The sequence below is a fragment of the Aegilops tauschii genome, chromosome 4, assembly GCF_002575655.3.
Source record: "Aegilops tauschii subsp. strangulata cultivar AL8/78 chromosome 4, Aet v6.0, whole genome shotgun sequence".
In the NCBI taxonomy this organism is placed as follows: domain Eukaryota; kingdom Viridiplantae; phylum Streptophyta; class Magnoliopsida; order Poales; family Poaceae; genus Aegilops; species Aegilops tauschii.
The window spans coordinates 34,894,658-34,965,970 of record NC_053038.3 but is presented as its reverse complement, the minus strand read 5'-3'; the positions used below and the strand labels follow the sequence as shown (position 1 = coordinate 34,965,970).

The 71,313-nt window shown below is 47.3% G+C and overlaps 5 protein-coding genes across 6 annotated transcripts; all 5 read right to left on the bottom strand.

Moving 5' to 3' along the window:
* Positions 1–16,512: 16,512 nt before the first annotated feature.
* LOC109757011 (anthocyanidin 3-O-glucoside 6''-O-acyltransferase-like) lies at positions 16,513–18,140 on the bottom strand. The gene has a single exon (XM_020315836.4). It carries the CDS (start codon positions 18,083–18,085, stop codon positions 16,730–16,732), a length of 1,356 nt encoding a protein of 451 aa, XP_020171425.1. The 5' UTR covers positions 18,086–18,140; the 3' UTR covers positions 16,513–16,729.
* Positions 18,141–22,003: 3,863 nt separating this feature from the next.
* On the bottom strand, positions 22,004–23,251 carry LOC109757010 (malonyl-CoA:anthocyanidin 5-O-glucoside-6''-O-malonyltransferase-like). Its single transcript, XM_020315835.4, has one exon. It carries the CDS (start codon positions 23,249–23,251, stop codon positions 22,004–22,006), a length of 1,248 nt encoding a protein of 415 aa, XP_020171424.3.
* A 3,148-nt stretch (positions 23,252–26,399) lies between these two features.
* LOC120963219 (phenolic glucoside malonyltransferase 2) lies at positions 26,400–28,279 on the bottom strand. Its single transcript, XM_040387805.3, has one exon. It carries the CDS (start codon positions 27,967–27,969, stop codon positions 26,581–26,583), a length of 1,389 nt encoding a protein of 462 aa, XP_040243739.2. The 5' UTR covers positions 27,970–28,279; the 3' UTR covers positions 26,400–26,580.
* Positions 28,280–29,471: 1,192 nt separating this feature from the next.
* Positions 29,472–34,786, bottom strand: LOC109757008 (phosphatidylinositol transfer protein PDR17). The gene is made up of 6 exons (XM_020315833.4): positions 34,560–34,786; positions 32,446–32,537; positions 30,649–30,825; positions 30,468–30,566; positions 30,140–30,385; positions 29,472–30,000 (listed from the first exon to the last, which is right to left on the bottom strand). The coding sequence occupies exons 2-6, from the start codon at positions 32,506–32,508 to the stop codon at positions 29,707–29,709; spliced, it is 879 nt and encodes a 292-aa protein (XP_020171422.1). The 5' UTR covers positions 32,509–32,537; positions 34,560–34,786; the 3' UTR covers positions 29,472–29,706.
* A 193-nt stretch (positions 34,787–34,979) lies between these two features.
* Positions 34,980–40,007, bottom strand: LOC109757006 (phosphatidylinositol transfer protein PDR17). Of its 2 annotated transcripts, none has more exons than XM_020315832.4 (6): positions 39,572–40,007; positions 37,239–37,328; positions 36,099–36,275; positions 35,919–36,017; positions 35,591–35,836; positions 34,980–35,447 (listed from the first exon to the last, which is right to left on the bottom strand). In XM_020315832.4, exons 2-6 carry the CDS (start codon positions 37,299–37,301, stop codon positions 35,154–35,156), a joined length of 879 nt encoding a protein of 292 aa, XP_020171421.1. In that variant the 5' UTR covers positions 37,302–37,328; positions 39,572–40,007; the 3' UTR covers positions 34,980–35,153. The 2 variants fall into 2 exon arrangements, with proteins under 2 accessions (XP_020171421.1, XP_073352251.1); XM_073496150.1 differs by having other exon boundaries at positions 37,239–37,814; positions 37,963–39,663.
* Positions 40,008–71,313: the final 31,306 nt, after the last annotated feature.

Genomic DNA, 71,313 nt, shown 5'->3' with positions numbered 1-71,313 from the left:
TAAGTCTGTGTAAACCCAAACGCTTTGATCATCTCATCAAAGTGAATGTTCCAACTCCGAGATGCTTGCACCAGCCCATAGATTGAGCGTTGGAGCTTGCATACTTTGTTAGCATTCTTAGGATCGACAAAACCTTCCGGCTGCATCATATACAACTCTTCCTTAAGGAAGCCATTAAGGAATGCCGTTTTGACGTCCATCTTCCATATCTCATAATCATAGTATGCGGCAATTGCTAACATGATTCGGACAGACTTCAGCTTCGCTACGGGTGAGAAAGTCTCATCGTAGTCAACCCCTTGAACTTGTCGATAACCCTTAGCGACAAGTCGAGCTTTGTAGATGGTCACATTACCATCTGCGTCCGTCTTCTTCTTAAAGATCCATTTGTTTTCTATGGCTCGCCGCTCATCGGGCAAGTCAGTCAAAGTCCATACTTCGTTTTCATACATGGATCCTATCTCGGATTTCATGGCTTCTAGCCATTTGTCGGAATCCGGGCCCGCCATCGCTTCTTCATAGTTTGAAGGTTCACCGTTGTCCAACAACATGATTTCCAGGACAGGGTTGCCGTACCACTCTGGTGCGGAACGTGTCCTTGTGGACCTACGAAGTTCAGTAACTTGATCCGAAGCTTCATGATCATCATCATTAACTTCCTCCCCAGTCAGTGTAGGCTGTTGGGAATCGTAGCATAATTTAAAATTTTCCTACGCTCACCAAGATGCATCTATGGAGTCTACTAGCAACGAGGGGAAAGGAGTGGATCTACATACCCTTGTAGATCGCGAGCGGAAGCGTTCCAATGAACGTGGATGGCGGAGTCGTACTCGCCGTGATCCAAATCACCGATGACCGAGTGCCGAACGTACGGCACCTCCGCGTTCAACACACGTACGGTGCAGCGACGTCTCCTCCTTCTTGATCCAGCAAGGGGGGAGGAGAGGTTGATGGAGATCCAACAGCACGACGGCGTGGTGGTGGATGTAGCGGGTCTCCGGCAGGGCTTCGCAAGCTTCTGCGAGAGAGAGAGAGGTGTTGCAGGGGAGGAGGGAGGCGCCCAAGGCTTAGATCTTGCTGCCCTCCCTTCCCCCCACTATATATAGGGCCAAGGGAGAGGGGGGGCGCAGCCTTGCCCCTTCCTCCAAGGAAGGGTGCGGCCAGGGGGGAGTCCTTCCCCCCCCCCCAAGGCACCTCGGAGGTGCCTTCCCCCTTTAGGACTCTCCCTTTTTCTTATCTCTTGCGCATGGGCCTCTTGGGGCTGGTGCCCTTGGCCCATATAGGCCAAGGCGCACCCCTTACAGCCCATGTGGCCCCCCGGGGCTGGTGGACCCCCTTGGTGGACCCCCGGACCCCTTTCGGCACTCCCGGTACAATACCGATAAAGCGCGAAACTTTTCCGGCGACCAAAATAAGACTTCCCATATATAAATCTTTACCTCCGGACATGCTATGCTTAAGTTGGGTCTTGTCCATCACATCATTCTCCTAATGATGTGATCCCGTTATCAATGACATCCAATGTCCATAGTCAGGAAACCATGACTATCTGTTGATCAACGAGCTAGTTAACTAGAGGCTTACTAGGGACAGGTTGTGGTCTATGTATTCACACATGTATTACGATTTCCGGACAATACAATTATAGCATGAATAATAGACAATTACCATGAACAAATAAATATAATAATAACCATTTATTATTGCCTCTAGGGCATATTTCCAACAGTCTCCCACTTGCACTAGAGTCAATAATCTAGTTCACATCACCATGTGATTAACACTCACTGGTCACATCACCATGTGACCAACATCTAAAGAGTTTACTAGAGTCAACGATCTAGTTCACATCACTATGTGATTATCACTCAATGTGTTCTGGTTTGGTCATGTTATGCTTGTGAGAGAGGTTATTAGTCAACGGGTCTGAACCTTTCAGAACCGTGTGCTTTACGAATATCTATGTCATCTTGTGGATGCTACCACGCGCTATTTGGAGCCATTTCAAATAATTGCTCTACTATACGAATCCGGTTTACTACTCAGAGTCATCCGGATTAGTGTCAAAGTTCGCATCGACGTAACCCTTTACAACGAACTCCTTTCCACCTCCATAATCGAGAAAATTCCTTAATCCACTAGGTGCTAAGGATAAGTTCGACCGCTGTCATGAGATCCTTTCCCGGATCACCATTGTACCCTCTTGACCAACTCATGGCAAGGCACACTACATGTTCGGTACACAGCATAGCATACTATAGAGCCTATGTCTAAAGCATAGGGGGCGACCTTCGTCCTTTCTCTATCTTCTGCTGTGGTCAGGTCTTGAGTCTCACTCAATACTCACACCTTGTAACACAGCCAAGAACTCCTTCTTTGCTGATCTATTTTGAACTCTTTCAAAATCATGTCAAGGTGTGCTGTCTTTTGAAAGTATCATCAGGCGTCTTGATCTATCTCTATGGATCTTGATGCCCAATATGTAAGTAGCTTTATCCAGGTCTTCCTTTGAAAAACTCCTTTCAAACAACCCTTTATGCTTTCCAGAAATTTTACATCATTTTGGATCATCAATATGTCATTCACATATACTTATCAGAAATGTTGTAGCGCTCCCACTCACTTTATTGTAAATACAAGTTTCTAACAAACTTTGTATAAACCCAAAAACTTTGATCACCCCATCAAAGCGTATATTCTGACTCCGAGATGCTTGCTCTGATCCATGGAAGGATCGCTGGAGCTAGCATACCTTTTAGCATCCTTAGGATCGACAAAACCTTTCTGATTGTATCACATACAACCTTTCCTTACGAAAACTGGTAAGGAAACTTGTTTTGACATCCATCTGCCAGATTTCATAAATGTAGCTAATGCTAACATGATTCCGACGGACCTAAGCATCGCTACGGATGAGAAAAACTCATCGTAGTCAACTCCTTGAACTTGTGAAAATACTCTTTGCCACAAGTCGAGCTTCATAGACGGTAACATTACCGTCCATGTCCGTCTTCTTCTTAAAGATCCATTTATCTCAATGGCTTGCCGATCATCGGGCAAGTTCACCAAAGTCCAGCTTTGTTCTGATACATGGATTCTATCTCGGATTTCATGGCCTCGAGCCATTCGTCGGAATATGGGCCCACCATCGCTTCTCCATAGCTCGTAGGTTCATTGTTGTCTAGCAACATGACTTCCAAGACAGGATCACGCATTACTCTGAAGTAGTGCGCATCCTCGTCATCCTACGAGGTTTGGTAGTGACTTGATCCGAAGTTTCATGATCACTATCATAAGCTTCCACTTCAATTGGTGTAGGTGCCACAGGAACAACTTCCTGTGCCCTGCTACACACTAGTTGAAGCGACGGTTCAATAACCTTATCAAGTCTCCACCATCCTCCCACTCAATTCTTTTGAGAGAAACTTTTCCTCGAGAAAGGACTCGTTTCTAGAAGCAATTACTTTTGCTTCCAGATCTGAAATAGGAGGTATACCCAACTGTTTTTGGGTATTCTATGAAGATGCATTTATCCGCTTTGGGTTCGAGCTTATCAGCCTGAAACTTTTCACATAAGCATCGCAGCCCCAAACTTTTAAGAAACGACAACTTAGGTTTCTATAAACGGTGTCGTCTCAACGGAATTGCGTGGTGCCCCTTTTAAAGTGAATGCGGTTGTCTCTAATGCCTAACCCATAAACGATAGTGGTAATTTGATAAGAAACATCATGGTATGCACCATATCCAATAGGGTGCAGTTATGATGTTCGGACACACCATCACACTATGGTGTTCCAGGCGGTATTAATTGTGAAACACTTTCCACAATGTCTCAATTGTGTGCCAAACTCGTATCTCAGATACTCATCTCTATGATCATATCACAGACATTTTATCCTCTTGTCACGACGATCTTCAACTTCACTCTGAAATTGCTTGAACCTTTCAATAATTCAGACTAGTGTTTCATCAAGTAAATACACTCAGCATCTACTCAAATCATCTGTGAAGTAAGAACATAACGATATCCACTGCATGTCTCAGCATTCATTGGACTGCATACATCAAAATGTATTACTTCCAATAAATTGCTCTCTTGTTCCATCTCACTGAAAACGAGGCCTTTCAGTCATCTTGCCCATGTGGTATGATTTGCATGTCTCAAGTGATTCATAATCAAGTGAGTCCAAACGATCCATCTGTATGGAGTTTCTTCATGCATATATACCAATAGACATGGTTCGCATGTCTCAATCTTTTCAAAAATGAGTGAGTCCAAAGATCCACCTACATGGAGCTTCTACATGCGTTCTACACCAATATGACTCAAGTGGCAGTGCCACAAGTATGTGGTACTATCATTATTATCTTATATCTTTTGGCATGAACATGTGTATCACTACGATCGAGATTCATTTTAGGTGCAAGACCATTGAAGGTATTATTCAAATAAACAGAGTAACCATTATTCTCCTTAAATGAATAACCGTTTTGCGGTAAACATAATCCAATCATGATCAGCGCAACCACCAAATCTCGATGGTAGAGGGAGCATGCGATGCTTGATCACATCAACCTTGGAAACACTTTCAACACATATCATCATCTCACCTTTAGCTAGTCTCCATTTATTCCGCAGCTTTTATTTCGAGTTACTAACACTTAGCAACCGAACCAGTATCTAATACCCTGGTGCTGCTAGGAGTACTAGTAAAGTACACATTCATATAACGTATATCCAATATACTTTGTCGACCTTGCCTGCCTTCTCATCTACCAAGTATCTAGGGTAGTACTGCTTCAGTGACCGTTCCTCTCATTACAGAAGCACTTAGTCTCAGGTTTGGGTTCAACCTTGGTATTCTTCACTAGAGCAGCAAACGACTTGCTGTTTCATGAAGTATCCTTTTGCCCTTGCCCTTCTTAAACTAGTGGTTTTACTAACCATCAACAATTGATGCTCCTTCTTGATTTCTACTCTCGCGGTGTCAAACATCGCGAATAGCTCAAGGATCATCATAACTATCCTTGATATGTTATAGTTCATCACGAAGCTCTACTAGCTTGGTGGCAGTGACTATGGAGAACTATCACTATCTCATCTGGGAGATTAACTCCCACTCGATTCAAGCGATTGTGGCACTCAGACAGTCTGAGCACACGCTCAACGATTGAGCTTTCCTCCCTTAGTTTGCAGGCTTAAGAAACTTGTCAGAGGTCTCATACCTCTTGACGTGGGCACTAGTCTGAAATCCCAATTTCAGTCTTTGGAACATCTCATATGTTCTGCGACGTTTTAAAACCGTCTTTGGTGCCCTCGATAGGTGGCCCCACCCGGTGGACCCCCGGGACCCTTCCGGTGGTCCCGGTACAATACCGGTAACCCCCGAAACTTTCCCGGTGGCCGAAACTGGACTTCCTATATATAATTCTTCACCTCCGGACCATTCCGGAACCTCTCGTGACGTCCGGGATCTCATCCGGGACTCCGAACAACTTTCGGGTTTCCGCATACATATATCTCTACAACCCTAGCGTCACCGGACCTTAAGTGTGTAGACCCTACGGGTTCGGGAGACATGCAGACATGACCGAGACGCCTCTCCGGTCAATAACCAACAGCGGGATCTGGATACCCATGTTGGCTCCCACATGTTCCACGATGATCTCATCGGATGAACCACGGTGTCGAGGATTCAATCAATCCGTATGCAATTCCCTTTGTCAATCGGTATGTTACTTGCCCGAGATTCGATCGTCGGTATCCCAATACCTTGTTCAATCTCGTTACCGGCAAGTCTCTTTACTCGTACCGCAATGCATGATCCCGTGACTAACGCCTTAGTCACATTGAGCTCATTATGATGATGCATTACCGAGTGGGCCCAGAGATACCTCTCCGTCACACGGAGTGACAAATCCCAGTCTCGATCCGTGCCAACCCAACAGACACTTTCGGAGATACCCGTAATGCACTTTTATAGTCACCCAGTTACGTTGTGACGTTTGGCACACCCAAAGCACTCCTACGGTATCCGGGAGTTGCACGATCTCATGGTCTAAGGAAAAGATACTTGACATTGGAAAAGCTCTAGCAAACGAAACTACACAATCTTTTATGCTATGGTTAGGATTGGGTCTTGTCCATCACATCATTCTCCTAATGATGTGATCCCGTTATCAATGACATCCAATGTCCATAGTCAGGAAACCATGACTATCTGTTGATCAACGAGCTAGTCAACTAGAGGCTTACTAGGGACACGTTGTGGTCTATGTATTCACACATGTATTACGATTTCCGGACAATACAATTATAGCATGAATAATAGACGATTATCATGAACAAAGAAATATAATAATAACCTTTTATTATTTCCTCTAGGGCATATTTCCAGGCTGATGATATGACCTTGGGGACGTACCAGGCTCGGTCTGCATACGAGTTGAAGCCTAGGAGGGGAATCAACAAGTACACACCTGAAGACTTCACCCAAAGAGGCAAAAGGACGGTCGGCACCTCGCGGATGGCGGCTTTGGATGACTATTTGGATGACGATGTTGAACCGGAGGCGGAGCGGGTTCCTCTTCCTAGGAAGGTGAAGAAGATAAGCGTCAAGAGGGGGGAGGAGCCAGCAAGCGTGGAAAGCACTAGTCATCTTAGTTTTTTTATAATGTTGAACTTCGAGTGCAATTTGTTATGTCGTTGAACTTGGAGTGGTCGTACCTTTTATGTCGTTGAACTTGGAGTGGTGGTAGCTCTATGTTAAACTGGAACTTATTGTGATGGTCCTTTCTAAGAAATGATGTCTGTGGTGAACCCTTTTTGAACCTGAATGTTTGTTATACGAATTGTTGAACTGTGGCTGAAAATGACCCAGTAGAGGGGGGGAGGAGGCACAGTAGGTAGGCCTCAAGTTTGAGGCAAAAAAATTGCTAAGTGTTTGTGCAGCGCCTAGCTTGGAGGCGCCACACTCTACAGTGCAATGCCTGCGAGCTAGGCGTTGCACTGTAGAGTGCGGCGCCTCCAAGCTAGGCGCTGCACAGGTCTGTAACTTGCCATACTTCTGTTGTTCTCTGGATTGCTACAGACATATGCAGCGCCTAGCTTGGAGGCGCCGCACTCTACAGTGCAACGCCTAGCACGCAGGCGCTGCACTATAGAGTGTGGCGCCTCCAAGCTAGGCGCTGCATATGTCTGTAACTAGCCATACTTCTGTTGCTCTCTGGATAGCTACAGACATATGCAGCGCCTAGCTTGGAGGCGCCGCACTCTACAGTGCAACGCCTAGCTCGCAGGCGCTGCACTATAGAGTGTGGCGCCTCCGTGCTAGGCGCTGCATATGTCTGTAACTAGCCATACTTCTGTTGCTCTCTGGATAGCTACAGACATATGCAGCGCCTAGCTTGGAGGCGCCACACTCTACAGTGCAACGCCTGCGAGCTAGGCGTTGCACTGTAGAGTGCGGCGCCTCCAAGCTAGGCGCTGCACAGGTCTGTAACTTGCCATACTTCTGTTGTTCTCTGGATTGCTACAGACATATGCAGCGCCTAGCTTGGAGGCGCCGCACTCTACAGTGCAACGCCTAGCACGCAGGCGCTGCACTATAGAGTGTGGCGCCTCCAAGCTAGGCGCTGCATATGTCTGTAACTAGCCATACTTCTGTTGCTCTCTGGATAGCTACAGACATATGCAGCGCCTAGCTTGGAGGCGCCGCACTCTACAGTGCAACGCCTAGCTCGCAGGCGCTGCACTATAGAGTGTGGTGCCTCCAAGCTAGGCGCTGCATATGTCTGTAGCTATCCAGAGAGCAACAGAAGGTATGCCTCCAGTTTCAGGCAAAAATTTCGCTAAGTGTTCATGCAGCGCCTAGCATGGAGGCGCCGCACTATACAGTGCAGCGCCTAGCACCCAGGCGCTGCACTGTACAGTGTGGCGCCTCCTAGCTAGGCGCTGCACTGGTCTGTAGCTATGCAGCCAGAACAGAAGGTACTCTACAGTTTGAGGCACTTGGACTTGGACTTAGTGAATTTTTTAGCTATCCAGAGAGCCACAGCAGCTAGGCGCCACATGGTAGATTGCAGCGCCCAAGTACTTCACGACACATAGTAGTTCATAACACATAGTACTTCACGACACATAGTAGTTTTACAACCAAATCAAGGAGGAGACATAGTAGTTCACCGCACATAGTAGTTCTTACAACCAAATCGAGGAGGAGACATAGTAGTTCACGACACATGTAGTTCACAACCAAATCGAAGAGGAGACATAGTAGTTCACAACCAAATCGAAGAGGAGACATAGCTCTATTGCGTAGAGCAAGGCCCCTTTCCCTTCTTCTTCTTCCTCTCTTCTTCCTCTTCCTCCTCCCTTTTTCTTATGAGGTGAGCCTCCTTAACCACCCTCTCCATGAATATCTGATTGTCCCTCTCTTCTTTTTCAGCTGCAATTGCCCAAAGCTTCATGGTTCTTTCTTCAAAATCCTGTTGACGCTTCTTCTCTGCCTCCTCAACTTTCCTCATCAACGCTTGCTCCCTAGCGCGCATCGCATTTGCCGCACTCTGTTTTCGCTTCCTCTCCTTCTCAAGCTCCTCTTCCTTCTTCTTCTTTAGCTTGGCTGCATCCTCCTCTCTAAGCTTCTTCGCAGCCTTCTCCCACCATCCGGCCATCTCATCTTCGCCATCCTCCTTCATCGTTGGTTTGTTGGGTTGGGAAGCCGCCATACCTACAATGAGTGGAACATAATGGTTAGTAAGGACAATAAGAACAAATGGAAGCACATATGAAAAAGAAGAACATATGAAAAAACAAGAACATATGATACATTATAGTTAGTGAGGAACATACGGAAACGGTCCATCTAGGTATCCAAACATTCCTCTATAATGAACTTGCGCTTGTCCATCACCACGGCCAAGTCCACCACCAAGGCCAAGACCATCACCACGGCCATTACCACCACGTCGAGCTCTTCCACCACCACAGCCGAGACCACCACCACCACCTCTACCACCACCACGGCCTCTTGTAAGTCCAAGTTGCCGACCTCTTTGTTGCCTAGATCCTCTTTGGCTAACACTTGGTTGGCTAGGCACTTGTTGGCTACCACTTGGTTACCTTGGCACTTGTTGGCTAACACTTGGTTGGCTAGGCACTTGTTGGCTACCACTTGGTTGCCTTGGCACTTGTTGGCTACCACTAGGTTGGCTACCACTTGGTTGGCTTGGCACTTGTTGGCTACCGCTAGGTTGGCTACCACTTGGTTGGCTCCCTTGTGTAGCTCCATGTTGGCTTGTGCTTCCATCATTTTTCTTGGACCTTTTCCTTGGTTTCGTACATTTTCTTTTTTTGTGGCCATGACCTTTGCACTCCCCACAACGGGAGCTCTCACGAGGCTCTTGGAATTGGTCGTTGCCCGCTTCGTGGCGCCCACCATGGCCCCATCCGTCCATGTCGCCTCTAAGACGCTTTGTCTTACGTCTACCCCGTTTAACAACCTTCAACTCCGGATCCGGCCATAGTTGAACTCCATGATACTCCGGCCATTGTGATTGGTCAAAGTATGGGTGAAAGCGGGGAGCCCATGTTTTCTTGACCGTCATGATTGAGAACTCCGACTCCCTCACGGTGCGTGGGTGATTGATGTCCACATTCCTAACGCGGCCGGCGGCATACAAATGTGAGCATGGGAGATGAAGCAACAATGGCCTCCCACAAGTGCAATCACATTGTGTTAACGACACCTTGAAAGCCCGACCTCCATGTTGCCGGCCATCATTTGTGGTTCCTCCTGGCTCTTTCACTTTGTACTTCCACTCTTCATTGTCATATAATATAGCTTCTTCTGAGTCCGCCTTCCGTGATTGAAATAGCAACCATTCATCAACTTTGGGTGGGAACTTGTACTTGTACTTCCGTGGGTTCTCACCCGCTATCTGTGCATCGGTTTCCATCGAGTACTTTACAAAGTACGCATTCATCTTGTCAAATGTGTATTGAACTATTGCCGTCACGGGTAATCCACGTGCACCTTTGAGCACCCTATTGAAGCATTCGGCCATATTGCTTGTCATTTGACCGTATCTCCGGCCATCTTCATCAAAAGCACGTGCCCACTTGTTCCGGTATTGAATGTGCCTATTGAGAAACTCTTGACCCCCGGGATCAAGTTTTTTGTGTGCGAGCAATTTGTTGTACAAAGTGGCGAAGCGCTTACCGGAGAAAGCGAGACAACAATCTTGAAGATCATCGGCCAACTCCTTAAGGCCACATGCCCTATAGAAGTTCGAACAAAAGTGCCTCATGCACCAGCGATGGTGCAACGGAGCATGCCCGGGAATGTCAATCTCCACGGCGTTAAGAATTCCTTGATTCCGATCCGATATGACACAAATTTCCCTTTGAGCGGGTAACACCTTCGTCCTCAAAAGATGCAGAAACCACTCCCAGTTGTCATTGTTTTCCACCTCAACCAAAGCAAATGCCAATGGCAACACCCGGTTATTGGCATCACTTGCTATCGCAACCAACAAGGTGCCCTTGTATTGTCCGGTCAAGAACGTGCCATCAATTGCGATGACCGGCCTACAATGTTCGAAAGCCCTCACGCATTGCTCGAACGCCCAAAAAGCACGGCCAAATACTCTGACTTTCCTTCCTTCATGAACCGTTGTTTGGTGCCCATGAGGCTCGACCACATGAACCATGCCCGGGTTTGTCGCGGCCATGGCTAACAACAACCTAGGGATTCGGTTGTATGCTTCCTCCCATGTACCATACAACATCTTAAATGCGGCTTGCTTCGCCTTCCATGCCTTGCCGTATTTCACCTTGTAATGAAAGATGGCTTTCACAAGGTCAATGACATGTTGGACGCTCATTGTTGGAAGTGTGGATATTGAGTTGGAGAGCCTGTAAGCGATGAACTCGGACGTGAGTTGTTTGTGGTCTTCGGACACAATCTTGCCATCCACCCTTTTGCCTTGGCACATGTGAGTTGGCACACAACTCACTACATGCCAAGTAGGACCTCCTTTCCATGGTCTTGCACGCACAATCCACGGACAACCGCCACGGCGTCTTGCCACTCCTTGTTGGACCTCCTTTCCACGACCTCTACCACCACCACGGCCTCTTGTAAGTCCAAGTTGGACCTCCTTTTCATCTTCACATGCACATGCAACCGTGTAGCGCACATTGACGTCCGAGTGCACCATCTTGTGTGGACGATAATGCGTAACCGAGCAGTTGTCGAGCCACATCTTCAAATCCAACAAGTTGTCGAACTTAGAACCTTTAGCAATCCGGTTCTTGTCGTCTACCAAATCACGGTGAGAGCTTGGCCTAACCCCAAGAGGTACACATTGGCCACCATCTACCACGTCTTCATCCGCGAGACTAACATCCTTGAACAATGTAGTCTGATGATCCCGACCAAATACCTTCTCGAAAGCTTCGGCCTCCTTCACCGTGAACCCCTCCGCATCAACTTGTTCATCGGGACCATCGTCATCCGAGTCCGATGCATATGCACGGGAAAAAGGGATGGAATGGTCCATTGTCTCTTGCAAATGATATTTGTTGAGATCACCCACATTGTTGTCATGGAGATCAACTTCATTGTCATCGTCCGCATACTCATCATTGTCCTCTTGCAAAGATTCATCTTGGTTGTTTCTATAAGGGCTCAATGTTGGCCTCACTTCTTGGGTCAAAAGAGGTTCAACAATTTCATCTCGCTTCAAGGATGGGGTGCTACTAGCAACCAAAGGGGAGGGGTTCCGGTTCAAGTCCAAATGCAAACTTGAATCAACCTTCTTCGTTGCAAATAACTCAAGAGCCTTGTCTAGTGATTCGGCCACCGTCTCCTTGTATGCAACCCAACGTTGCTCCGAGTTTACACACATTGTCTTCCAACGGATGTGCATTCCAAAACCAACATTATGCCTTTCCTCCAACTCAATGATATCACTAGGGTCCATCCAATTCAAATCTTTTCTAACTTGTTGCAAGAGCTCCGCATAGCTAGGACTACTATCAAACACCATGTCAAACTCATCCGGGTCCGGTTCTTTATTGCCTTTCAAAAAGGCGTCTTTGTCCCCATGATGAACAAACACACATGTTCTTCCCATCCCTATAAGCATTCAAAGAACACAAGGTAACATTGCTTCCATGAGTACTAATCCATGGATTAACACCGAATACAAACCCTAATATATATATGAAACAACAACCCTAACCCTAACCATAACCCGAACCCTAACCATAACCATAACCCTAACCATAACCCTAGCCCTAAACCTAACCCTAGCACCAACATAAGAACACCCATAAGAATAACCCTAGCATACTAACAAAGCCTAATCATAGAAATGGGCAAACAAACATCTCACATCTCCATGCAAATCTCTAGATCCAAACAAAACTAGGGTTTCCCCAAACTACCAACAAATGAGCAATGGGAGAACTTTACTTCAATCAAAACAAGGGGATCGGAGATTATTACCTTGAGGGAGGGTTTGACTTCGAAATCCACGGACAAATTCTTCAAATTTGCAAGATTTGGAAGAAGATTTGAGAGGGGGGAGAGTGGGAGAGGGGGAAAAGCTCGGGGAGAGAGTGAGAGAGTGTGTGGTGGGGGGGGGTGGGGGAGGGGGGGCCAACCAAGTGGCTGGATAAGTCACAGTGCAGCGCCTAGCCGCTAGGCGCTGCACATTACACGTGTAGCGCCTAGCGGCTAGGCGCTGCACATTACATGTGTGGCGCCTAGCTCGGAGGCGTTGCACTGCTGGGTGCGGGCCCATGGGCTGCCACGGTGGACAGAGGTGCAACGCCCCGGAGCTAGGCGCTGCACCGTAGGGTGTGGCGCCGGCGTGGCGGGCGCTACACAAAAGGGTCAGGGATGTGAAATAGTTTCGCACCCAGTTCATTCTGTGAATTTATTTCGTTTCCAGGTCAAAATTGTCAAATTTGCCGCTATATATGAGAGGCCTAGGATACAAGTGTCCTACTAGGACACGACTCCATATCCTATCTAAACACAATACAACTCAGAGTCCAACTGTAACCTACCTTGTATACAATATTCGACACAACTCTAACAAGCACCACCATCAAACTAGCACGTTATCGTCGGAGATGGCCTCCTGACGCTTGGGAGTATTAAGATGGCGTCGGTACTTCAGCAGGCCATACAACGCGACGAAGATATATATAGTTGTTCTGCTTCATCACCAAGCACGTACCTAACAGCGGCAATGGCGCCAGCGGGAAAATATATAATAGAACACCTGCACCCAGGCCCTCTCTATCTAGCCATCCATTCTTCGCATCGCGATTCGTGCAAATCGATTTCTCTTTTTTTGTTTCTCTTACATAAAACATGTTTTGAAGCTCAAACCTTTGCACCGTGGCAAAGCTTTCTATCTAGAATCTAGGATAAATCTTTCAGAATTTTTTGTCAAACATAAATATACAAAAAATGATTTATCCTAAATTCTAGATAGAAAGTTTTGCAACGCTGCAAAGGTTTGAACTTCAAAACATCTTTTATGTGAGAGAAACAAAAAAGAGAAAATTTTATATGGAAAGTTAGTTGTGTTGCACAGATCTTAAAGCAATATTGGACAACCAGGATACCAGGGCCGGGGTGCAGGTGTTCTAAAAATCCACGTCCGGCGCCAGCGCAGCAAGCCTCGCCACCCCCGATTCTCAGCGTCCTCGAGACCACTCTCGTGGCGCCCTGGACGAGCACCGGCGCCGCCCCGCCGGAGTGCTCCCTCCCGCTCACCTTCTTCGACGTCTTCTGGCTCAACCTCCCACCCGTCGAGCGTGTCTTCTTCTACCGCCTCGCCGCCGACGCCGACGTCCCCGACATCCTCTCCAACCTCAAGGCCTCACTGTCCCAAGCTCTCCACGCCTACTACCCGCTCGCCGGCCGCCTCCGCCTCATGCCCGGGACGGCTGACCGCTAACGAGGTCTACTACCAGCCGGGCGACGGCGTCACCTTCACCGTCGCCGAGTACCGTGATGACGTTGACGTCGATGACCTCGTCCGGATATACACGCGGAATTTTTATTTTTCAACTTTTCAAAATGTGTATTTAGACAATGGGTGTATAAGATAGTGGTGCGGCCAAGAAAAGGCAGCTGATGTTGACAGCCCTCATCTGTTTAACTCCATGTTGCCAGTTCAAACCCTGGATCAGATCATTTTTCATTCTAATAAAATTTGTGTTATTTCACTGTCAAGTGGGACCCTCCCGGTTGCTGACATGTGGGCCCTCCTAGAATGTCATAATGGTCAAAAGTAATGGAGTTGACTATTTGTGCCACATCCGCCCTAGCTAACGGGTGGGCCCACCCTGTCATAAACGTGCCAAAGCGGAAACTAACTTGAATTGGTAGTGATTTGCGGAAAAAAAAACCCTAAAAGTGATAGCATTGTGTTAGGTCTCTGAGTTGTGGTAATTTTTTTTCTGAAGGGAAGCCCCGGTTATAATAGTTTGGGTCAGTCCTGAATCATTTCGATTGACGGGCTAGGTGCGAGGGTGTAACCTACGTACGCATTCCGGCCATGCATGTACTCCCTCCGTTCCTAAATAGTTGTCTTTCTAGAGATTTAAATAAGTGACTACATACGAAGCAAAATGAATGAATCTACACTCTAAAATATGTCTATATACATGCGTATGTGGTAGTCCATTTGAAATCTCTAAAACACAAATATTTGGGAACGGAGGGAGTACTAGGTAAGTGCATGTGTATGTATTATATGGGTATAAGAGAGTGTCTGTGCTGATCGATGATCGATGAAGATCGTGCATGGTGCATTCTGAAGTGTACATATTTGCATGGAATGGTTAGTGATTGTATGTGCAATCTCACATATGTCTGTATATTTTTATACATGCATACAATACATATACGCACTATACGTATGTATATATCAAAAATGTATTATTACTATGCAAAAATAAGCATATAATACTAAGATTCGGCCAAAAAAAGTTTTCTAAAACGTAATGAATTAGTGACACCGGTATTACCCTTATAAAACACATATTTGTATTACCGTTGCATTAGAAATATCTGTCTTTCGCAACTTGGTGGGTCGCTGGCTTCTTCCTTGGCTGTGGTGAACCCCAGCCAACGTCTTTAAGCTGAATAATTCCTAAATAAATAGAATCCTCATGTTTATCTTTTCCTTCCGGGGCAGAAAAAGAAACATAAATATTCTTCTTGTTTTATTTCCGGCGTAGCAAATAGTAGTACTGCCAAGGAAACAATCACGATGGCTCACGGACTCCTTCATGCCATCTTATAATCGTAGCTTACCAAAATAATTAGGATGCTCTTTTCCTTGGTTTCCTCCACATGCAAGCCTAATCCAAATGGCATTTTTTTTGCGAATGTAATCCAAATGGCATTTAATCTCAAACTGAACGCCCTTCTTTTCCTCATCTATGCACGTGGTCTCCAACACAACAGTTTGCATGACCATACCAATTTACTAGTGCATGTTCATCTTCGTGACTTGGCCGTATGTAATCAGGTGTATATGCAGTGTATTTTTTAACAATACCGGCTTCAGTCGAAACATCAAAGACCTCGGAATTTATATTACACCGGGTCGCATCAGTGGGGTGCTGGTGGTGGCGGCTAGGGCTTTCTCCCGCGCCGTCCGCGGGAGCGACTTTGGGTCCTGAGGCGCCATTGTGTATCTGGTGTTATATAGGGTTTATGGTTAATGAAAATAACGAGAAGGCTAAGTAATATCTGCATTAGCAGAAGAGCATCCAGAGTGTAAATAAACTTAAATTTCCAATCAAAATGCTAACACTTATACTATATTTCTTACCGAAGAAGGGTACAATAATTCAACTTGGATGAAGACAACGAATAAACAAATAAGATGGCGACACCTATGCGGATGTGCGCACAAACATGGCCCGACACGGCATGGAGGGTTGTACTAGAATGCACGTCTGATAGCTAATCTTAGAGCACTAGAACTGTCCCCGCGGCTAACCTGCAAATGGCTGAGGACATGTGAGGTTACGTGCATGCACTGAATTCAGATCGGATGCCAAGACTCATTGCACGAAAGAAGGTGTGTTGTGTAGCTTTGCATAGAAGAAGAAACGACCACAAGCCCACAGGCGGAAAGGTTTCCATCGAGCCTGTTATAATTTTGGGCTATCTTGAGCTATGCATGCGCGTGTACGTAGCCTCCGAAAGCGATCCGTATGGTACTGGTACGTCATCGTCTATTGGCCATTTTTGTCCACGAGTAGAAATAGTACGTGTTCCACGACTGTCTGGTGACTTTGATCTTTTCGGTGCATCTCAAACTTCATCGCCGTGTTGTGGAGAGCGTTCACTAACTGTGTGAACGTCACGACTTTGGCAGCTGTTACGTACCGCAGAGAAATTTGTAGATATTATATAGTATCTCCAGAATGAAATTGAACCAAAATACATCAGTGGCCACCACTTCCCGTATCTGAACACAACCAACGCAATGCTATATAGCTCCTCAAGAGACCTCAACCTCAAGTCAAGTGTACGTATCAATTTACACTATAACATCGTACGTATTACATGATGAACTTCGTACGTACTTATCTTACGGCCTTACGGGTATGCATAATTGCACATTATACGTAATACTATCACTTGATTTACCACAAGAAAAAGGAAAAATGATATGCATCACTTGTTTACTGGTGAAGCCAGTCAATGGCATCTTGGAAGCACATTTGAAAGCTCTGCATGCCGGCCGCCGGCAGAGAGATGCCCACCTCGATGCCGCCGCGGCCGCTCCGGCCCTCTGCCACCGCCATGGCGCCGGTTCTCGCCACGGACACGATCTCCACCTTGGCCGGCCGCCCGAACCCAAAGTCCACCTCGTACACGCGGAACCTCGGCGACCCGGCCACCGTCCACATGCCGGCGACGCCAGCCTCCCTGACCCGATGCATCCACAACGCAACTGTCTCAGGTGAGCCGATTCCGCGCACCGCTTCGTCGATCGCCGCAGCTACCGCCGTGCACGCGATGAAGAGGCCGCCGGCTGCCGCGAGCTGGTCCATGGGTGCGGCATGCGTGGCGATGCCGACGCAGTTGCCGAGGTACTCCTCCGGGACGGGAGGCTTCATCCGTGAGCGGTGGTCGACGGGGAAGAGCAAGTATGTCGGGTCTGCGCCGGTGCTTCCTGTATCTTTAGTTCGCTGGTGGCATGACCACATGAAGCCGAAGGTGGCCACCAACGAGGAGCATCGCGGCGGCGTAGCGCCTCGCCGCCCGGCCTCGCTGGCTACCACGTCCTTGACGCGTTGTATCTCTTCCTTGGACAGTGTGAACGTGGCGAGGAGTCGGTGCTCCCACGTCTTGACGCGGTCCATCTCGCCGGCGGTCGGCTTGGCTTTCACGAAGACGTCGTAGAGACCCGTTGGGTCCTTTACGAGGGTTCTGTCGATGACAGGGGGTGGTGGGCCGACGGCGCCGGTGCTGGCCGCCGCCCAGGTGTGCAGGAAGCGCGTGGAGGTCGCCCCGTCGCAGGCGGCGTGGTGCACGGCCATGCCGATGGCGAGGCCACGGCGCATCACGGTGGCCTGCAGCGCGAGCACCGCGCCGCCCTTGGGGAGTGGCGGTGCGAGCGGCGCGATCCTGATGATCTCCCTCGGCTGGTCGATGGCCAGCTCATCGACGTCAACATCATCACGGTACTCGGCGACGGTGAAGGTGACACCGTCGCCAGGCTGGTAGTAGACCTCGTAGCGGTCAGCCGTCCCGGGCGTGAGGCGGAGGCGGCCGGCAAGCGGGTAGTAGGCGTGGAGGGCCTGGGACAGCGAGGTCTTGAGGTTGGAGAGGATGGCGGGGACGTCGGCGTCGGCGGCGAGGCGGTAGAAGAAGACGCGCTCGACGGGTGGGAGGTTAAGCCAGAAGACGTCGAAGAAGGTGAGCGGGAGGGAGGACTCCGGCGGGGCGGCGCCGGCGCTGGGCGAGGGCGCTACGAGAGTGGTGTCGAGGACGCTGAGAATCGGGGGTGGCGAGGCTTGCTGCGCTGGCGCCATTGCCGCTGTTAGGTATGCGTACTTGTGATGAAGCAGAGCAAGCTATATATAGCTTCGTCGCGTTGTGACGCAATCTTAATACTCCCAGTCCCAGGCTAACCGAGGCCTTGTATGGCCTGCTGACACCATCTCCGACGATAACGTGCCAAGCTCGGTTGGTGGTGGTGCTCAGCGGAGCTGGTAAATACGACTTTTCCACTGCTAGTTTCTTTTTGAGAAAATTCTCGAGAAAATTCTACTGCTAGGCAAGTAGATTTCGAGTTTTCCGGTGGTTGCGAGGCCCTTGTTGACTGATGTGACCAAACTAGCTTAGCTAGCCATTCGAACCTGCCCTTGACTCTTTGTAGACAAATCGGGTACAACGGTTTCGTATCCTAAATATAACTATTTTTAGAGATTACAATGCGACTAGATACGGAACAAAATGAGTGAATCTACCCTCTAGAATATATATCTATATATATCTGTATATAGCCTTTAAAAAGACTTATATTTTAAAATGGAGGAAGTATGTGAAGACAGTCATGCATGGTTTTAGATGTTGCCGTAAATAAAGTGATGATGATGGTAAACTAATTATGCTAGTGCGCGCACTAAGAGAGGGATATGTATCAAGAGCACCAGATGCCTTGTGGAACAGCACCAGATGGTACTATCCGGGGTTTGAACCGGTGACCTGGAGCTAAACAGGTGAGGGCCGTCAGCATCGACATCGATTGCCTTTTAGCTTCAGTGGATCCGCAAATCTCACTTCTATTTCTCGATGCTGGCTTCTTTCACAGGATCGCGATCGATGAAAACTGTTCGGCTCGCTAACTCCAGCTTCTGGTGCGTGCCGGCAGGCCAACCTGCATGGGCGGGCTGGAGCCGAGCCAACTCAACACGTAAAGTGGCCTTAGGCCTGGTCAGACACAGGAGAAGAGAGGCTGGGCTTGGCCCAGTACAGAGGGAAAGGTAGCGATCTCTCCACGTCGCCTCGTCAGGACGTAATAAGAGGGGAGAGAGAACATAGCAAACCGGTAGGTGCCTCTTGAGTCACTTCGCGGTGGCATTCCTATGTAATTTAGCCTAACTCCCGCTTCCCTTTTCCTTGGATCGCCAGAAGTGCCGCTCCCTTTTTTGTACGTAGATCCTATTCAAATCTGGGAAGCTAGCTCCAGCGAAAATTTCATGAATCTCGAAGCTGGCCAGCTACCGAACAGGCCCTAAGTAACTCGTTTCTTAACAAAGCACAACGTATGGTGATCGATCCCGGACCTCTTTATATGTTGTTTCTGAAGGAAATATGCCTTAGAGGCAATAATAAAGTTATTATTTATTTTCTTATATCATGATAAATGTTTATTATTCATGCTAGAATTGTATTAACTGGAAACATAATACATGTGTGAATACATAGACAAACAGAGTGTCACTAGTATGCCTCTACTTGACTAGCTCGTTAATTAAAGATGGTTATGTTTCCTAACCATAGACATGAGTTGTCATTCCTAATGATGTGATTGACTTAACCCATTCCGTTAGCTTAGCACTTGATCGTTTAGTTTGTTGCTATTGCTTTCTTCATGACTTATACATGTTCCTATGACTATGAGATTATGCAACTCCCGTTTACCGGAGGAACACTTTGTGTGCTACCAAACGTCGCAACGTAACTGGGTGATTATAAAGGTGCTCTACAGGTGTCTCCGAAGGTACTTGTTGGGTTGGCGTATTTCGAGATTAGGATTTGTCACTCCGATTGCCGGAGAGGTATCTCTGGGCCCACTCGGTAATGCACATCACTATAAGCCTTGCAAGCATTGCAACTAATGAGTTAGTTGCGGGATGATGTATTACGGAACGAGTAAAGAGACTTGCCAGTAACGAGATTGAACTAGGTATTGAGATACCGACGATCGAATCTTGGGCAAGTAACATACCGATGACAAAGGGAACAACGTATGTTGTTATGCGGTTTGACCGATAAAGATCTTCGTAGAATATGTGGGAGCCAATATGAGCATCCAGGTTCCGCTATTAGTTATTGACCAGAGACGTGTCTCGGTCATGTCTACATTGTTCTCGAACCCGTAGGGTCCGCACGCTTAAAGTTCGATGACGGTTATATTATGAGTTTATGTGTTTTGATGTACCGAAGGTACTTCGGAGCCCCGGATGAGATTGGAGACATGACGAGGAGTCTCGAAATGGTCGAGACGTAACGATCGATATATTGGACGACTATATTCGGACATCGGAAAGGTTCCGAGTGATTCGGGTATTTTTTGGAGTACCGGAGAGTTACGAGAATTCGCCGGGGAGTATATGGGCCTTATTGGGCTTTAGGGGAAAGAGAGAGGAGAGGCTGCGCGCCCTCCCAAGGCCTAGTCCAAATTGGACTAGGGGGAGGGGCTGCGCCCCCTCCTTCCTTCTCTTCTCTTCTCTCTCCCCTTTCCTTGACTCCTACTCCTACTACTTGGAAGGGGGGAATCCTACTCCCGGTGGGAGTAGGACTCCTCCTCCCTGGCCGGCCGCACCTCCCCCCCTTGCTCCTTTATATACGGGGGCAGGGGGCACCCCATAGACAACAATTGATCGTTTGATCTTTTAGCCGTGTGCGGTGCCCCCCTCCACCATAGTCCACCTCGATAATACTGTAGCGGTGCTTAGGCGAAGCCCTGCGTAGGTAGAACATCATCATCGTCACCACGCCGTCGTGCTGACGAAACTCTCCCTCAACACTCGGCTGGATCGGAGTTTGAGGGACATCATCGGGCTGAACGTGTGCTGAACTCGGAGGTGCCGTACGTTCGGTACTTGATCGGTCGGATCGTGAAGACGTACGACTACATCAACCGCGTTGTGCTAACGCTTCCGCTTTCGGTCTACGAGGGTACGTGGACAACACTCTCCCCTCTCGTTGCTATGCATCACCATGATCTTGCGTGTGCATAGGAATTTTTTTGAAATTACTACGTTCCCCAACAGTTTCTGTTTACACCAAGCCTCTATTTTAGATATTTATTTACACAACTGCTACTATTGATCCATGATGTGATTGCATAGGTTTGCATTTATTTATATATACTATAAATTGCTACTATATTGATCAAAAATATGCATGCCAACATCTATCTCCTGTCCACGAATTTGTTCGGACGTGTCCACGGACATTTTATGTGTACATTTTAATGGACGACGTTAAAGACACCCTTATCTTCCACATGCATGCAGGTGTAGCTTTCGTACGAGGAAGGAACAGGTGTGGCAGTGCTGTGGAGGGAAAAGGAGCCGCTTGAAACTGAAAAACAATCGATTTACTATTGAGTATGTGCTCCAAAGGAAGTTTTTTGTCCAGAACTTGTCAGCCATAGCCACTAACCATTCAACTTGTTGATCTTTTCGGTGTATTTAAAACTTCATCGCCGGTGGTGTAGAGAGTATTCGCCAATTGTTTGAACGGTCATAACCAAGGTTTTTTTTTCGGAAACAAAAATATTTCCGACATCCCAAAATATGCAAATTTTGGAAATTTTGCATATTTCAAAAATTATTTCAGATTTTGACTTCTCAAAATTCAACAAATTTTAGTGTAACCTAACTTAAATTTTAGTTTGAATTGGGCTCAAAATTTCAGCGATACAAGTATTTCAGACCCCACTGAAATATGCGATATTTTGAAAAGAAAAAAGTCCATTTTACTACCCTGAATAAAGTGGGTGATTCACTTTACCCCCTGATCTAGTTTTTGGCTTCTTTTACCCCCAAACAAACCCAAACCGGACAAAACACCCCCTGGCTGGTTTTTCTCCACCCTCTGTTGATGTGGCACTAGTCAACGGCGGTTTTGACCTGGGTGGGGCCCTCTTGTCAAGTTTCTCTCATCTCTCTCTCTCTCTCTCTCTCCAGGTACACCCGCCGGCGAGCAGAGTAGGGTCAGGCGGGGTCGGCAGGAGGCGGTGGCGCACGGGGCCGAGGCGGTGGTGGCAACCACCGGCGGTGGGTACTTGGGGCGGGCTCGCGCGGCGGCGGGATGGCGTGGCCGGCGGGGTCGACAGGAGGCGGTGGCGCGCCGGCGAGCGGAGCAGGGCCAGGCGGGGTTGGCAGGAGATGGTGGCGCACGGGGGTGGAGGCGGTGGTGGCAACCACCGGCGGTGGGTACTCGGGGCGGGCTCGGGCGGCGGCGGGATGGCATGGCCGGCGGGGTCGGCGAGGCAACGGCGGCGCGGGGGCGAGGTACTCGTCCGGGACGGGGGGCTTCATCCGTGAGCGGTGGTCGACGGGGAAGAGCAAGTATGTGGGGTCGCCGCCGGTGCTTCCTACATCGTCTTTGGCTCGCTGGTGGCATGACCACATGAAGCCGAAGGTGGCTACCAACGAGGAGCAGCGCGGCGGCGGCGCGCCTCGCCGCTCCGCTTCGCTTGCTATCACGTCCTTGACGCGTTGTATGTCTTCATTCGACAGCGTGAACGTGGCGAGGAGTCGGTGCTCCCACGTCTTGACGCGATCCATCTCACCGGCGGTCGGCTTGGCTTTCACGAAGACGTCGTAGAGACCCGTTGGGTCCTTTACGAGAGTTCTGTCGATGACAGGGCGTGGTGGCTCAATAGCGCCGGTGCTGGCCGCCGCCCAGGCGTGCAGGAAGCGCGTGGAAGTCGCCCCGTCGCAGGCGGCGTGGTGCACGGCCATGCCGATGGCGAGGCCACGGCGCATCACGGTGGCCTGCAGCGCGAGCACCGCGCCGCCCTTCGGCAGTGGCGGTGCGAGCGGTGCGATCCTGGTGATCTCCCTCGGCCGGTCGACGGCCAGCTCGTCGACGTCAACATCACCATGGTACTCGGCGACGGTGAAGGTGACGGCGTCGCCCGGCTGGTAGTGGATCTCGTAGCGGTCAGCCGTCCCGGGCGTGAGGCGGAGGCGGCCGGCGAGCGGGTAGTAGGCGCTGAGAGCTTTGGCCAGCGAGGTCTTGAGGTTGGAGAGGATGGTGGGGATGTCGGCGTCGGCGGCGAGGCGGTAGAAGAAGACACGCTCGACGGGTGGGAGGTTGAGCCAGAAGACGTCGAAGAAGGTGAGCGGGAGGGAGGACTCCGGCGGGGCGGCGCCGGCGCTGGGCGAGGGCGCTACGAGAGTGGTGGCGAGGACGGTGAGAATCGGGGGTGGCGAGGCTTGCTGCGCTGGGGCCATTGCCGCTGTTAGGTATGTGTACTTGGTGATGAAGCAGAGCAGCTATATATGGGCTAGCTTCGTCGATCGCGTTGTCTGGCCTGCTGAAGCACTGACGCCATCTTAATACTCTGATGATAACGTGCCAGTTTGGTGGTGGTGCTCAGCAGAGCTGGTAAATACAGTAGTATTATGGTTTTTCCACTGCTAGTTTGCTTTTGTTTGAGAAAATTCTACTGCTAGTAGATTTCGAGTTTTCCAGTGGTTACGAGGCCCTTGTTGCCTGACGTGAGCAAAACCAAACTAGCTTAGCTAGGTAGCTATTCGAACCTGCTCTTGACTCTCTGTAGAAAAAATGGGCACATGGTTTCGTAAATACTCTCTTCGTTCCTGAATATAAGTTCTTCTAAAAATTTCAGTAAGAAACTACGTATCTATATATATCCATATGTAATTTGTATTGTAATATCTAAAAGGATTCAGATTCCCTCTCCTGCCCGATGGCGGAATTCTCTATCAAATACCTTGGGCTACCGCTCTCAACTCGCAAAGTGCCAGCCTCCGCCCTCCTTCCGCTCGTCGACAAGCTCACCATGAAGCTCGCCACCTGGAAAGCCTCTCTGCTGTCCCGTGGCCAGCGGCTTACTCTAGTCCGACACGTCCTCACCGCCATGCCTGTGCATATCTTGTTAGCGCTAGCGCTACACCCAGTGATCCTCAGGAAGGTCAACAGGCTCATTCGAGATTTCCTTTGGCACGGCAACAAGGACACCCATGCTGGTTGCTGCATCGTCTCGTGGCAAAAGGTGTGCCGTCCCCTCGCGCTTGGTGGACTTGGGATCCGCGATCTGCACCGTACTGGTGTCGCCCTCCGCACCAGGTGGCTATGGTTGCAGCGCACCGACCCTGACCGCTCCTGGAAACATCTCCACCTCCCGTCCGATCACGAGGCCTCTGTGCTCTTCCGTCTTCCACGACCTGGACCATTGGCAACGGCAACACCTGCAAGTTCTGGCAGGATCATTGGCTCAACGGGCGCTCCATCCCTGAGATTGCTCCTACCATTTCTGCCCTCATTCCGAGGCGCCGCCGGAGCCAACGCCTTGTCAGCGACGCTCTCAGCAACAGAGGTTGGATCGCCGACATCCACGGCATCTTACACCCCCGCGCGGTCATCGAATATGTCGAGCTATGGAGGATGCTCCAAACTGTCCAGCTCTCCAACGAACCCGACAAGCTCTCCTGGAAATGGACGGCCGATGGGAACTACTCCGCGCGATCAGCCTACCAAGCACTGTTCATTGGCGCCACCACCGGCGCCCCATCTGGAAGACTTGGGCTCCTTCCAATGCGAAGATATTCCTCTGGCTTGCCTCTCTCAACAGATGCTGGACCGCTGACCGACGAGCGCGCCACAATCTTCCTCACGACCCCATTTGCAAGCTGTGCAGCCAAGATAACGAGACACTGCACCACCTTCTCGTCGGCTGCGTCTTCTCGCACATCATTTGGCACGACATCATGGCATGGTGCCGCATTCCCGCCCTTCTCCCTGATGGCACTTCCGGCTTCTTCGACTGGTGGATGGCAACGACGGCCAGCGTGCCTGCCTGCCTCCGCAAAGGGACGAACTCCATCATCATCCTCACCTCTTGGGCACTTTGGAAGCATCGGAACGCAGCTCTCTTCGACAATGCTGCACCCTCCTACAACAAGCTTATCGAGGATATACAACAGAAGGCGAAACTCTGGGCAAGAGCCGGCGCCAAAGGGCTCGATAGGATCATTCTTGTAACCTAAGTTGTAAACTTTGAGGCTGAGCATCCTCCCTTCCTCGCTGCTCAACTAGCGCTTAGGCCCGCCATCTCATGTGGACGAAGCCTAAGACGCTCACCCTTGTACTCTCTCCCAACCTATCAATGAAATGATACACAGCTTGCGTATTCGAAAAAAAAGGATTCAGATTTATATTTAGAAACGGAGGGAGTAAAATATACTATCGATCCATGATTGTGATTGCATGTGTTTACATTTATTTACATATGCTATAAATTGCCACTTGAGCAAAATATGCATGCCAAATGGAGGCGGCCAGACCCGGGGCGAACATTTGGTGCATCCGGTTAAATGGCTGCCCCATGTCTGCTGTCCACGGCAGGACGTGTCCCTCGATGTTTTACGTGTACATTTTGATGGACAACGTTGAAGATGTCCTTATCTTTCACATGCATGCAGGTGTAGTTTTTGTATGAGGAAGGGAAGGGGTGGCACTGCTGAAGGAAGAAGGAGCGGACGCCGAGATTCGATTGAAACTAAAAATCAATCAGTTTACTATGGAGTATGTTCTCCCAAAGATAGAAAGTTATTTGTCCAGAACCATTCAACTTTTGATCTTTTTGGTGTATTTTGAACTTTATCGCCCCTGGTGTAGACTATTCGCCAATTGTGTGAACGGTCATGGCTTTGACAGTTTTTTTTTGTACCAAAGGAAATTTTGATTTAGCGAATCAATCTGTGGTCGGATGATTAGAGGGACAGTGGTATCACCAGCCCACCAGGTTCAAGTCCTGGTGCTAGCATTATTTCTGGATTAATTTATTTCAGGATTTCTGGCGATGCGCTTTCAGTGAGAGGAGAGGTTCCCGTCGACGACGAGGCGCCTACGGTGACTTCGTAAATTTCAAGATGACATGCCGGCTCGGTCTCTCGAAGCCCACCAGGTTCAAGTCCTGGTGCTAGCATTATTTCTGGATTAATTTATTTCAGGATTTCTGGCGATGCGCTTTCAGTGAGAGGAGAGGTTCCCGTCGACGACGAGGCGCCTACGGTGACTTCATAAATTTCAAGATGACATGCCGGCTCGGTCTCTCGAAGGTGCTCATAGAGGTAGGGTGTGCGTGTATGCGTTTATAGGGATGAATATGCGCGTATGTATGAGCGTTTGCATCTGTACTGATGTTCAAAAGAAAATTTGATTTATATACCTCCAAAATAATTTTACCAAGAATATTAATGTGCCAACATCACTAGCTATGCATATGCATGATGGATTCGCTGGCCATTTTTTTTTAACAAAACGCTGACCATTTTGACATCTCAGTAACTGAACACAACCGACTAGAAGCTACATGTAGTGTACGCAACAATGTCAACTGACGAGCTACCACAATTGCACAGCAAAAAAGAATCAGTTTGTCTAATTCACATCTAGATGTTTTTTAAGGATGTCACATCTAAGCTCTCACAAGTATATAATGTAGCAACAAGAAACAAAAAAATAGGAAAAAAATAGATCACAAACAGAGTGACATTTAGATGTGTCCTAGACAGACCTAAAAAGAATCACTTGTTTACTGGTGACGAAGCCAGTCAATGGCATCTTGGAAGCACTTTTGGATGCTCTGCATGCCAGCCGCCGGAAGAGAGATGCCCACCTCGATGCCGCCGGAGCTGCTCCGGCTCTCTGCCACCGCCATGGCACCGGTTCTCGCCACGGACACGATTTCCACCTTGGCCGGCCGCCCGAACCCAAAGTCCACATCGTACACGCGGAACCTCGGCGACCCGGCGACAGTCCACATCCCGGCGACGGCAGCCTCCCTGAACTTGTCCAACCACAACGCAATCGTCTCGGGTGACCTGATGCCGCGCACCGCTTCCTCGATCGCCGCAGCTAGCGCCGTGCACGCGACGAAGAGGCCGCTGGCGCCGGCTTCCGCGAGCTGGTCCATGGGCGCGGCGTGCATGGCGCCGCCGACGCAGTTGCCGAGGTACTCGTCCGGGACGGGAGGCTTCATCCGCGCGCGGTGGTCGACGGGGAAGACCAGGTACGTCGGGCGGTCGCCGCCGTTGCTTCCTGCATCGTCTCTGGCTCGCTGGTAGCAGGACCACATGAAGCCGAAGGTGGCCACCAGCGAGGAGCATCGCGGCGGCGGCGCGCCTCGCCGCGCCGCTTCGCTGGCTACCACGTCCTTGACACGCTGTATGTCTTGTTTGGACAGTGTGAAGGTGGCGAGGAGCTTGTCGTCCAACTCCTTGACGTGCTCCATCTCGTCGGCCGACGGCATGGCTTTGACGAAGACGTCGTAGAGACCCGTGGCGTCCTTTATGAGAGTTCTGTCGATGACAGGAGGTGACGGAGCGACGACGCCGGTGCCGGCCGCCGCCCAGGTGTGCAGGAAGCGCGTGGAGATGGCGCCGTCGCAGGCAGCGTGGTGCACGGCCACGCCAATGGTGAGGCCACGGTGGAGCACGGTGGCCTGCAGCGCGAGCACCGGGCCCCCCTTGGGAAGAGGCGGTGCGAGCGGCCCGATCTTGCAGACCTCCCTCGGCTTGTCAACCACGAGCTCGTCGATGTCAACATCGTCGCGGTACTCGGCGACGGTGAAGGTGACGCCGTCGCCCGGCTGGTAGTAGATCTCGTAGCGGTCAGCCGTCCCAGGCGTGAGGCGGAGGCGGCCGGCGAGCGGGTAGTAGGCGTGGAGAGCCTGGGGCAGCGAGGTCCTGAGGTTGGAGAGGATGGCGGGGACGTCGGCGTCGGCGGCGAGGCGGTAGAAGAAAACACGCTCGACGGGCGGGGAGTTGAGCCAGAGGACGTCGAAGAAGGTGAGCGGGAGGGAGGACTCCAGCGGGGCGGCACCGGCGCTCGGCGAGGGCGCTACGAGAGTGGTCTCGAGGACGCTGAGAATCGCGGGTGGCGAGGCTTGCACTGGAACTTGCACTTGCTGCGCTGGCGCCATTGCTGCTATTTGGTACTAGGAACTTGCACTTGCTGTGCTGGAGTACTAGGAAGTATGCACTTGGACTTGGTGATGAAGCAGAGGCGCAGAGCAGCTTAATACTAGAAGGTCTGTATGGCTTGCTCACATCATCTCTGACGACAACGTACCAATTCTGGTGGCGCCGAGGAGTACCAGATTTCGAGTTCTCCAGTGGTTGCAAAGCGTGAGCGGGAGGTCACCCGTTGCTGCTCGATACGTGTTTCCCGATGTAAGCGGACCATACTAGCTGCCAACACGTTCTTGACTTCTTATCGATCGACAGATCGACGTGCCGCGAAGCTGCTTCGTAAGTCAAAGATATATGAAAGGATACTGCATGCTTCTAGATGCTGCTTTAAAGGCTTTTAATATACAAAAAATCTGCAAGAATAAATGACTAGTGTAAAAGATCCTGCATGCTTCTAGATGCTGCTTTAAAGGCTTTTAATATACGAAAAATCTGCAAGAATAAATGACTAGTGTAAAAGATCCTGCATGCTTCTAGATGCTGCTAGAAATCTATACGTTTTTTTATATAAATTCTTTTACTCACACGAATCTCAGCGTTAAATGAAATGGTACGCAGGATCGGCTCAGAAATTGTTGTACCCCAGTCAGCTGAGAAACATCGGAACCGTATGAGAGACATGAGTGAAGAGTAAAACAATACAGTTTGTCTAATTCACATCTAGATGTTTTCTATGGATGTCATATCTAAGCTTCCATAAATAACACAAGAACAAGAAACAAAAAAAAATGAGACAAAAAGCAAATAGACCATAAACATGGTAGACATTAGGTTAGATGTGACATAATTATGTCACATCTAGATGTGTCCTAGACAGATCCAAAACAATACACCGCAAAAGAAAAAAAGAGTAACACAGTACAATTCACAAATAGCAATCGTGTACGTACACCAATGTAAAGAAAAAAAACAGCTTCAGTCATCTTCAGTGCAGGTTTCTTTCATTTGTTTAGAGTTTTTTTCCTTTATACTGTAGATTTTTGTATTCAGAGCATTCAGTTTTGGCAGTTAGCACATGCACAAGGGTTACTTTGAACCCTCATGCCAATAATTTTCTGAAATATATTTTATTTTTTCTCAATAATTATCGTTGAATTTTTTGTTCTTTGTTCAGTTTTTCTCATCCCCTCATGGCTCTCTCTCTCTCTCTCTCTCAGCAATCTTCATTGAAAATTTCTTTTTCTCCCGGGGGGGGGGGGGGGGGGGGGGGGGGGGCAAAACAGCACACATGCATGCAGGGATAGGACTGTTTTTTGTTCATTTTCACCGATCCACTTTTATCAAGGGGGTGTAGAAACGTACTGGGGTTGGGGAAACACCCAATATGTATTCATAGTATATTTACCTTTTATAGTAAATGTTGATCTATAATTTTGGTCAATTTTTTTTAAGTTTGTTTTAAGACAAAACGTAGGGGGTCTATTTTGTGGGAGGAGTACTCTACCACTAGATCTTCCCAAAAATAAATCACTGGATCTTACTTGGTATGTGGATATCTTGGCCATGAGATAGTAATGAAATCACCTATTTGGTGATGGACAAGTATAGCACAAGCAAGATATTCTGCAGTTGCATTTCTTTATTCCTCTTTCAGAACTGTACTGAAGGCCATCGTAAGCTTATAATGGCTGCCTGATGCATCTCAATTTGCTTTAGCAACAGCCGGTGAGATGGCTGGCCGATGTTCCTCAACTTGCTTTAGCAACAGTTAGTGATAACTGCGATTTAACCTCAGGAACCGAGTGCCCGTTCATGGCATGGTTACCATCTGCCCCCCAAAAGCTTGCCGTTTTGATGTCATCTCTTGTCATCAACTTAGAGTAATCCTCATGATTGTACACTACACTGTTCTTCCCTCCAAACTCTACAGGAAGGACTTCTGGATCTATGTGGTTGTACATTGTCTTCATGCTCTCTTCGTTCTCCTTGTACACGAAGTTCAGTTTCTGGGCCGATTTCGGGTCAATCAGTACTTTGAGAACCTGAGAGCATTTGAAACATTTAAGTTGGAAAATAAGTATGGTACCTTTTTGTATCAATCTATAGCTGTTCCTAATAAGAGAGCCTCCTAGATAAAAATGAGACATGCAACACTACATTTATGAAGAAAAAAGGATACACCTTAAAAGAAGCCTCAAATATTTTGGGCGGATTGAACATAAATGCAGCTGAAAGCCTCTCCGGGTAATGGTTTTGCACGGTATTCATAGTCTCTCTGGAAGTCTTGAAGGGACTTCTATGGGCCAGTGTCCATCCAGTGAAGTCTATCAGCCACACCATTTTGTCTTGACCTTGAGGCAGGTTGAGGACTGCATTCTCCAAGGTATATGTAAGATACCGCAACTGCCCTTCGTGAGATGATGTATTCTGAATTTTTTTTTTAAAAATACAGGTGAGTTCTAGGAGACTGTCGGTTCCCAAGCTAGCTAGGAACATGTTGAGTTCTTACCTGCTTTGTAGGCCTCATTACAATCACGGTTCTCCCCTCTCTATCTGTGAAAGGTGCCCTGTACATTTTACCTGTTTCTGCTTCAACTGAAACATCCGTCTGGATTGAAGAAGAAAACAATCAATGAGGAGTTTAACTACTGGATGAATGCAAACAAGGAAAATGAAAATAGAAAAATTACCCAGCGAATATCCTCAGGCCTCCTGGCTGCCCTCCACTCGAGGCTTTCTTCTAGCATTTTTCTAGACCTGTCGACATTCCAGTTGCGGGCCTCGAGATATCTTACCAAGCATGCTTCATTGCAATATTTCTCTCCACGGGCGGACAAAGGCCCAAGTGCAGCTCTCAGTTCCTTGATCTGTCCCCACGACATTAGAGAATTGATGAGAAAATAGCAGACATGTTTGAATTAACAGAATAGAATAATAAATACTCCCTCCGTTTTTGTATAAAAGACCACTATCCCTCTTATACCAAGAAAATTAAACTAACTAATAAATAGCATGATTAACTGTGTGAAAAAACTCTCATGTTCTTCCAGGCTAATTAAACATTTTGCATGTGGTGCCTCTTTCTCTAGGGCTGCATGCAACATTTGCATTAATAAGCATCATCATACGAGACAAAAATCTAATTGATATTTCTTAGAAGGAGATAGAGGCCTTGTATAGATGCAAATTGTATTTTTGAAAAAGTGCCCTTGTATATAAAACCAGAGGGAGTATGTGTAAACCTTGTATGCTTTATACAGATAACGATGGACAATAGTTGAACCTTGTATGTGTGTGTGCAGTTGGAGTGGGTGGACTGGGTACCCAACATGGGTGATAGCATAATCTCCGGATCAGTTCACAACCTAGACATAGTGCCGGTCTTGTATGACTTTATTGTTACCAATATGTCAGTTTTTATCTTTTCTTTTGGCAGGCTGTTTGTGTTTGACTCTGTGCATCTTAGCTATGCACAGACCAGATGTTGCTCATCATGTTTCGTATATGCTTAATCCTATATTTAAAGTTAAAAAAGCGTCCTTTATTAAAAAAAGAAATAACGGGAACAACAGTTCTCTGCGACAAGAACTAGTACATTTTATCACCGTATAGTCCCCTTATGAGCTTCTAGTAACGTGGAAAGATCAAAATGACTCCTAAGAGAGCTCCTGCAGGCTCTGGTTCAAAAGGGGACTACGGTGATTCGGTAGCAACATACAAGTATATGTATAACTAGATGAAAGAATGCTTGGTCAGACGTTTCACACACCTAAAATTCTACATTCTGGGATTTTGTGCAAAATAAATTTCAACTAGTACACTATGCGAACCCTGACTTGCTGACAAAAGACTATGCCAAGTAAAACACATTTTGCAAACAGTCATTATCATCAGAGGGCTTGACCATCCTTGCACGGAAGTATCTAAAGTACTCTCCTCTCACAAATATTAAATATTTTGGATATGTCAATATGTGCTACAAAGAGACTGAATGAGTGAACAAACACACCAAAATATGTCTATATACATCCATTCGGGAAAAAAAGTTAGAACATCCTATAACAGTGAACGGAGGGAGTAGATTATAGAGCTGGATTGATGCATTTTATATTCCTTTGAGCAAAGCAGCATATATAAACTGCAGAAAAACGATGGAAGGGCATATCCAACGTCGTGCCGCAAAACGCCCACAAATGTCTGGGCCACTTTTTTCATCTAGCGCGGTGCTCTCTGTTGGAAAATGCAATGCCTAGGAGGCGCTTAGGCGCTAGGCAATGCCCATTTTCCTTTGATTACAAATGCATATAAGGACGAAAGGTGAAACAGACAAATATAGTCACCATGAAACTTTTTTACCTTTTATTTTTCTTGGGGGGGGGGGGGGGGGGGGGTTCAATACTGTAATTTATTCAACTAGAAGGCTTGGAATTTGCATGATAATAGTTCCACAAGGTAACCATAGTATGATATTGTTGTTAAAAAAATACCTTTGCCTGTCTCTGCTCAGCATCATCTGACTCGAAATGAGAAGTTTGCTTTCTCCAAAACATGTTTTCTTCAACTCTCGATGATGCTCAACCTTTAAACAGAAAAGGCATTTGGAGTGAAATTAGGTAACATTTGCCAAACCTTGTGCAAAGCCACTTCAAATGTTCGAGTAGAGTATAGTCACATTTTAAATAGTACTTGCAGGAAAATACCAATTGATATGAATGCATATGTATTCAAGAACTATCAATTATCTATCAAATAACAAAAGAATTTGAAATGATGGTCAATTGATATACATGATAGATTCTGCACATTTGATATGAATTCATATGTATGGAAAATATAATTTCTTGTTTGACCAGACTTCCAAATAAGTTTATAATTGCTTTCGAGAGAAGCATAAACCTAGACAGCATGAAAATATCAAGATTGTGAAAGTTCGTTGGGAATCCCAACCCAACGAGAGATGCGTGATGTTACCTCACTCTGTTTCGCTATTGTAAAAAGTTCAACCATGGTACTTCCTCCTATCCTTTTTAGTCTGCACATAACTCACATCACGCATACCAAGGAGAGCTGCTTATAATTGATTTTGGACGAAATTGCCCCTGTGCTAGTTGAATTGCAGTGACCAGAAAAGTTGGAAAGCGATAATCACGGGAGCCAGTTATTGGCCCGTCCTCCTCATTTCCTCCCCCCACCCCCGCGTTGTTCTCTGCATGGCTGTTATTGGCCCATTCTCCTTTGCATGTGATGCATGCGTGGTCAGAAATTAATGCCCAGGAGGAGGCAGCGTTGCATGTGGGGCTGAAGATTAGACTAGCCACAATGAAGAGTAACATACACATATCCCTAGACTATGTTACTACTTTCATAGTGGGTAGTAACATAAGTATGGTAACATGCAAAGCCTCATTTATTAGGTTATAGACTCATATTGTATTGGGACATGTGATGTTACCGTAACTAGCTAAGTTACTCAAACTACGTCTCTCCTCATTAACTCATTGCCACATAAGCAAATTTGCTGAGTTGGACTCGATGTTACTGCTGAAGTTACTCCCACTGTGGCTAGTCTTAGGGATAGACTTGGAAGAAACCACTACAAATCTAGATCACGCAGAGTATTGCGGAAAAAACGAAAAAAACTTATGCGCAGAGTAAAAGGGATCGGAGGGAGTACTATAAAATGGCAATTACACTTGGTTACAAGGTAATAATAATATACCCCCTCCGTTTTGAATTATTCGAAGTTCTAGATTTATCCGAAGTCAAACTTCTTAAAGTTTGACCACGTCTAGAAGAAATATATTAACGTCAACACCAAACTAATGTTAGGTTAATCATGCAATATTTTTCCACACTATAAATATTTGATGTTATAGATATTAGCAATTTTTTATAGGCTTGGTCAAATATAGAGAACTTTGACTTAAGACAAAGCTAATTCAAAAGATATGAAACGGAGGTATTAGTTCGAATTCTAGTGTGATACTCCATTAATTTTGTCTGTCGACATGTGGGGCCCACATGTCAGTTCTATCTTCTTCCTCTAAAATTCCCCCCATGGAGGATCTAGATCAGGGGTTGGGGGGAAGGTGGATGGCGGCACAGAGCCCCCACTCCTGTCCGTCCTCGCTCCCCGCCGTCGTCTCCCGCCTGGAGGCCGCTGCCCCATGGAAGGCGCGCAGCTACCTCCCCCGCGCCGTCCCGTCGGCCTGGTGGTCACGCAGGATCCCCTTCACCCAGCCGCTGCCGCCGGCCGTGGACTCGGCAAAGGAAGAGGAGGGGAGAAGGTTCCCCCGCCCCCCAGCGCGTGCGGGCGGCTCCGTCTCTCGATCCAGGCACGGCCGATGGGGCGTGGCGCCCTCTGCAACGCCATGGTGTGATGTTCGTACTAGCTAGCAGAGTCACTGTGACATAAACAGGGAATGACGGATTCACGGTGACAAGCGCAAGATTTATCAATCACCAGGGGCAGGGAATATAACCCGAGCACGAGTAGTGCAATGCATCATCAGAATATGAATGGGAAAGAATCCACCACAGCAGTTGTCAATCCAGCAAGAACAGGAAATGAAAAGTGGATCAAGAAAATCTCCATACATACCAGTATCGGCCACGAGAGGAGAGGAGCCCCAGGGAGACGGACCGGGCCTGCTACTATGCCCAAGAACCTGGGATTGCGAGATTCACCGACGCAGTGCCGGCAAGACCTGCGCAGGCGTCGCCGGCTGGCGTTATTAAAATTTAAAAAAAGAGGCGCCGAGAGAGTTGGACTGGGGCGGGAGCGCGAGAATAATGGAAGAGAGGGAGGGAGGGGGAGACAGAGGGAGGACGGAGGAGCTGAGGAAGCAACACCGAAACGACGCCGTGGAATGGATCTGGATCTGTGGAATCACGCTGTTGCTGTTGAGTGTCAGCTGAAGCGTTTTGGGGAGTAACATGCCAGCATCGCTGACATGCGCCAAAGGGCTTTGGATTCTTCAGTGTGTCAAATTGTTGGCCAAGGGAATATAGGATTGTTGTATTAACTATTTTTGTAACATCACAAGCGAGATATTCTGCAGTTACATTTATTTATGCAAACATATCGATACATTCCTCTTCTCTTCCAGAGCTGTACCGAGAACCGTCACAGCGGCTCACTGAAGCTCCTCAACCAACTTTTGCAATAATAGATAAGATGGCTGGCCGATGTTCCTCAACTCGCTTTAGCAACAATTAGTGACGACTGCGGCTTAACCTCAGGAACCGAGTCCACGCTGACGACATGGTTAACATCTGCTGCCCAAAAGCTTGCTGTTTTGATGTCATCCTTTGTCATCAACTTAGAGTAATCTTCATGGTTGTACACGGCATTGTTCTTCCCTCCAAACTCCACAGGAAGGACTTCCGGATCAATGTGGTTGTACATAGTCTTCATGCTCTCATCGTTCTCCTTGTACACAAAGTTCAGTTTCTGGGCTGATTTCGGGTCAACCAGTACTTTGAGAACCTGAAAGCATTTGAAACATCCAAGTTGGAAAATTAGTATGGTACTTATTTGTATTGATCTATAGTTTTTTTTTCAAATCAAAGAGCTTCCTGGATAAAAAGGGGACATGCAACACTATGTTTTATGAAGTGGTAAGCCTACACCTTGAAAGAAGCCTCAAATACTTTGGGCGGATTGAACAGAAATGCAATTGAAAGCCTCTCCGGGTAATGGTTTTGCAGGACATTCATACAGTCTCTGGCAGTCTTGAAGGGGGTTGCATGGGCCAGTGTCCACCCTGTGAAGTCTATCAGCCACACCATTTTGTCATGACCTTCAGGCAGGCTGAGAACAGCATTCTCCAAGGTATATATAAGATACTGCAACTGCCCTTCGTGAGACGATGTATTCTGAAAGTGTTTCAACAAAAATTATACAGGTGAGTTCTAGGAGACTGGCAGTTCTGAACCAAGGAACATGTTGAGTTCCTACCTGCTTTGCCGGTCTCATTACAACCACGGTTCTGCCCTCTCTATCTGTGAAAGTTGCCCTGTACATTTTACCTGTTTCTGCTTCAACGGAAACATCCGGCTGAAAGGAAGAATAAAACAATTAAAGAAGAGTTTAGCTACTCGATGAAATGCAAGAAAGGAAAATGAAAAGAAAAATTACCCAGCGAATATCCTCAGGTCTCTTAGTTGCCCTCCACTTGAGACTTTCTTTCAGCATTTTTCTAGACTTGTCAACATTCCAGTTGCGGGCGTCGAGATATCTTATCAAGCATGCTTCATCGCAATATTTCTCTCCACGGCCAGATAAAGGCCCAAGAGCAGCTCTTAGTTCCTTGATCTGTCCCCAGGAGATTGTTACATGTGAGAATTGATTAGAAAATAGTAGACATGTTTGAATTAACAGACTAGAATAATAAATACGTGTAAACCCTGTATGCTTTATACAGATAACGATGAACACAAGTTCCTTGAACTAGTATTTTTATCACTGTAGTCCCCTTACGAGCTTCCAGTGAAGTGGAAAGATGAAAACGACTCCTAAGAGAGCTCCTGCAGGCTCTGGTTCCAAAGGGGATTACGGTGATTCTGTTGCAACATACAGATATATGTACAACTAGATGAAAGAATGCATGGTAAGACATTTCGTAGTCCTAAAATCTACATTGTGGGATTTTGTGCAAAACAAAATTTAACTAGTAGACTACATGAACTCTGAATTGCTGACAAAAGACTGTGCTAAGTAAAGACACATTTTGTCAAATGGTCATTATCATCAGAGGGTGAGATGTGATCATCCTTTGCAAGGAAGTATCTGAAGTACGTTATACAGATGGATTGATGCTTATATTCCTTTGAGCGGAACAACACACACAAACTGCACATAACTTTGTAATCGTGGAGTTGTCTGTGCATAAAACCGAGAATCGTTATCAATAAGCTGGAATGACAGCAAAATTAACTCATAACACAAGGACTGGGAATAAGCTGTTTGGGTCACAATAAATATAGTATGTATGCAGGAGATAAACTGACATAATACCCCTTTCTTCTTGATTTACCATGACATGATCTTTCGGGCTTCTACTTGGCTATATTACAGTTCGACCAACTCCATTTTATTACAAATGCAACTAAGGCTGAAGCCCAAGAGAGACAAATGCAGCCACCATGAATTTTTTTACCTTTTCTTTTCCTTGTTAGGAGGGGGGTCAACATTGTAATTTATTTACTAGAAGCCATAAAATCTGCATGCTAATAGTTCTCCACGAGGTAACCAGAATATGATAATTTTCAAAAATACCTTTGCTTGTCTCTGCTCAGCATCATCTGAATCAAAATGAGAAGCTTGCTTTTTCCGAAACATGTTCTCTTTAACTCAATGATGCTCAACCTTTAAACAGAAAAAGTATTTGGAACAAAATTAGGTGACAGTGGCCAACCCTTGTGCAAATCCACTTCAAATGTTCGAGTGCAGTTACATTTTAAATAGTACGTGCAAGAACTATCAAATATCTATTGAAGAATAACAGAATTTGAAATGATGGTCAATGAATATACTTGCCTGATCTTGCACAATTGATATGAATGCATATGTATGAAAAATGTAATTTCTTGTTTGACCAGACTTCCAAATAAGTTTATAGTGGCTTTTGAGAGAAACATAAACCTAGACTGGATGAAAAATATCAAGACTCTGAAAGTTCGTCGCAAATCCAACAAGAGATGCTTGATGTTATCTTACTTTTCTTTTGGTATTGTAAAAACTTCAACCACAACACTATAAAATGGAAATTACAGTTGCTCACAAGGTGATAATAATTCAAACTTCTCTCGTTGCTGGCGGCGCTGATTCAAACTTCTTTAAGTTTGACCAAGCCTAGAAGAAATATATTGACATCTACAACACCAAACTAATTTTGATACATTCATCATAAAATATATTTTCACACTATAAATATTTGATGTTATAGTTTCTGGGTAATTTTTTCTACAGGCTTGGTCAAATATGGAGAAGTTTGACTTACGGCATAGCTAGAACTTCAAATAGTTTGAAACGAAGTGCGTAAATATTCATACTCCAAAGTGTATATGTCCGAACATTACCAAACAATGAATCCTACCTACCATTACTGTGAACTCTGACTAAATTATACACCACAAATATTTGGACCCCATTTCCACACAAATCAATAAGAGCATTAACTTCAAATTGTCTATCAGTGCAAGACTATGGTTGCCTATTTCCCCTATTTGATACTATCATGTACCAGTTCAGTACGTACACCAGCCAAATGTCAAGCCTACTGGCGTGGTCCTAGTCACTGTACCAGACTATGATACGCAAAACACAAGCAGTGTTCACTCTATGAAAAAGTACAACCCCTTGATAGATCTGCTGTAGTGCTGTCAACCTCCTGTAACGCTACAGAACGGCAATTGAAGTTAGACGAATGGTGATAACAATATACCCCCTCCATTTCAAATCATTTGAGTTTGATCAACATCTGTAACACCAAATTATTTTCTTTAGGTTCATCATAAAATATATTTCCGGGCCACATATACTTATCATTGTGGATATTATCACCCACATTTTTGCATTAACTTGGTGAAAAATATTAGCACATTTTTCTGTAAACTAGACTCAGAACAAATCTATAACTTCGTATAATTTGAAACGGAGCGAGTATTCAAATTTCTAGCCTATTAATGCATAGTATACTTTGTGTGTCAATATCCATACTTGAGACTACCAAACAATGAATCTTACCATATTGTCAAGTCCGAATGGATTACAGACCACAAATATTTTTTTGCATAAATAAGAAAGAACATTGATTTATAAATTGTCTCTATCAGCGCAAAACGATGGGTGCCTCTTTCCCTTGTTTTGCTATCATGTATCAATTCGGCACGTACAGCAGGCAAATGTCAAGCCTATTGACGTCGTCCTAAACTCCTAATCACTACTGTACCACACTATGACACAGAAAACACATGCAATTTCGCTCAATGGAAAAGTACAACCTCTAGAAACAATCGTGGTACTATCTGTCAAGCAATGCTACACAAAGGCCAAGTAAACCGACGGTGGCTGTAATTTGGCACCAAGTCGGACCGCGACATCCATTTTCTCAAATCACGTGGCCGGGAAATGTGCCTAAGCATTCAACTCTGACTTTTAAGGGAAAAGTTTGTGGAAACTGAAGGTTCGACGCGTTACTTTTTATCATCTAGATCGATGGGCAGGAATCCCAGATATCCCAAGGCAACACGAATCGGAAAGAAATAAGAAGAGGCTCACAAGGAAATAGGCTAAAGATTTCGGGATATACTTAAAGCTCTATTGTTGGTGCTACGGAGCTTTCCCCCCTGAAGATGAACATGTTCTGATGTTCATACTAGCAGAGTTACGGTTAAATGAAACAGAGAATGACAGATTCCTGATGAATGGTTTCACAGAGACAAGCGCAAGATTTATCAATCACCAGGGGCAGGGAATACAACCCGGGCACGAGGAGTTCAATACATCATCAGAATATGAATGGGCAAGAATCCACCACAGCAGTTGTCAATCCAGCAGGACAAACAAGACCAAGAAATGAAAACTGAATCAAGAATAAATCTCCATACCAGGATGGCAGGATCGACCTCGACGGGAGCCCCGGCAGACGAAGCAGACCTGCGAGTATGGCAAGAACCGGGGTTCCGAGAGAGTCCCTGACGCAATGGCGGCGAGACCTGGACAGGCGTTAAAAAGAGAGATGGCGAGAGAGTTGGACTGTGACTTTTCTCCTCCTGACCTCTCGGGAGCGCGAGACTAATCCAAGAGAAGGTGGGGGAGAGGGGAGACAGAGGGAGGAGCTGGGCCGGGGAAGCAACACGGAAACGACGGCGTGGAATGAATCCATGGAATCTCACGCTACTGTTGTTGATGTTGCGATGGGGAGGGATTTGGAGGAGCCGGCCATTCGGGGTCAGCTTGTGGACGATGAAGAGCTTTGCGGAGCGGTTAATGACTTGCGCCAAAGGGTTTTGGATTCTGACGGGTGGGATCGGGTCCGGTGGCGAACTTTCCTAGTACTTAGTGGACATCGCACCAGATGTGTAACGGGGCCCGTACTGCATGCATGTGAACGACTCGGCACGGGGACCCCCAAAATATCGCACAGGGGAAGGTCGGCAGTCCACGATACGGTACTAAGAGCATCTCCGGCCATTGAGCCCCTCAAGAGGCATTTTTCACGGCTTGGGGGGCTGTCGGCGTAAATTTTGACGGAATGAAAATGTTTTCGGCCGTGTTCACCCCCAAGGCCCACGCCATGCCCGCCCCAGGCCACGGCCGGCCCGGCCTCGCCGCCGAGCTCGCTCCTCCGCACGAGGGTTCGCTGGCCACCTCCGTCCCTGTGCGTACAAGTACTCGTACCCAGCTAGCTAGCTAGCAGAGCAGAGCCAATCGATTCGGCTGTGTGCGCGCTTGCTAGCTAGCTAGCTTGGCTCGTTTGAGCACAGGCGGCCAGCCACACCGGCGGCGTCCACGCGAACGTTGTCGTCCGGCAGCCGGACGGCGGCCTTTCGCGCCGGCCGGTCATCTCGAGCATGCTCTGACCGCTCGCTTCGCTCTTCCATCGCGCACCCTGCATCTTCGGCCCCGGCGTTGGCGCGCCCGCTTCACTGCGGTCGCTTCGTCCTGCGCCTGCATCGACCCTGACTCCGCGCAGGTCTGCGCCGCCCCGCTCGGCCTCCGCTCCTGCGCCGGCCGGTTCTGCCCGCGCCTCGGCCGTCTTCGCACTGGCCCGGCCTCCGCCCAAGCCCCCGGCGCCCAGCTACGCCGTCTCACTCCATTTGCACCCGCGTCCGGCCCTGCTCCCGAGCCGGCTGCTGCTCCGTGGTCGGCAGGAGGCTCCGCCGACGCGCCCGCCTCATCCCGGGCCGGTTGCGCCTTGGTCCTTCGTCGTCGGGTCCCCCGCACCTCCCGCTACTTGGCCCCGTGCCGCGTTGCCTCGCACACAGCCCCGCTCGTCCTCGCCCGAGCTCGCCCTGCCGCTGGCTTGCCGGCCGCCTCCCCGGACGGTTACGAGGCGCTGGAGAGGGATTCGGGGCTGGCCTTCGCCTCGAGCACGCTGGACGCCGACCACGCGCGCCCGAGCTGGACCCCGGACTCCTCTAGCGACGCTCCGCCTCGCGCCGACGCGCTCCGCGCTCGAGAGAGAGGGGCAGGGAGAGGAGAGAGGTTGTGGGACACGCGCAGCTGCTCGCCAGGGGGCTGGGTTTGGGGTGGGACTGCTGGCGTCAACTTTCTCTAAATCCGGCCAAAAGTGAGGCTTTGGGGGCGCGAGTGGGAGGATATTTTACTGCCGACGCCCAAAAAGTGGTCGTGGGGGCGTCTTGGGGGCCGGCTGGAGATGCTCTAACTCCGTATAGTTAGTGCCAAACTTTGACCATAGATTTAAGTAAGAAAATAATAATGCATGTCACTAAAAAATATATCATTGGATTCGTATTTGAACATAGTTTTCAGTGATATTATTTTCAGCTATATGCATTAACAATTTTTTAAAAGGAACACGCAGCATTCCATTATAAAGCAGTGCTGGCAGAATCTCCAGCTCCACAATCTGATACAAAGGATGGAAATTTGCCAAGCCAGATTTCCCATGTACTCCTACTCATGGTTGTGCCATGTGCAGCTAGAGTGTGTGCAGCATGGTTACATTCCCGGTTACAATGTTTGACAGATACATCAGATAAACCAACTCTAAATTGATATTTGATATCTCTAAAGATAGCACCTAGCTGTGAAAGATCATAAGTATTTGACATTATAGCCTGCTTTAGCAAAAGAGAGTCGGTTTCTATAATTAGCCGATCACATCCCATCCTGATTGCCACATTCACATCATAGAGCATCGCCAATGCTTCAGAGTGCAGAGCACCTACTAAATATTCCAAGTTTCCTGCTCCAGCCGCTATTAATGCACCTGTATCATTTCTTAGAATGAAGCCCCAACCTCCAGAATGAGTCTCCTCTTGAAAGGCGCCATCAGTGTTAAGCTTCATAATTCCCGGTGGAGGAGGAGTCCATCTTTGGATAGTGTTCTGTCTTGTGTGTTTGCTTGGCTGCACATTTTTCAGTGCATTACCAAGATAGTGGTTAATTGAGAAACATATTTTATCATTCAACCTGAGTCTATCTCCCACATTAGCTTTGTTTCTCTGGTGCCACCACATCCAAAGAAGAATGCAAGTTTTTATTTTCTTCTTCTTCTTCTTAAGCTCAAGAATTTCTTCCATGAATTTAAAAGAATCTGGGCATTCAAGTAGCCGAAGCCTGGTGTGTTCTAATAGAGCATGTCTCCATATGCCTTTTACCCTTTTGCATTTTAAAAAACAATGACCAGCATCTTCATCTTGTCTAAAGCACAGAGGGCAAATAGTGTCAATATTCATACTTCTGCGCTGAAGTTTTGTTCGTAATGGCAAACTGTAGGTGGTAATCCGCCATAAGAAATGTAGCACCTTGCCTGGCAGCGGCAGCGACCATAGTTTCTTCCAATTGAAAACATTATCTGCACTAGAAGAAGATGTCAGACCTACACGGGATTCCTGGTCGCGAATATCCACCGCCACTTTATATGCCAATTTAATAGAGAAAATACCTTTTTTGTCATAGTGCCAAGCTATGAAGTCGTCTATATCTTCATGGATAGGTATTTGTAGGACCATATTTGCATCCTCAGGTAGGAAGGTTTGTCGGACTAGATTTGCATCCCATGAACTTGTGGCAGGGTCAATTAGTTCTGAGACTTTCGTTATAAGATTGTGTCCTTTTTGTGATATTACTGTTCTTGTGCCGTCTCATGGGATCCATGGATCAGTCCAGACTTTTATGCTTTTACCATTCCCAACCCTCCATATAATGCCTCTTTTTAATAACTGTAAACCCTTCAGGATGCTGCGCCAAGTGTAAGAAATACCCTTCCTGGGAGTAGCTTCCAGAATTGACTTTCCTGGAAAATATTTTGCTGAGAGCACTTTAGCACATAATGATGAAGGATGTTGAATGATTCTCCATGCTTGCCTGGCTAACATAGCTAGATTAAAACAATATAGATCTCTGAAACCCATCCCTCCGTCCTTTTTTGGCTTCGACAATTTATCCCAGGAGACCCAATGCATTTTATTTTGCTTATCAACTTGACTCCACCAGTAGCGTCCTATCATCGAGCTGAGGTCATCGCATATAGACTTTGTTATATCAAAGCAAGCACTACAAAAAAAGACACATCCGTGACATTTTGGGCCGAACGAATTTTTTTTCTGTCATACATATGACACTTCTATGACGATAATTGTGACAAAACCCGATATCATCATAGATGTGGTGGGCTCCTACTTCTATGACAAAAAATCATGACAGAAAATGGGCTTTTCGTCCTGGGCGGGCCGGAGACGCAGCTGCATGACATTCTTTGGGCCGTCCATGACGGAAAAAACCATGGTAGAAGCGAGGGCGAGGAAAATTTCGGGGAGTTCCCGGTTATGGTGGGAGGTCGGGGGCCGAGCGATGCGCGTTTCTCTCGTACACGTACGCGCGTGTGTGCGAGGAGTTGGCTCTAACTGAACCCGAGCGATTGCACTGCAGGCTACGCGTTACTGAACCCGAGCGATCGATCGATGGCTGTTAACTGAACCCGATCGAGCGATTCCTTCACTACTGCTTCTAACTGAAGCCGATCGATGATGCCTCTGGGATGAACAGTGAGCGTTGCGGGGGGGGGGGGGGGTTGGATGAACAGTGAGCGGTGGCGTTGCCTCTGGATGAACAGTAGACGATGGAGGGGTGCCCGTGGAGGGGTGGTTGAACAGGACCCCGTGGTGTGGAGGGCTGGATGAACAGTAGACGGTGGAAGGGTGCCCGTGGAGGGGTGGTTGAACAGGACCCCGTGGTGTGGAGGGCTGGATGAACAGTAGACGGTGGAGGGGTGCCCGTGGAGGGGTGGTTGAACAGTAGCTGGTGGAGTAGTGCGCGGTGGAGGCTGGATGAATAGGAGCCCGTAGAGGCTGGAGGAGGTCGACGGTAGCCTGTGGAGGCTGGAGGAGGTCGACGGTGGAGATGAACAGTATCCCGTGGAGTCCCGTTTTGCGGTACGCCACACCCCTCCCGATGAACAGGACCCCCGTTTCGACCGTAGGAGGTCCGTTTCATCCGTTTTGCAGTACGCCACACCCCTCCCGATCAACAGGACCCCCGTTTCGACCATAGGAGGTCCGTTTCGTCCGTTTTGCGGTACGCCACACCCCTCCCGATCAACAGGACCCCCGTTTCGACCGTAGGAGGTCCGTTTCCTCCGTTTTGCGGTACGCCACACCCCTCCCGATCAACAGGACCCCCATTTCGACCGTAGGAAGTCCGTTTCCTCCGTTTTGCGGTACGCCACACTCCTTCCGATCAACAGGACCCCCATTTCGACCGTAGGAGGTCTGTTTCCTCCGTTTTGCGGTACGCCACACCCCTCCCCATGAACACGACGCATTCCGTTGCCTCCCCATGAACACGACGCATTCCGTTGCCTCCCCATGAACATGACGACGACGCTGTTTCTCCGTTCCGACCCAGCCATGTACACGAGCCCTGGCCGTACGTATGCGCGAGTAGGCGTTCGAGATCCCGCCCGTATGTACACATACGTGGCCATATTTTCTTTCTTGCACCCTGGCTGCTGTACGTACGTGTACATGCTACGTGCACGCCTCTACTACGACACGTACGCGCCTCTACTACGACACGTGCGCGCCTCTACATCCACCAGTATATATGTACGTACACGTTCGCGACCAGAATGACAACGCTACGTACGCTTCGACCAGGTGTGTCCCGACTGTCAGGCACTTCCTTGCCTGCGAAGATGTAGCTGGTGGGTCCCAGCAGTCAGGGGGGCGGATCATTTTTTTTGCCCGGACGCACTTCCTTGCGTGCGAAGATGTAGCTGGTGGGTCCCAGCAGTCAGGGGCAAATGTTTTTTTTGCGAAATACGGTGGCCCGTCCGGTGGGTCCCCGCTGTCAGGTGGAGAAATAATTATTTTGCACGTAATAAGGAGGCACTTCCTTGCTGCGGCCGTGGACCCAGCTGTCAGCCTCTCCACGTACAGTCCACGTCCGATGGAAGCCGTTCCTTGACCACGTTGACCACGCTGCGCCGAGAGCACCAGGGCGGTGGACGACGGCGAGGCCTAGGAAGGGGACGACGCGGAGCCGGGGAAGACGCGGCAGTGGATGCCCATGCGTAGAGGAGTACGAGGGTTCACTGGACCGCCGACGCTTGTTTGAGCGGCTGGAGCAGGAAGAGCAGAGATTGAAGAAGCACGACGGCCGTTGGATGGCCATCCAACAGTCACTGGTTGTGCGTCAACCTTTTTTTTAGGAAAGCCTCAAATCTGTGGAAAACAGCATACAGCCCATCTGCCATTATTTCTAATAATTTACAGCCCATTTGCTAATTATTAAGGTATTTTTTGGAGCCCATATTCTTTTTGTTAGCATTACAGCCCATATTGTGGCCACGGTTAAAAAATTATACGAAATTTTGCATATTTCGGTGCGGTCCGAACTGTTTTTAATCCCGAAATTTCGACTCACATTCAAACCGATTTTAAAAATAAATGTATATCAATATAAAATCCAACAAATTCTCCACGCATAAAAATTAATGTAATTTAAAATCTCGAAATGAAAAAAAAATATTTAAAACTAATTGCCGGTTTGATGTGTTTTAAAAATGTACATCCCATTTCTCATTACTGATGGGCCATTTTCTCGGCCAGCCGAATGAAAGCTCTCCTTGTCTTGAAAGATTTGCAGCCCAACAGGCCTGACAAAGCGACTTACTTGGCAAATCACAAAAAAACTAAGCTGTGGCCGTGGACCCATCTGTCAGCCTCTCCACGTACAGTACTCTTCAGATGGAAGTCATTCCTTGACCACGTTGACCACGCCGCGCGGAGAGCACCACGGCGGTGGACGACGGCGAGGCCTAGAAAGGGGACGACACGGAGCCGGGGAAGACGCGGCAGTGGAAGCCCGCGCGGAGAGGAGTACGAGGGTTCACTGGTTCGGCTGCGGTGTGAGGCTGCCGTTGAAGGAAATATGCCCTAGAGGCAATAATAAAGTTATTATTTATTTCCTTATTTCATGATAAATGTTTATTATTCATGCTAGAATTGTATTAACCGGAAACATAATACATGTGTGAGTACATAGACAAACAGAGTGTCACTAGTATGCCTCTACTTGACTAGCTCGTTGATCAAAGATGGTTATGTTTCCTAGCCATAGACATGAGTTGTCATTTGATTAACGGGATCACATCATTAGGAGAATGATGTGATTGACTTGACCCATTCCGTTAGCTCAGCACACAATCGTTTAGTATGTTGCTAATGCTTTCTTCATGACTTATACATGTTCCTATGACTATGAGATTATGCAACTCCCGTTTACCGGAGGAACACTTTGTGTGCTACCAAACGTCACAACGTAACTGGGTGATTATAAAGGTGCTCTACAGGTGTCTCCAAAGGTACTTGTTGGGTTGGCGTATTTCGAGATTAGGATTTGTCACTCCGATTGTCGGAGAGGTATCTCTGGGCCCACTTGGTAATGCACATCACTTAAAGCCTTGCAAGCATTGCAACTAATGAGTTAGTTGCGGGATGATGTATTACGAAATGAGTAAAGAGACTTGCCGGTAACGAGATTGAACTAGGTATTGAGATACCGACGATCGAATCTCGGGCAAGTAACATACCGATGACAAAGGGAACAACGTATGTTGTTATGCGGTTTGACCGATAAAGATCTTCGTAGAATATGTGGGAGCCAATATGAGCATCCAGGTTCCGCTATTGGTTATTGACCGGAGACGTGTCTCGGTCATGTCTACATAGTTCTCGAACCCGTAGGGTCCGCACGCTTAAAGTTAGATGACGGTTATATTATGAGTTTATGTGTTTTTGATGTACCGAAGGAGTTCAGAGTCCCGGATGAGATCAGGGACATGACGAGGAGTCTCGAAATGGTCAAGACGTAAAGATCGATATATTGGACGACTATATTCGGACATCGGAAAGGTTCCGAGTGATTCGGGTATTTTTCGGAGTACCGGACGTTACGGGAATTCGTATTGGGCCTTAATGGGCCAGACGGGAAAGAAGAGAAAGGCCCCAAAGGGTGGCCGCACCCCTCCCCATGGACTAGTCCGAATTGGACTAGGGAGGGGGGGCGCCCCCTTCCTTCCTTCTCCTTTTCCCTTCCCTTCTCCTACTCCAACAAGGAAAGGAGGAGTCCTACTCCCGGTGAGAGTAGGACTCCCCCCTTGGCGCGCCCTCCTCCTAGGCCGGCCGCCTCCCCCCTTGCTCCTTTATATATGGGGGCAGGGGGCACCCCAAACACACAACAATTGATCTCTTCATCTCTTAGCCGTGTGTGGTGCCCCCCTCCACCATAATCCACCTCGATAATATCGTACCGGTGCTTAGGCGAAGCCCTGCTTTGGTAGAACATCATCATCGTCACCACGCCGTCGTGCTGACGAAACTCTCCCTCAACACTCGGCTGGATCGGAGTTCGAGGGACGTCATCGGGCTGAACGTGTGCTGAACTCGGAGGTGCCGTGTGTTCGGTACTTGATCGGTCGGATCGTGAAGACGTACGGCTACATCAACCGCGTTGTGCCAACGCTTCCGCTTTCGGTCTACGAGGGTACGTGGACAACACTCTCTCTTCTCGTTGCTATGCATCACCATGATCTTGCGTGTGCGTAGGAAATTTTTTGAAATTACTACGATCCCCAACAGTGGCATCCGAGCCTGGTTTTATGCGTAGATGTCATATGCACGAGTAGAACACAAGTGAGTTGTGGGCGATATAAGTCATACTGCTTACCAGCATGTCATACTTTGGTTCGGCGGTATTGTTGGATGAAGTGGCCCGGACCGACATTACGCGTACACTTACGCGAGACTGGTTCTACCGACGTGCTTTGCACACAGGTGGCTGGCGGGTGTCAGTTTCTCCAACTTTAGTTGAACCGAGTGTGGCTACGCCCGGTCCTTGCGAAGGTTAAAACAACACCAACTTGACAAACTATCGTTGTGGTTTTGATGCGTAGGTAAGAACGGTTCTTGCTAAGCCCATAGCAGCCACGTAAAATTTGCAACAACAAAGTAGAGGACGTCTAACTTGTTTTTGCAGGGCATGTTGTGATGTTATATGGTCAAGACATGATGCTAAATTTTATTGTATGAGATGACCATGTTTTGTAACCGAGTTATCGGCAACTGGCAGGAGCCATATGGTTGTCACTTTATTATATGCAATGCAATCGCCCTGTAATGCTTTACTTTATCACTAAGCGGTAGCGATAGTCGTAGAAGCATAAGATTGGCGAGACGACAACGATGCTACGATGGAGATCAAGGTGTCGCGCCGGTGACGATGGTGATCATGACGGTGCTTCGGAGATGGAGATCACAAGCACAAGATGATGATGGCCATATCATATCACTTATATTGATTGCATGTGATGTTTATCTTTTATGCATCTTATCTTGCTTTGATTGACGGTAGCATTATAAGATGATCTCTCACTAAATTATCAAGGTATAAGTGCACCGTTGCGAAAGTTCTTCGTGCTGAGACACCACGTGATGATCGGGTGTGATAGGCTCTACGTTCAAATGCAACGGGTGCAAAACAGTTGCACACGCGGAATACTCAGGTTAAACTTGACGAGCCTAGCATATAATAGATATGGCCTCGGAACACTGAGACCGAAAGGTCGAGCGTGAATCATATAGTAGATATGATCAACATAGTGATGTTCACCATTAAAACTACTCCATCTCACGTGATGATCGGACATGGTTTAGTTGATTTGGATCACGTGATCACTTAGAGGATTAGAGGGATGTCTATCTAAGTGGGAGTTCTTAAGTAATATGATTAATTGAACTTAAATTTATCATGAACTTAGTCCTGGTAGTATTAGCATATCTATGTTGTAGATCAATAGCTCACGTTTTGCTCCCCTGTTTTATTTTGATATGTTCCTAGAGAAAACTAAGTTGAAAGATGTTAGTAGCAATGATGCGAACTTGGTCCGTGATATGAGGATTAACCTCATTGCTGCACGGAAGTATTATGTCCTTGATGCACCGCTAGGTGACAGACCTATTGCAGGAGCAGATGCAGACGTTATGAATGTTTGACAAAATCTCGGTATGATGACTACTTGATAGTTTAGTGCACCATGCTTTACGGCTTAGAACCGGGACTTCAAAAATGTTTTGAACGCCACAGAGCATATAAAATGTTCTAAGAGTTGAAATTGGTATTTCATACTCATGCCCGTGTCGAGAGGTATGAGACCTCTGACAGTACTTTGCCTACAAGATGGAGGAGAATTGCTCAGCTAGTGAGCATGTGCTCAGAATGTCTGAGTACTACAATCACTTGAATCAAGTGGGAGTTAATTTTCCAGATAAGATAGTGATTGACAGAGTTCTCTAGTCACTATCACCAAGTTACTAGAACTTCGTGATGAACTATAATATGCAAGGGATAACGGAAACGATTCCCAAGCTCTTCATGATGCTGAAATCGACGAAGGTAGAAATGAAGAAAAACATCAAGTGTTGATGGTTGACAAGACCACTAGTTTCAAGAAAAGGGCAAAGGGAAGAAGGGGAACTTCAAGAAGAACGGCAAGCGAGTTGCTGCTCAAGTGAAGAAGCCCAAGTCTGGACCTAAGCCTGAGACTGACTGCTTCTACTGCAAAGGAACTGGTCACTGGAAGCGGAACTGCCCCAAGTATTTGGCGGATAAGAAGGATGGCAAAGTGAACAAAGGTATATTTGATATACATGTTATTGATGTGTACTTTACTAGTGTTTATAGCAACCCCTCAGTATTTGATACTAGTTCAGTTGCTAAGATTAGTAACTCGAAACGGGAGTTGCAGAATAAGCAGAGACTAGTTAAGGGTGAAGTGACGATGTGTGTTGGAAGTGGTTCCAAGATTGATATGATCATCATCGCAGACTCCCTATACTTTCGGGATTAGTATTGAACCTAAATAAGTGTTATTTGGTGTTTGCGTTGAGCATGAATATGATTTGATCATGTTTATTGCAATACGGTTATTCATTTAAGTTAGAGAATAATTGTTGTTCTGTTTACATGAATAAAACCTTATATGGTTACACACCCAATGAAAATGGTTCGTTGGATCTCGATCATAGTGATACACATATTCATAATATTGAAGCCAAAAGATGCAAAGTTAATAATGATAGTGCAACTTATTTGTGGCACCGCCGTTTAGGCCATATTGGTGTAAATCGCATGAAGAAACTCCATGCTGATGGGATTTTGGAATCACTTGATTATGAATCACTTGATGCTTGCGAACCATGCCTTATGGGCAAGATGACTAAAACTCCGTTCTCCGGAACAATGGAGCAAGCAACTGGCTTATTGGAAATAATACATACTGATGTATGCGATCCGATGAGTGTTGAGGCTTGCGGCGGGTATCGTTATTTTCTGACCTTCACAGATAATTTGAGCAGATATGGGTATATCTACTTGATGAAACATAAGTCTGAAAAATTTGAAAAGTTCAAAGAATTTCAGAGTGAAGTGGAAAATCATCGTGACAAGAAAATAAAGTTTCTAAGATCTGATCGCGGAGACAAATATTTGAGTTACGAGTTTGGTCTTCAATTAAAACAATGTGGAATAGTTTCACAAATTCGTGCCACCTGGAACACCACAGCATAATGGTGTGTCCGAACATCATAATCGTACTTTATTGGATATAGTGCAATCTATGATGTCTCTTACCGATTTACCACTATCGTTCTGGGGTTATGCATTAGAGACAACTGCATTCACATTAAATAGGGCACCATCTAAATCCGTTGAGACGACGCCTTATGAACTGTGGTTTGGCAAGAAACCAAAGTTGTCGTTTCTTAAAGTTTGGGGTTGCGATGCTTATGTGAAAAAGTTTCATCCTGATAAGTTCAAACCCAAATCGGAAAAATGTGTCTTCATAGGATACCCAAAGGAGACTATTGGGTACACCTTCTATCACAGATCCGAAGGCAAGACATTCGTTGCTAAGAATGGATCCTTTCTAGAGAAGGAGTTCTCTCGAAAGAAGTGAGTGGGAGGAAAGTAGAACTTGATGAGGTAACTGTACCTGCTCCCTTATTGGAAAGTAGTTCATCACAGAAATCTGTTCCTGTGACTCCTACACCAATTAGTGAGGAAGCTAATGATGATGATCATGTAACTTCATATCAAGTTACTACCGAACCTCGTAGGTCAACCAGAGTGAGATCCACACCAGAGTGGTACGGTAATCCTATTCTGGAGGTCATGTTACTTGACCATGACGAACCTACGAACTATGAGGAAGCGATGATGAGCCCAGATTCCGCGAAATGGTTTGAGGCCATGAAATCTGAGATGGGATCCATGTATGAGAGCAAAGTATGGACTTTGATTGATTGCCCAATGATCGGCGAGCCATTGAGATTAAATGGATCTTCAAGAGGAAGACGGACGCTGATAGTAGTGTTACTATCTACAAAGCTAGAATTGTCGCAAAAAGTTTTTCGACAAGTTCAAGGTGTTGACTACGATGAGAGTTTCTCACTCATATCTATGCTTAAGTCTGTCTGAATCATGTTAGCAATTGCCGCATTTTATGAAATCTGGCAAATGGATAAACAAAACTGCATTCCTTAATGGATTTATTAAAGAAGAGTTGTATATGATGCAACCAGAAGGTTTTGGCGATCCTAAAGGTGTTGACAAAATGTGCAAGCTCCAGCGATCCATCTATGGACTGGTGCAAGCATCTCGGAGTTGGAATATACGCTTTGATGAGTTGATCAAAGCATATAGTTTTATACAGACTTGCGGTGAAGCCTGTATCTACAAGAAAGTGAGTGGGAGCACTACAACATTTCTGATAAGTATATGTGAATGACATATTGTTGATCGGAAATAATGTAGAATTATTCTGCAAAGCATAAAGGAGTGTTTGAAAGGAGTTTTTCAAAGAAAGACCTGGGTGAAGCTGCTTACATATTGAGCATCAAGATCTATAGAGATAGATCAAAACACTTGATAAGTTTTTTCAATGAGTACATACCTTGACAAGATTTTGAAGTAGTTCAAAATGGAACAGTCAAAGAAGAGTTCTTGCCTGTGTTACAAAGTGTGAAATTGAGTAAGACTCAAAACCCGACCACGACAGAAGATAGAAAGAGAATGAAAGTCATTCCCTATGTCTCAACCATAGGTTCTATAAAGTATGCCATGCTATGTACCAGATCTATTGTATACCCTACACTGATTTTGGCAAGGGAGTACAATAGTGATCTAGGAGTAGATCACTGGACAGCGGTCAAAATTATCCTTAGTGGAATAAGGATATGTTTCTCGATTATGGAGGTGACAAAAAGGTTCGTCGTAAAGGGTTACATCAATACAAGTTTTGGCACCGACCCAGATGACTCTAAGTCTTAATCTGGATACATATTGAAAGTGGGAGCAATTAGCTAAAGTAGCTCCGAGCAGAGCATTGTAGACTTAGAAATTTGCAAAATACATACGGATCTGAATATGGCAGACCCGTTGACTAAACTTCTCTCACAAGCAAAACAATATCACACCTTAGTACTCTTTGGGTGTTAATCACATAGCGATGTGAACTAGATTATTGAGTCTAGTAAACCCTTTGGGTGTTGGTCACATGACGATGTGAACTATGGGTGTTAATCACATGTTGATGTGAATTATTGATGTTAAATCACATGGCGATGTGATCTAGATTATTGACTCTAGTGCAAGTGGGAGACTGAAGGAAATATGCGGTAGAGGCAATAATAAAGTTATTATTTATTTCCTTATTTCATGATCAATGTTTATTATTCATGCTAGAATTGTATTAACCGGAAACATAATACATGTGTGAGTACATAGACAAACAGAGTGTCACTAGTATGCCTCTACTTGACTAGCTCGTTGATCAAAGATGGTTATGTTTCCTAGCCATAGACATGAGTTGTCATTTGATTAACGGGATCACATCATTAGGAGAATGATGTGATTGACTTGACCCATTCCGTTAGCTCAGCACACGATCGTTTAGTATGTTGCTAATGCTTTCTTCATGACTTATACAGGTTCCTATGACTATGAGATTATGCAACTCCCGTTTACCGGAGGAACACTTTGTGTGCTACCAAACGTCACAACGTAACTGGGTGATTATAAAGGTGCTCTACAGGTGTCTCCAAAGGTACTTGTTCGGTTGGCGTATTTCGAGATTAGGATTTGTCACTCTGATTGTCGGAGAGGTATCTCTGGGCCCACTTGGTAATGCACATCACTTAAAGCCTTGCAAGCATTGCAACTAATAAGTTAGTTGCGGGATGATGTATTATGAAACGAGTAAAGAGACTTGCCAGTAACGAGATTGAACTAGGTATTGAGATACCGACGATCGAATCTCGGGCAAGTAACATACCGATGACAAAGGGAACAACGTATGTTGTTATGCGGTTTGACCGATAAAGATCTTCGTAGAATATGTGGGAGCCAATATGAGCATCCAGGTTCCGCTATTGGTTATTGACCGGAGACGTGTCTCGGTCATGTCTACATAGTTCTCGAACCCGTAGGGTCCGCACGCTTAAAGTTAGATGACGGTTATATTATGAGTTTATGTGTTTTTGATGTACCGAAGGAGTTCGGAGTCCCGGATGAGATCAGGGACATGACGAGGAGTCTCGAAATGGTCGAGACGTAAAGATCGATATATTGGACGACTATATTCGGACATCGGGAAGGTTCCGAGTGATTCGGGTATTTTTCGGAGTACCGGACGTTACGGGAATTCGTATTGGGCCTTAATGGGCCATACGGGAAAGGAGAGAAAGGCCCCAAAGGGTGGCCGCACCCCTCCCCATGGACTAGTCCGAATTGGACTAGGGAGGGGGGCGCCCCCTTCCTTCCTTCTCCTTCTCCCTTCCCTTCTCCTACTCCAACAAGGAAAGGAGGAGTCCTACTCCCGGTGGGAGTAGGACTCCCCCCTTGGCGCGCCCTCCTCCTAGGCCGGCCGCCTCCCCCTTGCTCCTTTATATACGGGGGCAGGGGGCACCCCAAACACACAACAATTGATCTCTTCATCTCTTAGCCGTGTGCGGTGCCCCCCTCCACCATAATCCACCTCGATAATATCGTACCGGTGCTTAGGCGAAGCCCTGCGTCGGTAGAACATCATCATCGTCACCACGCCGTCGTGCTGACGAAACTCTCCCTCAACACTCGGCTAGATCGGAGTTCGAGGGACGTCATCGGGCTGAACGTGTGCTGAACTCGGAGGTGCCGTGCGTTCTGTACTTGATCGGTCGGATCGTGAAGACGTACGGCTACATCAACCGCGTTGTGCTAACGCTTCCGCTTTCGGTCTACGAGGGTACGTGGACAACACTCTCCCTTCTCGTTGCTATGCATCACCATTATCTTGCGTGTGCGTAGGATTTTTTTGAAATTACTACGTTCCCCAACAGCCGTCGCCGCAGGGCCTAGCCAGCGGTGGGAGTAGTAGGGGGCGGTGAGGCCTTCGCGGCAGCATAGCCGGCCACAGGAGGCAGGAGCATGCGGCACGACCGGCGCTGCTTTGGGCGGCTGGAGCAACAAGACCAGAGGTTGAAGAAGCACTACGGCCGTTGGATGGACATTGTACGGTCACTGGAGCTAGAATCGTTCATATTGACTAAGTTGACAAAGCCCTTCGTCCCTGTCAACTTAGTAGGCCCACAAGTCAGCCTCCCACCAAGGTGGGTCCCAGCTAGCCGGGGGAGTATTCATTTTTTTTGTGCGTAATAAGGAGGCACTTCCGGTGGGTCTGAGTTGACAGCGGGGGGAACGTTTTTTTCGCGAAATACGGTGGCCCGTCAGGTGGGTCCCAGCAGTCAGGGGGCAAACGTTTTTTTCGCAAAATACGGTGGCCCGTCCAGTGGGTCCCTGCTGTCAGTTGGAGGAATCATTATTTTCCGCGTAATAAGGAGGCACTTACTTGCTGTGGCCGTGGACCCAGCTGAGACTCTCCATGTATAGTATACTTCCGATGGAAGTCGTTCCTTGACCACGTTGACCTCGCCGCGTTCCGTTGCATGCATGCGTCCATGGGCGTGGTGCGTCCCCACTGTCAGCCTCTCACGTACAGTCATCTTCCGATGACTCTCGGTTGTTGACCACGTTGACCACACCGTGCCGAGCGCACCCAGACTGGAACGGCCCGGAGATGGGGAAGACGGGGCAGTGGAGTCGCAGATGGAGAGGAGTGGGAAACTTCACTGGTTCGGGTGCGCGGCAGCACAGCCGTGGTGCCGCCCACGGGAGACAGGAGCAAGAACAGAGGTTGAAGAAGGAGTACGGCTGTTGGATTAACGTCCAACGGTCCAGCTGCTAGAATCATTTGTTGATTAAGTTGACAAAGCCGTGCGTACACGTCCGCTTAGTAGGCCCACAAGTCAGTCACCAAATCTGACGGGTCCCAGCTGTCAACGGGATGAATAATTTTTTCCGCAAAACAAGGATGCACTTCCTTCCGTGCGAAGATACAGCCGGTGGGTCCCAGCTGTCAGGTGGAGAAATAACTTTTTTTCGCAAAACAAGGAGGTCCCTCCTCTAGCTGGTTCGAATCCAAACCTAGACTATGACTATATATGGTGCTATGCTACTCTGCAAGTAATGAAACTGACATATCCAACGTTCGCTTCTCCTCTTCTCTACTTACTCTGCCTAGCATCAGAAGCTCTGGCCGCAGCAACCATGTCCGTTGGCTGCTCGTCCACCTGCTCTTCAGTAGGCAACAACCAGATATGCGCCAAGTCGCCACCCGTACCATCGCCTGTGGGTCTCATCACACCCCCGCCGGCACGCGCACCGCAGCCAATTGCTCATCGCAACCCGCTGCTGTTGGTGTGATGCCACTGCTGCAAATCACGCAGAGTCATCCGTCACGTCTCACCCTGGCCGAGTCTTCTACAAATGCCCGAATCATGGGGTAATAATATGTTTAAGTGTTGTTCTGCTGCTTTCAGTTGCTGATTTTTTTAATAGTTTGGTTGATGATCTTCCAATTTGATTCGTGCAGAAAAGGGAAGATTCGTGTGATTTGTATTTCTGGGAAGTTGCTGATATGGGGAAATGCAACTACGCTGATTATTTGGTTAGCCGAGGAATCCCAATACCAGCAGGTTGGGGTGTTGGACAAGTAACTGAAGGAACGGCAGAAGAGGAAGATGCAGAGCAGAAGGTTAAAGATGCAGTTCCTCTGATCATGGCCAAGCAACAGCTGCTGAACGGCCTTGACAGCAATGAGGAGATGAAAGAGCTTGTGAAGATAATGGGCAAAATCGATGTGTTGTATGTAGCACTCGTGATGTATTAAGTGGCTACGACATGAGCACTTTGCTGAAACTAGTAATGAATGAAACCTGTGTAGCAGGCTGGGTGTAGTGTTGTGAACATCTAATGATTTCTATTAACGGAAATCAGGGGGTATCCCCTTTTGCTCATATAAATAAATAAATAGCAGAGGCCCTATCGGGTCAGCTTTGTTCTCATTCGAAGACGTCGAGCAAATTGCAGTCCAACAACAAACTATGTCATCAAATTCAAGTTTCACAGCCAAATATGAGTACAACTAAACAACAATGTCATCATGTTTTAGTTGTCATACAATCACCAAACACAAATCAGCATACATAACAAGTGATGTTCTCACAGCAAAATACTAAACAACATGTTCATCAGGTTTCAGTTGTCATAGCAAACACAATTTCACATAGTAGATAAAAAAACGTCTTCTGACAGGCAAATACGACAAAAGCAATGTAATCATCATCCGCAGCAGCAGCGTCAACATCTTCGTCATGTGTATCAGTCTGAATCGTAATTCCCCACGGTGTCATCTTCTTCTTCGTCCTCAACGTCCTCGAACGTTGGCTTCTTCTTGATCAACTCTTGTATGTCCACAGCACGACAAGCAATCTTTTCGCCGGCGTCATTGACGTGATGGTTCTCAAAGATATTAGGAACATCTGTGTTATCTTGTACATCAGGAGCAGTGTAAGCATCATCTTGTTGTGCAACTTCATTAAACGAATTCCTCTGCTCAAACCTTTGCAATACTCTCCAGTCATCGCTACGTGCAAATGTGTCTTCCAAGAAAAATATCTGTGTTGCTTGATTTTCCAAAATAAAAGGCTCATTGGTCTGGTACGCCGCCTTGACATTGATGGATTTGAAATAATCATCAGCTCTGGGTTTTGCGATCCTGGAAAACAGGTTATACCAACGACATCACAACAGAACCACACACCGATGATCCTCGGAACTGGAGATATACTGCAACTGAACAATGTCTGTTATGTTAGCATACATTTCAGTTGTCTCTTTGTCATACGTATCCGTGCTCATGATGGCACTGTTTTGTGTCTTCCTGCCTTCGTCTCGTGCAAGGGTGTTGTAGCGCACATCTCCAACAACGCAAGATTCATAATGTCTTACCCGAGTATCAGGACCCATTGCTAGTGAGTAAAGGGCATCATCAACTGCCTGCCCATCCTCCCGCATCTTCTTAACCTATGGTTAGAAAATAGGCAAGCTGATCATCTTATGTACTCAATATATTAAAAAAACTGACAGTGCACTTCGAAAGCTTACATGGTTCTTGAACCATTTCACAAATCCTGCCATAACCAGTTTGTCAATGTTTCTTGGATTTTGTGGCAGTAACCCCTCTTTGTAGATGCTGCACAACATAGTGATCGCGTCAAACATCTAAATATATAAGAATGTGCTGCAAGTTTAGTAGATTACGATATATAAGCTGCAGTACTGCACTTACTTGATATAAGGTAGTATCTCAGGACAGTTATTCAACACATACCAAACCATTTTGTCCAAATCTTTAGGTTTGTCCTCTTGTCGACTCTTCCCTATAACTCGAACAGAATAATTGAAAACATTAAGCCCGGGATTGTCTTCACCCACCTCTTTGCTAAGCTGATCAGTTGTTTCAATGTATTTTGAGCAGAATGTCAACGCTTCTGTAGCAATGTAGGCCTCTGCAATGGAACCCTCGGGTCTAGCTCTGTTCCTAACATATCCCTTGAAAGTGCCTAGCCGCCTTTCAATAGGGTACATCCAGCCATACTGTACTGGACCTCTAAGTAGTGCCTCATCAGGTAGATGAACAGCCAAATGCACCATCACATCAAAGAAGGCTGGAGGATATATCTTCTCAAGGTCGCATAGGATAGTTGGTATCTTGTCTCTAAGACACTCCAAAGCATCTATCCTGATATTCCTACTGCAGAGTTCCCTGAAGAATTGTCCCAACACTGCAACTGCTCTGTATAAGTCAGGGCGGCCCAATCCTCTAAGGATAACAGGTAAAACCCTTTGAAGTAGGACGTGGCAGTCATGAGTTTTCAACCCTGTACCTTGTTTCCATCTGCACTGACTCTCCTTTCAGGGTTGGAAGCAAATCCATGTGGGAATCTCACACGTGACAAGACCTCGCAGAATTCTTTTCTTTTTACCTTGTCCAAGACGTACACAGCTGGTGCCATATCCCGTGGTTTACCTTCATCTTGCACCTGCAAATCCTTTCTGATACCCAGGTGTGTCAAATCAATCCTAGATTTTAAGGTATCTTTCGTCTTGCCTTCAATATTAAGAAGTGTGCCGATAATGCTGTCACATATATTTTTCTCGATGTGCATCACATCAAGATTATGCCGTAGATCCAAATCTTTCCAATACTCCAAGTCCCACAAAGTGGACCTGCGGGTAAACAATAATCTCTGTTCTACCCTGCCACGCTTCCTTTTCCCGCTACCATTACCAGGATGGTTTCTTGGTGTAATATGCCTAACCTTCTCTAATTCCACTTGCAACTCATCGGCGGTGAGCCTCTTTGGCGCATCACGGTTTTCATGCTTTGCATTGAACACATGTCTTCGGTATTTTCTAGGATGCGGCTTGTCCTTGGCAAGGAAGCGGCGGTGTCCAATGTAATAGATCTTGCTAAGTATTGCGTATGACAGCGGATTCCTGTCACAGCGAACACATGCATTGTAACCATGTGTCGTTCGCCCTGACATAGTGCCCAAAGCCGGATAATCATGGATGCACCAAATTATAACAGCACGCAGAAAGAAATCAGCTGGTGGGCTGCGATATAGGTCTCGAGTGAGAACACCCTTCCATAGCTGTTGAAGTTCCTCCACAAGAGGCTCCATGAACAAATCAAAATCCTTTCCAGGACTTTTTGGACCTGGGATGAGCAAGGCCATCATGTAGTTTGATTCTTTGGTGCAGACATTTGGAGGCATGTTGTAAGGGATAACAAGCACTGGCCACATGCTATATGTGGCGCTCTGGTGGCCAAATGGGTTAAATCCATCTGAAGCTAAGCCAAGTCTAATGTGTCTCGGGTCAGCAGCAAACTCTTTGTGTTTATCATTGAAGCTTTTCCACTCACTACCATGAGATGGATGGCTCATTACATTCTGATCTCTGTACTCCTGGTTCCTAGAATGACACAGTACATCCTCTCTTGTTTCAGCATCATGAAACAACCTCTGCAACCTTGGTATAATTGGAAAATGTCTCAGAACATTATGAGGAATCCTCTTCACAGCATCGCCATCTTTCCATCTTGATGATTTGCATTTCGGGCATTCACTTAAGTTGGCATAATCCTTCCGGAACAGAACACAATTATTCTTACAAACATGGATCATATCATATCCAATTCCAACTGCACGAAGGAAATTCTTCATTTTACTGTAGGTGTGTGGCAGCTCAGACGCATCTGGGAAAGATTCGCGGAAAGCAGCCAACATCGCATCGAATGATTTGTTGGTCATCCGCTCAGATGTCTTTTTTTGGACAGAAAGACTGTAAGGGAACCCCCTACAGTATAATTGGTGCAACAACCCCAAATTGCAAGTACCATGCCTTGAACCTGGGTGGGTGGGAAGGCATCAGCCCCTTCCCACCACTAGGCTATGCCTTAGTCTGCGCTCAGATGTCTTCACCTGAAGAAAGGTGACCATAGCTGAGAATACTGACAGCTTATTTCCTGGGGTGACAGCAACGTTGCATTGTTCCAACATGCGGGCCCACCGTTTTTCTTCTGCAGGTGAAAGTTCACGGAATGCACGAGCATTTCGTAGCATTGTTTCAATGTTGGTCAAACTCACTGGCTCCGCCACCACCACCTCCTCCTCCTCTTCCACCTGAGCATCAGGCAGATCAAGATGGTGATCTGCTGCTTCCACGTAGTCAATAACATTGACGTTCACAGCTTCACCATGATGAACCCACCTAGTGTATGTGACCGACATCCCATACAAGTGTAGATGATTTTGCACAGTTGATTGGGGTCTTGTAACTGAATTCATACAACTGCTACACGGGCAGAGCAGATCTGATTTCGGACCACCGTACTCAGCTCTGATAAAGTTCATGAAGTTTTCAACCCCCTCGACATATGCAGCGGAGAATCTTCGAGCAGAAGTTATCCAAGTCCTGTCCATCTGTTAGACATACAAATTAGTTCTTCTACTAGATATTACAAGAAAAACATATATGCTTTTTTATGAAGTCCAGAAAAAAAATACCTAGGTCGATGTCTAAAGCTATGGCAAGATATTTGGATGAGCAGATCTAAGTAACGAAATATATGTAAAGCTAATTCAACAAACAGATTTGAGTGCCAAATTATGGCAGACTGTTTTAGCAGTCAATGAGGCCGAGCACACAGCCATCGAACTATCGAAGGCCATCGCAACAACAAAGATCGAGTATAAAACGGTGTAGAGCTATTTCACCTAACAGATTGGCTACTAGACCATGGCAATCTACGTCACAATAAATATATGGCAGGATATTTTAGCAACTAATCGGCCTTGGCATGCCATCTCAGCTAAGCAGATTGAGTGCAGAACAGGGCAAGGAAGCTTCTTAAGCAGAGCATATTGACAGTAAACTACTTTGGCAAACAGTGAGATTAACAGCGTCTATCAGCTAACATTCAGCGCTACACCGACATGAACGGGGCCTCAGTCTAGAATGCGCGTACCGTGGGAGAAGCTGACCGCCGTGTGTCTCCACACGAATGTCGCCAGCGGTGGCGGCGCTGACCGCCGTGTGCCTCCACAAGAACGTAGCCAGAGGTGGTGGCGCGGCTAGAGGACGGCAGTCTACGAGAGCGTACTGTGGGAGCGAGAGGATCGTCGAACCGCGGCACCGACGTATCGGCGCGGCGGGGAGGGCGGCTTTGGCGGAGCGAATGGAGTGGAGGGGGACAGGGGGGAGGGGGCTTTGGGGAATATTATTGGCTAGTTGGCCGAAGGGCGGTTGAATCGGATTTGGGGGGAATTTTTGGGTGTGGGGGGGAGGATTTTCGCGCGGTGGGCGGGGGGAGTTTGGCGCATGGTCGGTTTCTCCAAGTGCAGTCCCACGTGTCAGTGAAGAGGCAAGCCGAAGCGTGTTCCGTTTGCGTGAGCCGTGTGCAGGACCGAACGTGTGTGGGTTGCAATGCGAGCGCGACAGGAGTGCTGTGAGTGTACCACCTTTTTTTCCTTTTAAACTAGGTGCTTCGCCCCCTCAAAAAAAAATTGTTGCTTCGCGCGATTCATCGATACTACTACTAGTAATCCGGTAATCCCGACTAAAACGGCGCGGCCGGGTCTTTTCCCGCGCGATATGCTGGGAGGTTGGCTTAGTTGGGTTTTTTAGGACGAGTAATGCTACACCTACGTAATCCCAGTTACGTAATTAACGTAATGTGAAACGTGTGAGCTGTTGATTGTAGATTGGGGGAAGGGAGGGGCCCACCACCATGAAAATCAGGGGAGGAGAGAGAGAGGCAATTTACGTTAACCCTTTCGTAGGTTCCCGTAGATGTAGAAAGATGTGAAATGCGTGAATGTGTAGTGGACGTACTATTGGAGTGCCTAAGATAATTTGTGTATGTATAGACCCTATGTGTTTATTTTACTTCGCATGTTAGATTTGTCTCGGTTCAATAAAAAGCAGAGTTGGTGATGATGGTGTGCCTGTCATCCTGCAATATAGGCCGTCCGATCTATATCTAACGGACAGGAAGGAAACTATGACAATTTACCCGCACTCCTCTCCACATTTGCAGATAAGGCTTTCCCTCGTTCATCCTTTTCTCCCACAAGATCTTGATCTTCCATGCAACGCACGGGCATCTTGCTAGTACTCCTACAATATGTATATTATTGTGAAAGTTCATATACACCGGCCGAGATTAATGCAAACACGGCTGATTTTCATTACATTTCGAACTTTTATAGGACAGAAAAATAAAAGAAACCCGACCCTAAACCTATTCTACGGCGGCGACCGATGTCCTCCATCTGCGATCTCTATGTACGGGGGCGGGGTTCAAGACCCGTGAAGTGAAGATGCGGTCTCCGGCGAGGAAGAGTAGAACACGGGATACGGACCGGCCAGTTGGCACACCGTGCCCTGCCGCCTCCCATGCCCTACTCATCCTCGGAGGAGTCCCCGACCTCGGCGGTGCCGGACGTTGGACGGCGGCAAGTAGGACGCGTGGCTGACGGTGCTCCCATCGTCGGCCGCCAGCGTGGCCACCGCTTGTGCGGTCGCGTCCGCATCCGGCTACGCCGCTATTGCGTCGCGAGAGGCGACTTGAGCGAGGGCGGTGACCTCGAGCTTCATCCCAAAGACAAGCTCTCCCGCAGAGCGTTCGCACTTGCGGTCATGGCGGATGTGGTGCCAGGTAGGAGGACGATGCGTTATGGTGTGGAGGTTAGCTGGGCGTTGCCGCTTTAAGTAGCGCATTCCGGTGAGGCCAAGCGTCCGGGTGCGTCATTAAGTCGCCGGAGTTGGTTCCTTGGGCACCGAGCCTCTTAACGATGACATGAATGTGGGCAGCTGGCGCCGGTTGGGAACGCACCACGCGACGGCGCTAGGGACGAGGGTTTTGGTGTGCCAGGGTAGTCGGCTGTGGTCGTGGCAACGTTGGAGATGCCCTTTGCTCACATGCGATCCCCGCATGTCATTGAAAAAGCAAGACGACCCGGCATGGTCTCAGGTCCAGAGGATGCAGTTGGCCATGCTACACCACTCCGTGGACATGTCGCGGTGCCCCGTGCATCCTCGACGAGCCGGGTGTTGGGGTGTGTTTGGATTGTGGCCAAAGTGCACCTTACCAAAATTTTGGTCAAGACCCAAAGATTGGTCTTTGTTTGGATGGTTGCCATTTTTTTGGCATGCCAATGAACTCTAGCCAACTCTAGTTCATTTTTCTTGCCAATGTCGGCCAAATCATGGGCAACCAATACCTCAACCAAAATTTTGGTCATGACCCAAAGATTGGTCTTTGTTTGGATGGTTGCCATTTCTTTGGCATGCCAGTGAACTCTAGCCAACTCTAGTTCATTTTTCTTGCCAATGTCGGCCAAATCATGGGCAACCAATACCTCAACCAAAATTTTGGCTACCCAATGCTTTGATGGGGCAACCTTGGGCACAAACCAAACATACCGTTGGTCGTGCCACAGCACTAACGCCACCCTCGGCACACTGAAACCGATCGTGTCTAGCGACGATATGAGCGTGTCACTCACCGCGGTCGCCGTGTCCAGAGGCGGTGCTGGAGCTGCGCCCCGTTGTTGGCCCCAACGACCCACATGAACGGTTGTCGGTGGCGAGGAGGTCGTGGGCCAGCTCCTCCATTGGACTAGTCTGCACTACATCGTCCCGACGGGTGTGCCCCACATGTCGGTTTCCCTGTTTTCCCGGCCATATTCGAGCGTCAGTGCTCCGCGTTGCGCATTAGGCCTTTCACTATGTAGTCCAAGCGAGACAACTTATTGTTTATTTGAGTCGTTCAAGTATAATCATGTGGCGTTTGCTTATTTCTCATTTCTCTCCAACCCTCTTCTCCATCGATCATGTCGCCCTCCAGTCGAGTCCATCCTCCCGCATGCCTCATTTGAACATTTCGCCGAGTATCATTCGCATGTACCCACCCTAGTCCTCTTTCAATAGATCTCCGGACCCCGAGATGAAATCAAGAGGGAACGAGTGGGGGCACGTGATACCTAGGGCGGATTCAAAATTTTGAACCGGTGATCATAGCATCCGCAAATCATATATAAAGGGTATTCAATGTTCGTTTCGTTTTTGAACGTACAATATACTCCCCCTATCCTTTCTAGTTTACATATAAGTTTTATGTGTAGTCAAAGTATCTCTACTTTGATCAAAAAGGTATCAACATTCAACAACGCCCAATCAATATTGTTAGATTCGTACGTACTCCTAGATTTGTACTCGAGATGGTTTCCAATTTGACTATTGACAAGATTAATAGTACATGAGATGTATAATGTGAAAATTATATCATTGGAAACTTCTTTCACATACGAATTTGACCGTATGCTTTGTGTAAGTTGCATGTCATATATTATTACTCTAACATTTGGTCAAAGTTAGCCTCGAAAAACGCATTAGACCCTGTATGCTTTGTGTAAGTCGCATGTCATATATTATTACTCTAACATTTGGTCAAAGTAGTATAGTGGAAGTGGATCCTCTGACGTAGGTATCCTTGCCTTACCCTCCCTTTCGGTCACTTACTGGCGGACCCCATGCTTGCTAGGCCCCGCATGTCAATTACTCAATGGGTTCAGCCACGTCAGGGGATCCTCATCCATAGTATACTCCCTCTATTTTTATTTACTCCGCATAAAACGGAGGGAGTGGTGGTATAATAAATGACGTGGGCGGGGGAGGGGGAGGGACGTCGGTTTGGTCTCAACTACGGTCCCACAAGCGAGCGAAAACGCAAGACGAAGCGTGTTCCATTCGGTGAGCGACGTGGAGGGTCCAGCGTGCCGGGCTGCAACGCGAACGCGACAAGAGCGATGTACAATCAAAACCGATTGACCGGTCGTCACCGGAACCACTATTCACACCAGAACCTTCGCTGCTCGGCCTACGCCAGCCACTGCACTTAAACCACACCAAATCTCCAGCCCATTCCCCCACCTTTCGATCCCCTAGCCCGCATCAAGCGTCCCCTAGTTCGTCGGAAAGCCATGGTGCGCCGCCAGATCACTTACTACAAGATGCTGATGCCGGAGCGCCGCGCAGAAATCGCGGCGGCGGTCGGCGCCACAGACCTCTATTCCCAAGCTCGCTTTGCGGCGGGCCAATCCCCGAGTTCTCTGGAGCCAAGCTACGAGGAGGAGGAAGCCGATCCAATGTTTATGGCGGAGGTCGCGACGCAGAAGGCCCCCGGTGGGTATGAGACGATGGACGTCGACTTCGTGCCGGCGTCCGAGTCCCCCATGGTGCAGGCGGACCAGCGGTTCAACATGGCGATACTAAAGGAGGACCGGGAGGCAGATGCTCAACTCGACGCGGAGCACGCGCATGCCGCTGTCATCGAGGCTCTCCTGCAGGCGGAATCGGATGTCGTGGATTTGAACCGGGCGGCGGAGGCTCAACTTGAGGCGGAGCGCGCGGATGCCGCTGCCATCGAGGCCCTCCTGCAGGCGGAACCGGACGTCCTGGACTTGAACCGGGCGGCAGAGGCTCGACTCGACGCAGAGCGCGCGGATGCCGCTCTCATCGACGCCCTCCTGCAGGCGGAACCGGACGTCCTGGACTTGAACCGGGTGGTGGAGGCTCGACTCGACGCGGAGCACGCGGATGCTGCTGCCATCGAGGCCCTCCTGCAGGCGGAACCGGACGTCCTCGACTTGAACCGGGCTGTGCTCTCGTCCGTCCAGAGCGCCCACACGCTCCGCTTGAACGAGTAGCTGGAGGCCGAGGACAACCACGGTGCGGAGACACACGTCGGCAGCGACGGCTGGTTCGCGCCGGCAGCCAAAGACGACGAGGCCATCTCTTTCCGCGAGCAGTGATAGTTTTTCTTTATGTTGTTGTTTTTATGGATCTTTTGCTGTGTAAAAACATATATTTGTTATGCAAGTCGCCTGACTTGGGTCAGTCTACCATTTCAGGCGGTTGGATGAATATCCTACGTCTCCTAACCCTTCTTTCCTTCTTCCTCACCTCTTCTTCTTCCCCAACAGACCACCGCACGGGCCGTACGGATACTCCCCAACATGCGGTTGGATAAACATACTCTATGAACGAAAATTATGTGTCAGCGATAGGATGGCTGAGTTTGGTTTGTTCACATGCGACAGCACGTGTCAGTGAGGGTGCGTTCCCTTGGTTGGGTTTGCGGCGTGCAGGAGCGACTGTGTGAGGGTGCGGTGCGACCGCGGCGTGCAGGAGCGATCGTGTGAGGGTGCGGTGCGACCGCGACAGCCGTGCGCAAGTGTACCTCCTTCTCATTTTGAAAACTTTAGGCAAGCTTGGCAAAATGTGTGGCGAAGTTTGGCAATGCAAGGCCTAGACCCAAATAGGATAAGCACGTACGTACTAGGAGTACTAGTGTTAAAAAAGAAAGGCGGGGTTTTCCTTCGCGGGATTTAATCGATACAAATCCTCGTTTCACGTGTCAATTAATGCGTATTTTTTCTCCAAAGACCAAAGAGCTAACCATCTCACTCCTCATCGCTTGATTAATGCAGCGCCATGCAAACCAACCTTCTCACTTCCGCATGCATGCAGGGGATATTAATGTCCTTGGTTGCTAACCCCATCAATTTTGCCTCGATTAGTGTTAATGGCCCTTTGCAAATTGTAATTTTGATATACTGGCCTTGTGTACAAAAAAAATGGAGGTAGTAACTATATTTGACTTCCTTCCCCATTGCGGTGACGTCGACGATATCTTTTTTTTGGTGGTTTGGTGAAGTGCGTTTGACGGAGAACACCATTGAGGGAGACCACGGTAAGTCGTTCGCAAGTGCCGCCTGCAAGCCGAGACAACCGCCTTATTTGCATCCAGGAAGTCCTTTACTAGTACTACTAGGAGTACTAGTGCGGTGAGATGGTTTCTCGAAGAAGACGATGGAGAAGCGGAGTCAGCGAAGAGTGAAATGATGGTTGCTTCGTCCGTGCTTTTGTGATTTGACGCCTCACTGCTTTGTGATTTGTGATAGAAGGGACAGAGGAGTAGACTCTGTGCTCTATACTGTACTACATGCGTCCAAGCATGGGAGAAAGAGGAGAGACGTTGCATTTTTCTATTCCTTCAATCAATCAATCAGGGAGCTTCAGTTCCATCTTTTTGGCTTTGGCAACACCGTCCACGATGGTTCCCACGATGCCAAAAGCTATTTTCACATTTGGCTACACATTGTGGATGCCCTTAACCGTACCACTTGGTTTTGCTCCTGTGTGCTATCTATACAAATCTCAATTATATTGATCTAAAAAAATATAGAATCAAGATTAGTAAAAAGGAGGTGTTTTGCTGCGCCGATGGTGGGGGAGGTTTCTTATTTGAGCAATGCTACATCCACGTAATGGTTTAGGTAAAGTTACGAACTGATGTGATGTGGGACTATTTGATTGAATTAAAGGAGAGGATTAGGCCCACCCCACCTGAAAATCAGGGGGGCATATATAGATTAGATGGAAAGTATACGTAGCAGCTATGTAGCCCTTTGTAAGTCTAGGATTAGGCTTCTTATTTTCGGAGGACGTTGTCCTGGCGGTTTACTAACATGCGGTCCCACGTGTTAGTGCTTTACCAAGCCGATCCGCGTCGCACATGAGGCAGAACAACGGCAGAAGCAACACGTGGTTAAGTTGAAGAAGATGAGGGAGAAGCGGATTCAACAACGAGTGAAATGATGGTTTCTTCGTCCCTCCAACTTAACTGCGGGAAAGATGCAGCTTGTGATTTGATGCCTCGTTGCTCATTACTACGCCGGCGCATGACTGGGGTGCTTCACCTCGGCTGCTCTGCACTGTATTCCGGTATGGCATGTGGACCCAGTAGCTTGATGTCCCACATGTCGGCGAAAGGGACTAGAAGATTTATGAAAGCGAGCGCTCCACTCTTACGACGGAGGAGTAGACGACACGACGGCCCAGTGAACTGTCACTTGTAGTACTGTATAGTACTATAGTTTTGCTGTTTCGCACGATCCATCGATACAAACCCGATTAAACAGGAAAGGGCGGGATTTTTCCCGCGCGGTAGATGATACTAGCCATACATTTCAAAGGCAATTTTAATGTATGCAAATTGAATAATTGTAAGTAACAATATGCTATCTAGTAAAACTAAAAACACATATGATTTATTGTGTTAGAGTGTAGTAGTAGTGTTGTATTGCATAGTTGTTAGATGTAACATGCGAGAACGTGTAGAGATGTGGTTTTGGAGGGCCTACAAAGAGAAAAGCGTAATACGGTCACCGAACTTCAGAATAAGCTGATTACGGTCACTATATACGTTTTGCGGTGATTATACGGTCACTTGCTCACAGTTCAGCATCGGATTGCACTCTGTTGACCGGCCAAAAAGTCTGCGTGGCGCCATGTTGACTAGTTAAATTGACCACGTTCCTTGTGGGTCCCACCTGTCAGTTCACATAGGCAAAAGGTCAGATAAACACAAATTTACGCAGGCGCCTGGTTGTGTATGTGTGTCAGGGCCTGATGTGTGTGCATGCACGTGTAGGTTGAGCACTTGAGCGTGAGAGTGTGTGTTGGTCGTGTGGTGTACTGGTGTGTGCATGCATGCGTGCGTGTGTGCGTGTGAGTGTTGCGTGCGTGCGTGGCTGCGTGTGTACGTGTGAGTGTTGCGTGCGTGCGTGGGTGCATGTGTTTGTGTGAGTGTTGCATGGATGCAGTTCGTGTGCATGCGTGCGTGTGTGTATAATCACCAGACCAACTCCTGTGTGTTAAAACAAACGGCTCAGCATACCAATACAAGGCCACCTTGTCCGCTGTGCCCGCGGTCATGACTTCGAACCACCGTCCAAATATTTTTTTGTCGTTTGTTTTCATTCTTACTAGCAAGATGCCTGTGCGTTGCACGTAACATCAAGATGCATTTGTATGACTTGTTTATCTTGTGAGAGAAAAGGATGAACGCGGGAAGGCCTTATTTGCAAATGTGGAGAGGTGTGTGGGTACCTTTTTGCAAAATTGCCATAGTTTCTTTCCTATCCGTCAGATATAAATCGGACGGCCTATATTGCAGGATGGCAGGCACACCATCATCACCAACTCTGTTTTTTATAAGAGTGTATTTTATGTATTTTATAAGAGTGTAGATGTAGAGTAGATACAAGTCGACAGGTGGGCACGATGGTAGTGAGATAATGTGATGCAACACTAGAGGTGCCACGTGGAGCGTTTAACTGGTCAACTAGTCATATCATGAGCAAATACAGAGTTGCACGGTGAGCCCGTGACTGTATAATAACCACTAAACGTAAATGGTGACCGTAATGAGTGGATTCTGAAGTCCAATGTATGTATCGTGCTTTCGCTTCAAATACAATGATCGTCATTGCATATATCACGAGAGAAAGATGAAACATGCGTGAATTTTCTGGGGGCTTACTTTTAGAGGACCTGGAGATAGTTTTGTGTTCATACGTGAAAGGGGCGTACAGGGGGGTATGCGATGGAGAGAGAGATGCTCTTCGTTTCTCTTTATTATGACTAACTTTGTATATAGTATAAAAATATACAAATTCACAGTGCGGAATAAATATCATTGTGGGCACCATGCAATGCAAATTAGCGTTCGTACTCCTCCATATAACTTTGTAATGTTGTATATATGTAGAAACTCTAAAATAATTTTTTTGGCCACACTTTATTCAAAAGGAATGTTGTATGCAAAATAAACGTGAAGAGAGGGCTTTTTAGATCAATGGGGTACGTGATGTAACATGTGTGAATGTGTAGTTGATGCATTTGGCGGGGCCTAGAGAGGTATGTGTGTGTATTACGTATTCGAGAGAGGCATGGATAGAGGGGCCGACGGGGGAGGGGCATGGGAGAGATAGCACGAGAAATGAGAGTGGTCTAGAGAGAGAGACGAATATGATGTCACGACAAGAGATTCCATTCCCTTGAGTGTGTATATGCAAGGGGGGGAATAGAGGCACCAGGAGAAATTTTCTGTGTGTGTGGTATTTGTGTTGGTATGTGTGGGTGTGAGAAGATAATGAGACATGGGGGCAGAGGGTGTGTCACCGCGTGAGGTCCGGTGGGTCGAGGTGAGGCCCTTCGTTCGGTTCCGACCTGCGCCACATTGGTCGGCCCGTGACGCATTTAGGAAGACCCATGGATGACTAGTCGTACAAGACAAAGATAGCAGAACTGTGAAGGACTCTATGTCCACTAACAAAGCCGGCTAGGATTTGTAACCCTAGGTTCTCGGACTAAGGTAACCCCTTTATCTCTGATATTACTATTCATCCAACCTAACTTTAAGGGGCATCCTACAGAATGCTCTGCTAGAATCATACTCGTCGATTAGGAAGAGAGGTGTGAGACAATGCGTGAGAGACAGACGTAAAGATAATGTGCGTACATGAGACACGTAGGCAGGTCCATGTATATAGAAAGGGTCGATGAGGATTGTGCGTGTGTATGTTTGCGAGAGGAAGAGTGCTTGTGATAAAGGTTAGTGAAAACAGTTGTAAATGGTTACGAGAGGGAGGGAGGGTTATATCTAGAGCATGTGTGTGAGAAAGACACCTCGGGAGAGAGTGTGTGAGCATGTGTGAGAGACCACCGATGGAGAGTGAAACTACACGTAAAAGACTGCTCTACACATTGATTAAAGATATAAATTGTATCCAAATATTAGGATGGGATCATGATATTTGCAATTCGCGTAAGGAGCGGTCATTGATCCATTAGACATCTAGATTCTATCGAATTTGAGCATGTCTATGTTATTATTCGACACAATTGATCCACATAGTTAGTATTTTGAAGTCCAGACAATGCATCGCTTTAGCAATCAAATATAAACGTGAGTATAGTTCATGTTGTGTGTGTAAAGCACATTATACATACGAAAGTTACACGATGGACATTATAAATAGCTACCTATGAACTAGCATACATTTGAATTCAACTTAAGGTGGTTTAAAAAATCGAATTCAACATGAAGTCCATTCAATTATTTGAATTTAATATCATGGCATTTGTAAACCATACCTAAATTATGGGGGCACCAATCTTTGCTCTGATTTTGTACATAATAGCATATGTAGTCGTGTACAAAATAGATTGAAATTTAGCTCCT

Excerpts from the sequence above, each read along its gene's own strand:
- LOC109757011 (XM_020315836.4), bottom strand. The coding sequence starts at position 18,085 with ATGGCGCCAGCGCAGCAAGCCTCGCCACCCCCGATTCTCAGCGTCCTC.
- LOC109757010 (XM_020315835.4), bottom strand. The coding sequence starts at position 23,251 with ATGGCCCCAGCGCAGCAAGCCTCGCCACCCCCGATTCTCACCGTCCTC.
- LOC120963219 (XM_040387805.3), bottom strand. The coding sequence starts at position 27,969 with ATGGCGCCAGCGCAGCAAGTGCAAGTTCCAGTGCAAGCCTCGCCACCC.
- LOC109757008 (XM_020315833.4), bottom strand. The coding sequence starts at position 32,508 with ATGTTTTGGAGAAAGCAAACTTCTCATTTCGAGTCAGATGATGCTGAG. Across the intron at positions 30,826-32,445 it reads CTGAGCAGAGACAGGCAAAG|ATCAAGGAACTGAGAGCTGC; the intron begins GTATTTTTTTAA and ends TCGTGGGGACAG. Across the intron at positions 30,567-30,648 it reads GGCCTGAGGATATTCGCTGG|ACGGATGTTTCAGTTGAAGC; the intron begins GTAATTTTTCTA and ends TCTTCAATCCAG.
- LOC109757006 (XM_020315832.4), bottom strand. The coding sequence starts at position 37,301 with ATGTTTCGGAAAAAGCAAGCTTCTCATTTTGATTCAGATGATGCTGAG. Across the intron at positions 36,276-37,238 it reads CTGAGCAGAGACAAGCAAAG|ATCAAGGAACTAAGAGCTGC; the intron begins GTATTTTTGAAA and ends TCCTGGGGACAG. Across the intron at positions 35,837-35,918 it reads TAATGAGACCGGCAAAGCAG|AATACATCGTCTCACGAAGG; the intron begins GTAGGAACTCAA and ends AAACACTTTCAG.